Source organism: Balaenoptera acutorostrata, chromosome 17, assembly GCF_949987535.1.
Source record: "Balaenoptera acutorostrata chromosome 17, mBalAcu1.1, whole genome shotgun sequence".
Lineage (NCBI taxonomy): Eukaryota > Metazoa > Chordata > Mammalia > Artiodactyla > Balaenopteridae > Balaenoptera > Balaenoptera acutorostrata.
This window is the reverse complement of record NC_080080.1, coordinates 57,631,708-57,703,796: the sequence shown is the minus strand read 5'-3', so window position 1 is coordinate 57,703,796 and position 72,089 is coordinate 57,631,708. Positions and strand designations below refer to the sequence as shown.

The 72,089-nt window shown below is 37.4% G+C and overlaps 3 protein-coding genes across 6 annotated transcripts; all 3 read right to left on the bottom strand.

The window, feature by feature from the left end:
• Positions 1–12,904: 12,904 nt before the first annotated feature.
• On the bottom strand, positions 12,905–33,432 carry IMPA1 (inositol monophosphatase 1). 2 transcript variants are annotated; one of them, XM_007185105.3, is made up of 9 exons: positions 33,331–33,432; positions 30,295–30,360; positions 29,779–29,912; positions 27,858–27,962; positions 26,562–26,607; positions 24,209–24,317; positions 22,491–22,599; positions 15,503–15,654; positions 12,905–14,631 (listed from the first exon to the last, which is right to left on the bottom strand). In XM_007185105.3, the coding sequence occupies exons 2-9, from the start codon at positions 30,355–30,357 to the stop codon at positions 14,516–14,518; spliced, it is 834 nt and encodes a 277-aa protein (XP_007185167.2). In that variant the 5' UTR covers positions 30,358–30,360; positions 33,331–33,432; the 3' UTR covers positions 12,905–14,515. The 2 variants fall into 2 exon arrangements, with proteins under 2 accessions (XP_007185167.2, XP_007185168.2); XM_007185106.3 differs by having other exon boundaries at positions 30,295–30,357; positions 33,331–33,413.
• A 6,343-nt stretch (positions 33,433–39,775) lies between these two features.
• Positions 39,776–42,612, bottom strand: SLC10A5 (solute carrier family 10 member 5). Its single transcript, XM_007185107.2, has one exon. It carries the CDS (start codon positions 41,341–41,343, stop codon positions 40,027–40,029), a length of 1,317 nt encoding a protein of 438 aa, XP_007185169.2. The 5' UTR covers positions 41,344–42,612; the 3' UTR covers positions 39,776–40,026.
• A 292-nt stretch (positions 42,613–42,904) lies between these two features.
• On the bottom strand, positions 42,905–70,770 carry ZFAND1 (zinc finger AN1-type containing 1). Of its 3 annotated transcripts, XM_007185108.2 has the most exons (8): positions 70,656–70,770; positions 67,704–67,746; positions 66,696–66,735; positions 64,166–64,290; positions 63,987–64,078; positions 63,073–63,194; positions 45,536–45,691; positions 42,905–45,445 (listed from the first exon to the last, which is right to left on the bottom strand). In XM_007185108.2, exons 1-8 carry the CDS (start codon positions 70,708–70,710, stop codon positions 45,275–45,277), a joined length of 804 nt encoding a protein of 267 aa, XP_007185170.1. In that variant the 5' UTR covers positions 70,711–70,770; the 3' UTR covers positions 42,905–45,274. The 3 variants fall into 3 exon arrangements, with proteins under 3 accessions (XP_007185170.1, XP_007185171.1, XP_057388289.1); XM_007185109.2 differs by lacking the exon at positions 45,536–45,691; XM_057532306.1 differs by lacking the exon at positions 64,166–64,290.
• Positions 70,771–72,089: the final 1,319 nt, after the last annotated feature.

Genomic DNA, 72,089 nt, shown 5'->3' with positions numbered 1-72,089 from the left:
ACCTGAGGCAGGACCCTGGGACTTTCACCCGCACATTGTACAGAGGCAGGTCTCCTCGCCCCCCAGGGTCAGAGGATTACCAGGCTCTGTGAGAGGATTACTGCTCTACTTATGCTGCTTGTCTCACCATTTCAACATATGTTCAACACTGATTTCATAGTGACCATTCATACTTTACAGACTCCATCCATGAATATGAGAGAGAAAGTTTTCATGAGAAGCAAGATATTATGATTCACAAACTATCTGAATCAAGCATTCAAGAAAATGTGAAAAAAAAAAAGAACATTGGCAAACTGATTTCTAAAAAAATCAAGTAATAACATTTGCATAATGATTTTTAGAGCATCGTAATATGGGTGCCTAAAGATTTAAAACTGAGCAGATACACAGCCTGTTACTAAAGATTTTATTCTTTTTGCAGTCAATGAAATAAAAATTATTTCCTTTGATTTTCTTTTCTTCTGAGTTTGATCATTTCTTTTGGCTACCATGTGATTTGATCTGAGACCTTTTTTTGTAACTATCTAGTTAAATCAAAACGTACAGGCTGTAGCATCAGCTCTAATTGTTCCATTAACTTATCATCTTAAAGGGCTTCAGGGTCAGATGTACTTGGCAAAGGCTGACTTGTGGGAAGTAATACACTCCCTCTAGTGGGTAAAGGAGAGAAGGAAGTATCTGATTTCTTGATTTGAGGATTAGTTAGGATTTCAATTTCTGACCACTAACTCTGCTTTTCGGCTTAGTCTCTCCCTGAGAAGCTACACTTTGTCACATTCAATTTACCAAGGCTCCATCAAGCAGCCTATGCATCCTTTTTGTAGTTTAATTTTATCTCCACTGTTGTCATTTTTTCCCATTATGATTCTCTTCATCATTAAAGTCATTCAGCCAACAAATATTTATTAAGTGCCTACCATGTGTCAAGCACAGCTCTAGGTACTGGGGATACAACAGTAAATGAACAAAATGATTCAAAATTCTGTGACTGAGGAGCTTAAAATAATATTAGGTAATGTTCATTGTGTGTGTGCTTCCCACATGCCAGACTTACGTACTTAGTGATTTGCAAATATCATTTAACTGAATCCTCCCCAAAACCCTATGAGGAAACTGAGAAGCTAAGAAATTTGCCAGCATCACTCAGAGAGCAAGAGTTACACAGTACCTCAGAGCTTCCCTGACCAGACCACCTGGGAACTCTGAATCTAGTGGCTGTTTTGATTTTCATCATGACATTTTTTTAAATTGCCTGTCTTCTCCGACTAACATGTATGTTCCCTGAGCAGGCACTGTGCCTGCTTGTTCATCCTCATAACCCAGCACCTACAGCCTGCCACAGTTGGTCCTCCAGAATAACTTGGTTTCATGGTTTAGTGATAATGAAATCAGCGAGCAAAAATTAAACTCAGGGACTAATGAACTCCAAAATCCTTCTCCCCAACCCCTTACTGGTTGGCTCAATTGAATTATTTTAGAGTTATACAACCTTTCCATTTTCTTAAAGAGTAGGTAAAAAAACCAAATCTACAATGAACAAGATCTGATTCTTTAGAAGAGTTAAAATCTTGAAACAGATTCTCACTTGCTACCTCTCCTGAATTTTACAACTAGAGGAAACAGGAAGAAGCCAAAGCAATATTCACTCTGGGCTAAATGTATTTCCTTAAAGAGCCATTCATGCTTTGCGGGTAGAGAGCAGAGGATGGACAGAGGTGAGCTGCCCTTTCTCACGTGCTGCTGTGAGTGGGACCTAATGCCTATATAAAGGGGTCGATTTCCACGATGTTATTTTGTTATTTTATAGTAGTTACATCCTCAATCATTAAATGCCCTATAGCAGTATTTGCCACTCACCAAGTGACTAAAGAACATGATAGCTATCATTCAAATCTATTAACCTTTGTGTGTGTGAAAGTCATTAGCAGCATTCTGGCCTAAGCTGTCCATGGCAGAACGGTAAATATTGAAAGAATACTCTTGCCATTTGAAGTGCTTCTGGCTTGAGTAAATGTTCACTCAGGTTGTAGCACTGCCCAGGTAATTACTCGGTAATGAAACAGGATCCAGGGCTGGGGCAAGCAGGAAAAAGGGTGGATCTGTCTCAGCCTCCCCTTTAAATTTGTATTTTACAGAGGAATTGCCTGTGTCTGCTCCTATTACACAAGTCATAGTAAAACAAACTGAAAGGAGAAGGCTGAAAAGAGGGGACTTCAGGCTGACAGTTATTCAAACAACAACAACAAAAACCAACCCAGGGGAATCCTGAATATCACAAATCAAGAGGCCTAGGCTGTCATCCAATCTTTTCTAAAGTCATGGGGGTGGCTCTTTCCTCCTTGTTAAGTCTTTTGTGTGTGTGGAGTTCTGTATATAGCCAAGCAGGACCCTATGGGGCCTTCCCAGGACAGACCCATCCCCCATATCCTCTGCTTTAGCTCCTCTGAAGTTCCTAGATAATAGCATCTGATGTATATTTCCTGAGTTTTATAGATGCTAAAAACCCCACCAAAGGGAAGAAATTAACTACTTGATGATCATGAGCATGTAGCCCCCAGACCTTCTGCCACCTAAGGATTGATCACCATCAACCAGTCAGAGAATTGTGCAGGAGCTGATTGGCATGCACCTCCCGCACCTTGCCTTTAAAAGTGCTTTGCTAAAACCCTTGGGGAGGGACTTCCCTTGTGGCCCAGTGGCTAAGACTCCACGCTCTCAATGCAGGGGGCCCGGTTTGATCCCTGGTCAGGGAACGAGATCCCACCTTCCACAACTAAGAGTTCCTATGCCACAACTAAGAGTTCCCATGCTGCAACTAAAAGATCTCACATGTGGCATCAAAGATCCCAAAAGTGGCAATGAAGATCCCGCTGCAGACAAATAAATTAAAAAAATAAATAAAACCTTTGGGAGTTTTTTTTTTTTTTTAAAGCACAAACTACCCATTCTCCTTGCTCAGCCCTGCAATAAATATTTCTCTGTTCCAAACTCCAACAATATTTAGGTTTGTTTGGCCTCACTGTGCATCAGGCACAAGGATCTGCATTCAGTAACATGTAAAGGTAAGTTTGCTTGTTGATTCTATACAGCTCTTCTTTCACTGCACCTAGATTTTTTTCTCCATAGTCAGATTGTGTTTATAGTTGATAACCATTATCGTATTTTGAGAGGTCAAGATACTAGTTTCTGATGGGATTAAATTGCTCTTCATCACTGTTTTCATTTTACATCTATCAACTTTCCTGATAAATCTATCTCCAAATGAATGGACCCACACTGTTTGAAGATCCTCTGATGAGGATCTTTATCTCCCATCGCTTCCTTATGCCTTTCTGCAATCACCTATTCTCCTATAGTGTCTACAATCACCTCTCTGCCAAAATCTCTCATGTTCTACTAATCCTCTCTTTCCAAACTCTAGGCAGCTATGCCAACTGCCCTCTAAGCATCTCTACCTAGATTTCCTACTTTTGCTTGAAGCTCAACATGTCCCAAACTGAACTTCTCCCCAAATCTGCTCCTAATCTTTCTAATCATTGCCAAAGTCCTGAAGATATCTCTACAATGGGTTTTGGATTTGTCCCCCTCCTGTGAGTTCCTGATGCCCACAGCCAAGTCACCCTCATTCTTTCTTGGACTTCTCTAAAACTCTTTTAACTGTCCTTCATGCTTTCTAAATACCACTCCTGTCTGCAATCTGCTATTCACTTTCTTACATGCAACTGTTGTCAGTCTCTCTGCTGCCCAACAACCTTGAGAGTCCATCAGCAAATTTAAGAGAAATTCCTCATCTTGGCCGGGCATCCAGGGCTCTCCACAATGTTGTCCTCCTGATGGGCCCTTGGACTTACCTGAGATGCTCACTAAATGGGAGTTCTCACCCTTCTCTAAACTAACCAGGCTTTTCCTGTCTCCAGGTGTTTTCTCAGGCTGATTCTTCCTCATGGTATGCCAGTCTCAACTCCATCTTTCCCAATTCCATCCATTCCTTAAGGGCTTTAACTCAATTCAAAAGTCAATTTTCCAATTCCTCCTAATAGAATTCTTTCCTCCAAATCTTTATAGCACATTGTTGGTCTCTCTTCCATCACACTTTCTTTATTTTCTTCTTCTTGGTATTATAGTTATTGATTTACATATCTTATGAGACACACACACACACACACACACACACACACACACATACTGCACTCTGTGCTGGGGGTGGCACCATAGTTGGGAAAAGACAGCAGCTTTGCATCCCAGCTCCAACACCTATTTAAATAGCCTTGGGCGAGTTCCTTATCCATTCCTCATCCTTATTCTTATCCTTTTATCTTATTTGTAAGAAGTGAGTTATGCTCAACTTTTTCAAATTCAATTAAATTACGTATATTAACTACCAGGTGCTCACTAAATGTTGGCTCTTGTTATCAACTCTAATGATCAGTTTTCCCATCTCCAGATCCCTGTAATGCGTAGCCCATACCCTTCACAAACTAGGTGCTCAGAACGTTGGTTGAGCTGAAGTAGGACCTTGTCTTTAGGTGGATCCCTGTGCTTAATACTTATCTCAAAATTTAGTAGCAGCTTGACAAGTATTGTGTTGACCTACAGAGCCCTGAAGAATATTTCCCAATTAGATTTATCAGACTCTAGGGTTTTCAGCTGAACCAACATGACCCAATTATTATAAAGCTGATCTTGGTATGGTGAAGCCTAGCTGTCACTTATGTTTCAGAACAGATGGAGCCGTGTGACAAGTAGATATGCAAAAAGTGAAAACCCAGCAAATACAGTGAAGCCTGAGAGCCCTCAGTTTGGTTTCTAAGGCAGAGAGCTGGTGTCAGGCCGCATCACCCCATTGGCTCCCTGATGTCATTTAGCTGATATGTTTCAAACTGTGGTCTCACTAGCTCTTGGAGCTTCCTCCTGGGAATGACTGAGGAGAGTAAAACAAGAGAGGAATGTCTGGTTCTCTCAGCTGCAGACACACGACCAGTCATCCAGATAAATAAAGCAGACAGTTACCCATGTGGTATAATTGCCAGGCTTAATTCCATCTGTAGTGATTCTCAAAGGCTTGGTGGTTGTAGTAAAGATAGAAAGGCAGAGAGTGTATTTTCCCTTAGTGAAACACAGCAAAACAATCTGTGGGTCCCCTTTACTAATTCTAAGAATCACTCTCTAAAGCTGCTATAAATTAATGCCTTCATGGGAATTAGCTAGCAAGTAATGGAAGACGAGACAGGGATTAAGGTGGAAGGGTTTGGGGCCAAGCAAAAAAGAGCACAATGGAGGGAATGGGTCAGTCCCAGCAAAACATCCATGTCATTGTTTCAGATGTGAGTTTTCTAGCTGGTACATGTACCATGAGTTTAATGAAGAGCAACCAGGAAATATAGTTGCTTTTTGACAAAAAAATTGAAAAATCATTTACTGATTTTTAAACAGATGTACAATAGTTCTGTAATGCACACGCATGACCTCCTCTCCCATTTCTCTCAGCATGAGTGAGCGTACGTGCAAGCACACACACACACACACACACACACGTGCGTGCGGCTTTCTCCAGATCAGCCAAGGGTGCTTAATCTGTGTACCAACTGCAATATTTTTCTTGACAGAAGCTGAGTGTAATAATTATTTATATATTTGTGTGGCTATCTACATATCTGTTTCTTGTCATATTCCAAAAAGGATTTAAGATGGCATATGTGAATATGTAACATGACAAGAATTTAAATTAGAAGTGAGGTGAAAGAAGAAATTAAAAACAAACCAAAGATGAGAACACAGGGAGACAGGAAAAGAATAAAAAGCGTAATATAATAATCTACACACCTGCTACCAGTGCACCATAAATGTGTCTTTCAGCTTTCCAGTGGCCAAGTTTGAAGAGAAATCTAGTCAATTATATAAATCTTGTCTATAAGAGGGATTCCCACACTTTTCTGAGTACCTGAGTTACCTGAAGAGCTTATAAAACTAGAATCACTCAGGCCCCAACAACAGAACTTCAAATTCTGCTGATCTGAGGTAAGATCATGGAATTTATAATCTTAGCACATTCCTATTGATCTCTCAGATAAAAGCAATCCAAGTTCTCAGGAGAACAATCTTTTATATATATATATATATATATATATATATATATATATATATATATATATATATATATATATATATATATATATATAAAGATCATACAGAACTTTCTTCCAGGGAATGACAAGGAGAACCTTGAGAAATACAACGAACATTCTTACAGGGATTTAAGATGAGTTTTAGAAGCCCACAGACTGTTGCTTATAATAACCTTCAAAATAAATTGCATATAGTTATGTGAAAGTAATTACATTGAGATTTGGTAAAGAGGGGGCAAAAAAAATAACAACATTCTGCAGGAACTTTATTTTTGCCAGTTTTGCTTAACCCAGGATAGGAACTAAAAAGGATTTTATATCTACTCAATACTATTATCTTTATACGAAGTCAAAAATCAAGACTCCCTTAGTAAATATGTCAGCAAAGCATACAAGTCTCAGGGCTATGTCAGCATTGAGGTTTACCTACATTATTTTTCTTTTTTCACAATGAAGGAAATTTACTTTATTAAAAAATCAGCTGCATCAAATGCTGTGCTAGGCCTTCAACATCCATTATCTCATTTAACTTCATAATAACCCCATTAACTAAGTATTATTATTATTCCATTTAAATTTTTTAAAAAATTATTTTTATACAATTTTTAAAAGTTACTCTCCATTTATAGTTATTATAAAATATTGGTTATATTCCCCATGTTGCACAATACATCCTTGAGCCTATCTTACACCCAATAATTTGTGCCTCCCACTCCCCCCGTATATTGCCCCTCCCCCCTCCCCACTGGTGTCCACTAGTTTGTTCTCTATATCTGTAAGTCTGCTTCTTTTTTGTTATCTTCACTAGTTTGTTGTATTTTTAGATTCCACATATAAGTGATATCATACAGCATTTGTCTTTCTCTGTCTGACTTATTTCACTTAGCATAATGCTCTCCAAGTCCATCCATGTTGCTGCAAATGGCAAAAGTTTATTCTTTTTTATGGCTGAATAGTATTCCATTGTATTTATATACCACTTCTTCTCTATCCATTCATCTGTTGATGGACACTTCCCTATCTTGGCATTTGTAAATAATGCTTCTATGAACAGAGGGGTGCATGTATCTTTTCAAATTAGTGTTTTGGGTTTTTTTTTTTTTTTTTTTTTTGGATATATACCCAGGAGTAGAATTGCTGGATCAAATGGCAGTTCTATTTTCAGTTTTTTGAGAAACCTCAATACTGTTTTCCACAGTGGCTGCATCAATTTGCATTCCCACCAGCAGTGTAGGAATGTTCCCTTTTCTCCACATCCTCGCTAACATTTGTGTTCTTTTTGATGATAGCCATTCTGACAGGTGTGAAGTATCTCATTGTTGTTTTGATTTGCATTTCCCTGATGCTTAGTGATGTTTATAATCTTTTCATGCGCATGTTGGTCATCTACATTTCCTCTTTGGAAAAATGTCTATTCGGTTCTTCTACCCATTTTTTAATCAGGTTGTTTGATTTTTTGATGTTTAGTTTTACGAACTGTTTATGTATGTTGGATATTAATCCCTTATCGATCGTATCATTTGCAGATATCTTCTCCCATTCAGTAGGTTGTCTTTTCATTTTGTCCATGGTTTCTTTTGCTGTGCAAAAGCTTTTAAGTTTAATTAGGTCCCATTTGTTTATTTTTGCTTTTATTTTCTTTACTTGAGAAGACAGATCCAAAAAAATATTGCTTCGATTTATGTCAAAGAGAGTTCTGCCTATCTTTTCCTCTAGGAGTTTTATAGTATCCGGTCTTACATTTAGGTCTTTAATCCATTTTGAGATTATTTTTGTGTATGATGTTAGAGAATGTTCTAATATCATTCTTTTATATGTAGCTGTTCAGTTTTCCCAGCACTACTTATTAAAAAGACTGTCTTTTCTCCACTGTATATTCTTGCCTCCTTTGGTTTGGAAGAAATGTTATCTAGTTATCTTCAGAATTTATTCTTGAGAAATTACATTATCCTCAGGGCTTGAATTCTGATTGAGGGAGGAGGCAGAGGGAGGAGGATGGAAGGAAGCTAGCTCCTCCTTATTATGGAAATTGCTTTTTGTGAAGACCTAAGTCTGTTTTTACTGGAACCAAATCATCAAAAGTTCTCAATGTGGTGAAATTCTCTATACACATAAACTTTGCATGATCATGTAAAGTTTTGTTCCTTCCAATTTTGTAGCAAAAGAGACATACATTTTATTTTCCACATCTCACATCCTGTCACCTTGAATCTGAAGTAAATCTGCAAGACTTTGGGGTGCTTTCTAGATGATTTATTTTGTCTTGTTTTTTAAATAAATCAATAACTAGATGGGATGGTCTTTTGTTTTTCTAGGAAAGGGACAATTTGAGCTGGTTTTAGACAATTTGTTATTTGCAGGTGTGCATAAAAGTTACTGCTCTCAAACCTGGGTACAAAATGGCATAAGGGTGCTATTAGATATTGAGACCTCACTCACTTGTTCAGTAAATACCTGTAGAGGACTTGGTATTTGCCAAGCACTGAGACTCTCACTGATGAGAATACAAGAGTAACCAAGACTGCCTCCATGGTGTTTGAGGTCTTTACAGACACAAAAGAGGTAATTATAACATGGTGTGCTAAGTACGTAGTCTGAATGCGGAAATGCAGAACTCTATAAAGAGAGGAAACAAAACCATACTTGAGTGGTCAGGGAAGGCTTCTTGGAGGAAGTTACATGTAAGCTAAGACCTAATATGTAAGTAGAAGTTAAACATGTGAAGGTGGGTTGAGATGGGCTTCAAAATGGAAGGTGGGAGAGAATGCTATGAAACAAACAAACATATCCCAGCTTGTAGTGAACATTCATGAAACAGAAGAAGATATGCTGCTGAAGATGAAAGAAATCTAGTCTGAGCTCTATATATGTTATATGTGGGGCTGGGAGTGAAAAAGTTGAGAAAACAGGAGAGTCAGGCCAGAGCTTGAAGGGTTTTCTAATTCATACTTAGGAATTTAAACTGTATTCCAAGAAAATGAGGGAGCCATTAGGAAAAGCGGGCATATAACACTAAGTGACCCCGGCTTTGCAGGGCTGACTTTCTACAAACTTCCTAAGAAACGTAAGTAGGACATTAGTAAACGTTTTAATTAATGAGTCAAGTTTTTGACAGGACATTAAAATCTATTGGTAGAAAAGTGTTCGTGAATATTTCATTTTATATACGTTTATAAATAATGAACCCCTTTTTAAAGCTGAAGCTGAAAAAATAACTAAAATTAAGGCCATAGTGTACATCTAGGGTATCTATGGTTTTGCTTAAGGGAATATGAGTTGATCCACAATACAGAGTAATTCAATTTATGAAAAAAATCCCCCTGGTTTTAATACTATATTATTAAACTCAAATATTGGCTAATAAGGTTATTTGAAGGAAAAAATCAAATGTTTCAGAGATAAAAATGCTTAACATAAGATGATTCCCTATGTGTAGTTTGCCATCTAGTGTTAATTTGTGGAAATAAAAAAGGGTGGTACAATAATTTTCAAATCTGGCTCACTCGGTGGCAGAGGGATGACTCAAAGCAACATTTCAAGTTTAAGACATCAAATTATATCATGAAACCTTCTGAGGTCTGTGGAGCTAAGGGAGTGTGTGGGCAGGTGAGTCGGCTACTTCTAAAAAATTGGTTGCTTCTGGGAAGCAGTACACTGAAGCAAACAGTTCCCAATTCTCGCTACCCTGAGAATCACCTGGGGAATTTTTTAAAAATACAGATGGCCAGGCCACTCTCCAGACCTAGTGAGTCAGATTCACTCAGTGAGACTCATGTCCCAGGTGATTCTAACGTACAGCCAGGGAGAGGACCACTGGGTGGTGGGTTAAGACTGTGGACTCAGCTGTATCTCTACATGAGTTCCACCACTTAGTTGTATGGCCTTGAGCAGGAAAATTGGTTTAATTAAATAACATCTATGTGCCTCAGTAAAATGAGGATAATAACCTCTCCTGGGGTTATTGTGAGGATTAAATATGATCACGAATGAAAAGTGCTTAGCATAATTTATGGTACATTGTGCTCAACAAATGCTAACTATTAATAACAATATTTATTATCAAGGATATTTTATGAGTTATTTAAGGGAATAAACAACCTAAGGGATATAAATATATAACATATGGAATACTGGAAATTAGAACATGTGACATATGGCCTATTTCTATTCTTCTTAAACTGGAAGATTTGTGGGATTTAATGCTGATATCCAGCACAGCCTGAGGGTCAGCCACTCCCTGAGAAGCGCGTGACTTCATATTCAGTACTGACCTCAACTTTATAAGTTATTCCCAATCATTCCTAATTTCTCTCCTATTCCTATTCCTAACTGGGTTCAAAATGCCCAATTCCCTAGCAAATTTCACTTGTCCTGCTTGGGTCAGATGTCATCTCATGAATTAATCAGGGGGCAGAACCATATCACCTACAGACATGGTAACAGTAGGGACAGCCCTGTGTGTTGGGGGCAGGTCCCAGTGAAAGGGGAATCATTGTGACTTAGAGGTATCTTTACAGTCATAAAAAGTGATCAGTATTACTGTAATAATACTGGGCAGAAAGAATATTATCTGAAAAGTCTCAGAGGAGTCCAGTGAAGAGCAAGTGTTTGTTTGGCTGGAGTATTCGATGGGAATATTGGGAGGGTGGGGAGAGGGGAATATTATGAAAAACTTGGTTTTGACAAAGTGGAATGGAAGACTAGTGGAAAGGACACATCAAATATAACAGATTCTTATTTGAGAGGATGGGGTAGAGAAGGAATGTATATAGGACAGTAGCAGAAAATTATGAGCAGAAAATTAATTAGTTTGGTTAGAGACATGTTGAGCTGATAAAAGTAGAGGGCATTCAGAAGGGGCCGTCCAGCAAGGAGACGGAGATGAATCAGGGTAAGAACTCACAAGGGAAATGCGGGCACTAAGTTAAGATTTGGATTTGGGACTCAGCAGAATGGTTGTGATAGCTGAAGTCAGGGACATGAATGAGTTTCCTGAGTGACTTGATAGAAGCCGGGACCAAGAATGGCTCTCTCATAGCACAGTATCTTCACCAGAGGAAGAAGAGTCAGCAAATAAGACTGACAAGAAGTGGACAGAGGAGAATTTGACAAATGTAATTTTAAAAACACAGAGAACGGGTGAGATGAAAAACTACAGAGAGGTCAAGTAAATTAATAGCATAAAAGATTTTTCTTCTTTAAATTAGGACATCACTGGCCACTTCAAAAAGGGCAGAACCAGGTTTCCCTGGTGGCGCAGTGGTTGAGAACCTGCCTGTCAATGCAGGGGACATGGGTTCGAGCCCTGGTCTGGGAAGATCCCACATGCCGCGGAGCAACTGGGCCTGTGAGCCACAATTACTGAGCTTGCGCGTCTGGAGCCTGTGCTCCGCAACAGGAGAGGCCGCAATAGTGAGAGGCCCGCGCACCGCGATGAAGAGTGGCCCCAGCTTGCCACAACTAGAGAAAGCCCTCGCACAGAAACGAAGACCCAACACAGCCATAAATAAATAAATAAATAAATAAATTTTAAAAAAGGGCAGAACCTTTGGAGTGATAGAGGCAGCCAGGTGCTTCACATCCTTATCAACCCTTGGTATCATTGGGGGTTTGTTGGAACTTGATATGTAGGAGTTATTTATATATGCTGGATATACTTTGTCAGGTGTATGTATTACAAACTCTGTGGGTTGCCCTCTGACTCTCTGGTATATTTTGATGGTAGAAGTTCCTAATATTAATGTAGCCCAATTAATCAATTTCCTTTATGCATAATGCTTTTGTGTCCTATTTACCAGTTCTTTGTCTACCAAGGTCAGGAAGATATTCTCTTCTGCTATCTTCTAGAAGCAAAGGGAAGCCCCAGAAGGACTGCCATACAGCATATCTAGCCAGGAACCAATCAGACTAGAAGAAAAGGAAAAGGGCCCCAAAAGATCTGTCTTCAAGAGGAAAAGAAAATAGTACTAATAGAAGAGAATACCTGACTATGGTTGAACAAATGGAAAACAAAGAGCACTTACAGTCCTGTGGGAAACTTGTCAATTTCAGAAAGAACAAAAAGTTGCACAGGAAAGAAAATGTAATCATAACACACTACTAGTTAGCAGGGAATAAAAGTCCTAAGTTAAACACTGAATATAAATTTAACAACAACAAATAATAGATATCACTATACTAGAAGAATAGAAAGGAGGAGCTAAAAGTAATTCATGGAGTTAAGAGTACAAAATCCTCATCTTCCATAATAGCAAGTTAATAGATAATTAATAAAGTCAATAAATAAAGATGTAACAGAATATGTTTCTCTTTTTTTTTTTTTTTTTTTTTTTTTAAGGTGGAGGTAAATACCAAAAGAAACTACTTAAAGAGTTTGGGGAGATCAACTTAGGGGTGAGGTGGAATGGGATAGGAAAATGTCACTTTTCCTTCTGAGCTCTGTATATTATTTGAAATTTTGAACTATGTGTATGTATTAATTGGATAACAAAAGAATTAATTTTTCCAAATGAGGCAGGGTAAAGATAGGGGGTTATGAACTTGAAGCAAATGGAAACAACAATTCAGTGACCTTCTAGACTTTTTCTATCATATGAAATGATTATTTTTTCTTTCTTTAAACATTGTATCTTAGGCTCTAGATTAGATCTTGAAATGAAGGACAACTGAGTCAAAATGATATATATCACAGGCAAACTACTGACCCAGACATTGTAAATCATTTCTAGGAATAGCTAGTAACTCAAACTGAATCCAAAGAACACTTCACACATAAGTACATGACAGAATGAGCTCATTTTTTATTTTAAAAAGGAGGGGTGTTCAACTGTGTATATTTTATGTGTGTGTGTGTGTGTGTGTGTGTGTGTGTACACATCTGGGAAGACTATAAACCCTGACTATAACATATATATACTTTTTATTTAAAATTTTATTCATGATCATATTCTTAATCACAATATATTTAATTGCAAAACAACCTGTCTTAGAATAATACAGTATGAGATGCATGTGACCAACAGTACAAATACAGTAATTATAATACTCAAATCTTAGGTTCATAGACATTTAATGTATTAGATGTGTATGACAATTAAAAAAAAAAAATCCTGTCTTGAAAACTTTATAGAAGCACTTCTCCTTTCATCAAATATAAGGCTCACATGAGCCTATAACAAAACTTAATACTGTTCATGTGTCAAAGGACAAGGCTAAGCAATAAGTTATTCTTTTAAAAATATCTATGAACCAGAACAGTTTTCTTTTTGAGTTTGAGAAGCCAAAGACTATTAAGGAATATTTAAAGGCTGAATAGAATCAACAAAGGTAAATAAGGAGTTTGGGAAGAAAGAAATAGCTCAATATTAACAATGCAGTATATCTGCCGGGTTCCTGTGCTCAGCCAGATCAGTCTGAACATCTTGAAAACATGAATTTTGAGTTTAGTAAAGTGTCATACAGTATCTAGTTACATCAGATACCTGATGAAAGTGCTTTTCTGAAACTGTTTCTTCTCTTTTATATATGGACTTTAAAGAAATCCAAACAAATACTGCAATGCAGTGTTTTGAAAAACATATAAACTGCAGAAATGCCCACAATAATAAATGATATCAGGAGGTACAGTAATTGAAATGTATCAGGAGGTATAGGTACAGTTAATTGAAATGGCGTAGTAATGTGAAATGTTAAAAGGAATGGTAATGTGAAATATAAAAAGGATGACTAGATAATTTCTACTTCCAAACCTGAAGTAAAATTACAGAATGATGAGCTCATTACTTTATGTAGCAACTAGGAATTGCTACCTTTAAAATATTCATTCTTTCAATGCTTATTTTTGGATTGCCTACTATTTAACAGGTACCATGTTTGGTGCTACACTGATGAATTAAACAAGGTTCTCTGCAAAGAAAGAAACCTTGGTCTAGGAAGTACTCACTATATACTTCTTACAAATTTAGTTAAGTATGGTTTTTGGAACTAAAGAAAAAAATTTTTCCAAAAAGTTAACTTTCTAATTAAGAATACACATGCACATAAATAGTTCAGTCAAAATTTCAGAGGCTCATAAATACTTAGAAACTCTAAATTGCTAATTGACTATTTCAGTTGATGTGATACCTGTCTCATCAACTGCCTGCATATTTTTCCCAAAGTACATTCTTAACACGCACAAATTTTTAAAACAATGAAACAAACATTTCAGCCATTCTTGCATACCTACTCTTAGTAAAATACAGAACAAGTTGCAATTTTTAATCTGGACATCGAAGATAATTTAAACCAATCATATTATTCAAGTGAAACAGATGTCCTGAATTTTGTAACACCATCAGCAAACCTGGAGAGATGCAACTGTGATTGAATGTGTGAAGCTGTTAGAATTAATCTTCATCATCTCTTTGAAGAGGTATTATCTGAATTTCTTTGGCTATCTTTTCTCCTATTGTTTTATTGCTTGAAGCAATTATTCTTCGTGACATCAAATCAAATGGTCCACCTAAAATCAAATATGGAACATGGTTATATCCTGTACAAAAATAATTCCTATAAAACTCGCATAGCAATATGTACTATGGTCAATCATAACATTTTAATACTTTCGACTATCTTTAAAAAGATCTATGTTGTCACATAACCATAATGTTTAAGCTTTGATAATACATAAATGAGTTTCTAAGCACCTTCTTATAGTAAATACCGGTTGTGGAGGGAACTGGTATCTCAATCACACTAGGCTGGAAAATGTCATCTTTTCTCTATTTCACCTTTTGTGTGTTCTATTTCTTCTTTTTATTACTCTTATTACCTCTTTAATGTTTGGGAATCTATGGACAGAAAATCTGACTCCAGTGCATTTTCACACCACTCTCCTTCCCATTTCCTTAATTCTTTGCTGCCTTTCTCCCAGACCACTGATGTATTATTTTAACCCAGGTTCAATCTTACTTTTAAAAATCTCACCACCAGCACAGAGGAAATATGTAGCCCCTCTAGGCTCAAGGCAGAAAGTGATGGTGGATGAAGTCCATGTTCAACCACCACCATGGTCACCATTCAAAGAACTCTTGGTACAATTCTCAGATTCAGTGACCTTCTAGACTTTTTCTATAGCCTCTCAAGAGTTCCTGATACTCATATTTGAAGAGGCTAAGCCATTTATCATTATTAATCCCATGCTACCATTACCTTCTTATCCTTGCCTCTATCTCCCAATGTTTGTTATTTTGATTGTGTAGAAAATTACATGGCTTTTTTTGCCTTAAGAGCTGAGGTATAATATGTACCAAACATTAAAGGAAAAAACCCATATAGAGAGGAAGGTCCAACAGATATGGAAAGAAAAATGCTTTACTGTCCCATAATTTTACCTGTTACATCCAAGAGTACTCCACCAGCTTCAGTCACAATAATGCCAGCACCTGCTACATCCCAGCAGTGAATTCCCATTTCATAATATGCATCTGCAACTCCAGTTGCCACAAGGCACATATTAAGAGCTGCTGTTCCAACACCTCGGATCCTAACAAATAACATTTTAAAAATAAGATAGAAAAAGAAATTATTTCAAATAAGGCATTCCTCCTTAACTTCAGTTTCTTTTAAGTGCTGACTGATGCAACAGTCATGATGCACTATATAAATGACAAAACTAATCCTTATGAAGCAATCATTTGTAATATAAACTTTAAAACAGGATATTTTGGGGAAAAAAACTGAAGAAAATGCTATAATTCTACTATCATGGCATGCATGTATATTCATTGTGGTCTAAACCCAGGGACAAGAGCCCCACAATACACGTAGTTTGTAGAAGGGTGAAAATGTACTCCCGGTCATCCCCAACTGCATGGGCATCAGTACACGTGACCAAAGACATAACAGCACTGATGGGCTCTGCTTAGATCTAGGCCTGCCTGGAAAGATTATTTCAGGTTTGCTTTCTCACAGTAGCTTTTCCTTGGAAATATATCAAGTTAAGGTAAGTACAGACATTACTTTATTAGCCATTATAATAATAACTGATTCAGGAAAGAATCAACAGTAAATGCTAAAATGAGTGGATGAATGACATTTACGTATCAAAGTATCTCCCTATAAGATACATAATAATTACAATGGGAAAGATAGCAAGATCATTACCAAGTGATCAAAGTTAGTATTCAATAATGGGACAAAAAGGTACCATGTGCCTCCTGATATAATGCACTAAGAAGGAAATAACAGTACTTCTGTAGCATTCCTGCCCAAAATGCATAACCAAAATCTAATCATGAGGAAACCCAACAAATTCAAATCAACAGGCATACTATAAAATAATTACCCTACGTTTTTCAAAAATGTCTAGGTCAGAAAAGATAGACTAAGCAACTGCTCCAGATTAAAAGAAATTGATGAGAAATGGCACCTAAACGCAGTGTATGATCCTGGATTAGATCTTGGATTAGAATTCTTTCAAAATATGAATTAAGTCACTATATTAGATAATGTATCAAACTTAATTGCCTGATTTTAGTAATTGTGGTTATGTTAGAGAATGTCCCTTTTATCAAAAATATACACACTGAAATGTTTACGAAAAAGAGGTCATCATGTCTGTAAGTTACTACTTTCAAATGGGTTTTACTCAAGCTTCTTTTTTAGCTGTTTAAACCTCTGAAAATAAAGCAGTCAGGTCTGTTCACTGAGTTCCTTCACTATTTATTTTTAAAGAAATAAGGGGATTCCACATATGAGTGATAGCATATGATATGTGGAATCTAATTTTTAAAAATGGAACAAATGAACTTACTTACAAAACAGAAACAGACTTACAGATATAGAAAACAAGCCATGGTTACCAAAGGGGAGACACAGGGGGAGGGATAAATCAGGAGCTTGGGATGAACATACACACACTGGGATGAACATACACACACTACTATATGTAAGACAGATAACCAACAAGGACCTACTGTATAGCACAGGAAACTCTACTCAATATTCTGGGATAACCTATATGAGAAAAGAACCTAAAAAAGGATGAATATATGTATATGTATAACTGAATCACTTTGTTGTACACCTGAACTAACAAAACATTGTAAATTAACTATACCCCAATTAAATTAAAATTTTTTAAAAAAAGAAATAATGGGAAATTGATGACTAATGTGGTATTTGTTTTGTTTCTTAAAAATAGAAAAAGTATTACACCTGAGTACATCCTTCATGCCAAAGCAATTTTTAAAAAAAAAAAAGGATCGGAATTACATGATGCCCTTGATTTCAAATACATTTTACTGCCTATATTCTTACTATATATCGAATTTAAGAAAGAACTAGCAACCTCAATAAACTTCCATAGGTGTTTGACTGCTTTCCAAATATATAAACCCAAATTAACTTTAGTGGCTTTTTTTAGTTTATAAATAATGGTGTATTTTCCTCCTTTTCTCAAGGGATATGTGATAGTTCATATCTCATGTCATAGAAAGAAAATACCAAGATCATTCACAAATTATCTCTTGGTATTCTATTCAAACATAGAACGCTAGGCTGGAAGAACAATGCTATAGGCATTGTTCTTCCAGCATAGCATATAGGCTATGCTTCTGTCTACTTTTGATGTATATCAATGGCTCTCGGTCAAGAGGTCTTTTGATCAGAAAGCATATTCTTTTATGGACAAATATTACAAAATATTATTAATTAACAAATAATTGAGGCTGTGGTCTAGATTTTGCATTTGTGTCCTGAATTCTATGTTAGTCTGTTCCTCCTATACAGCTAGGATGGTACAGAGTAAAAAAGACTATCTTCAGAATCACAAAGATTTGAGTTTGCTCCCCTGCTCAGTTGCTTAAAAACTATAATTTTGAAAAAGTTCCTTCTTCAAGTTTTAGCTTTCTTGTCATCAAAATGGAGATACCAACTTACCTTGGCTATGGCTGCAATGATTAGAAACAACAGACGTAAAGCACCTAGCAGAGGGCCTAGCATATAAAAGGGCCTCAAAAAATAGTAGCTATATTTATGAAGAAATGATTCCCTAAAGCATGATACCAGAAAACATTATTAAAGTAAACAAATACAGTGCATTTCATTAAACAAATCCCAAAAAATTACACAAAGGAAACTGACTCATAATGATTTACTTTGCCTCATAAATGTCATTTATAATTAATATATAATTATACTTCAATTTAAAATAAAAAGGTGGTATCTCTTGGGATAAAGTGAAGGAAAAGCAGGAGCTAAGAGTGAAAAAATTAAAGATCCTGAGAAATGAAAGAGAAACAAGACATGCCAATCCTCACCTCCCACTACCACTTAACAGAAATTCATAACAGAACCTATACAGAAGGGCAGAACTGACAGGATAAGGAGCTCTGAAACCAGGAACCCGGATCTCAAAGTGAACAGAAATAGAAAAAGTAGACACATCCACACAAATCTACTCTGAAACATCAGACATTGCTAATAAAAGTGTTTGGGGTTTTTTTGATTCATAAAGTGTCTCTGCAAAAAATTAAGCACAGAAAGGAACAAAACAAAATAAAACAAGGAAAAAATAAAACAAGAGATAACTGAACTCAGAAAAGAAGTGGGAGAAAAAAGACAAAATTCTATCAGGAATGAAGACTAAATCGCAAGGTTCCCTAAAGAGAACTGATGCAAATGAAAACTTAATAAAGGGCAGTGAGGAAAAGCAATAAAAGAAAGAAGTAAAACGGGTTGGAGAGAAAGTGGTTAAAAGGGAAGAAACAAAGAAGATTTAATGTTCTTGCTGGTGTCTCTGAAGAAGAAAATGAAAACAGCAGAAGTGCACTAATATTTAAAACTAAAACTCAAGAAAACTTTCCAGGAAAAAAAAAAAAAAAAGATATGAATCTACCTGTTATAGGGAGACAACATCCCAGAATGAGCAATTCCAAGATATACCCTTATAAAAGTGTCAGCCATGGAAGATTAAAAGAAAAAAAATTTTCTCAGAGCCTCCAAGTAAAACATGAAATAATTTAAAAGCCAATAAGATTAAATTGGCATCAGATTTCTCATAACATACAAAGCAAGGCAACAGTGTAATAGCATTTTTTTTTAATTTGGGTTTTTAATTAATTTATTTATTTTAGTTTTGGCTGTGTTGGGTCTTCGTTGCTGCGCACGGGCTTTCTCTAGTTGCAGTGAGTGGGGGCTACTCTTCGTTGCAGTGCACAGGCTTCTCATTGCGGTGGCTTCTCTTGTTGTGGAGCAGGGGCTCCAGGCACGTGGGCTTCAGTAGTTGTGGCACACGGGCTTAGTTGCTCCACGGCATGTGGGATCTTCCTGGATCAGGGCTCAAACCCGTGTCCCCTGCATTGGCAGGCAGATTCTTAACCACTGCGCCACCAGGGAAGCCCTGTAATAGCATTTTTAAGAAATGTACTTCAGGACTTCCCTGGTGGCACAGTGGTTAAGAATCCGTCTGCCAACGCGGGGGACATGGGTTTGATCTGTGGTCTGGGAAGATTCACATGCCTTGGAGCAACTAAGCCTGTGCGCCACAACTACTGAGCCTGCACTCTAGAGCTCACGTGCCACAACTACTGAAGCCCGCGCGCCTAGAGCCCGTGCTCTGCAACAAGAGAAGCCACCGCAGTGAGAAGCTCACACACTGCAACGAAGAGTAGCCCCCACTCACCGCAACTAGAGAAAGCCCACGAAGCAAAAAATAAATAAATAAAAAAATAATAAATTTCTAAAAAACAAAAAAAAAAAGAAATGTACTTTATACTTTCTTTCACTAAGGATGTTCTATCCAGCCAAACTTTCCTTCACATTTCAAGACCACAGAAAAACAGTTTGGAATGTGCCAGATCTCATGGAATACTGTGTGCATGTGCCCTTCTCAAGGAATCTACTAAGAGATGAGCTTCATCTAATCTAAAGGTGATTGGTGTTAAATCAAAAACAAACAGAGACCAGCCTTGAAAATTCCCTGAGCAGGCAAAACCAGTTTAGTCATGCAAACAAAGCTTAATTTAGCATATTTTGCAAAACTAACTCAACCTGGGTCATTTCTTGCTTATGCTTCTGGAAATGACAAGCAAAACTTAAGTTGTTTCTCAAGGTTGATATGAGGTAACCACTAATCAATTCCCTATCATTTAAAAAAATTATATTATAGCCAAACACTGTGAAGAATAAATAATCACTGCTTTCTCACTTTATAAGCTGCTTTATAACACTATATGCCTGAGCCTCATTTCATGTTTTGGTCAGGGTGTTCCTGGTTTGCAAACTGTCTTTTTGGTGTGTGAACAATAAACTTTTACTAATTATACTTCAGTGATTCACTGGTTTTAATTCTGTTATTTATGAACTTTTGACACCAGGAAAACGTCATGGAAGGACTGTGAGCATTTTATAAAGTCAAAAACTAAGACCACAGGATAGGACCGTGGGTGAAAGAATATGTAATAATAATATGTCTGACAAAGTAGAAAGAACGCAACTTAAAAAACTGGATGAAAAGGGAGAGAAAAAGGGGAAAGTAGAGTAAAATCACTGAATGTTATATAGGCAACAGGCGGAAGCCAAAACGTTCTGGAGCCTTTACAGAGAGTAAATGGTCAAGTAAGAAAAGAGAATATTAAGAGCATTATAAAGAGTTTTAATATAAAAGAAACCCATTAGAATAAAATTGAACCTTTCATAAATTTCTATTTCTAAAAAGAAAAAAAGCAGAGAGGATACACCAAATAAATACAGTAACTATAACATAATATACAAAGTAATTACAATGTAAGATAATACAACAGAATTGAGACCAAACAAAACGGTCATATCAATAAATGAATAAGCCTAACTTTTTTATCAAAAGAAAAAAGATTTTCAAATTGATTATAAAGCAAAACTCCACTCTATGCTGTATTCAAGAGATGCACTTAAAACTCAGTGATTCAAAAGGACTAAAAATAAGCGTGGACAAAGATTTACCAGGCACAATTCTGATGTCAAAGTAGATTTCAAGTCCAAACATCAAAGTACAATACAGAATGTACTTTTTTTTCAGTGCATATGGAAGTTCCACAAAAACTGATCATATACTGGGCACAAAGAAGACATAAAGTTCCATAATATATATTTATTACAATGTAATAAAACTACAAATTAAAAATGAAATTATAAAAGCAAAAAGTCATTTCCTCGTGGAAATTTAAGAACACAACTCTTGGGTGAAAAGGGAAATACAAACAGAAGTAACAAATTTTGTGAAAAATAATTGCAATGAAAACACATCAGAATCTATGGGATACATTTAAAGCAGTAATCAGATAAAAATTCATAGCCTAAATACTTACATCAATAAAAATCAAAGCATAAAAATAAATTCTCTACTTAAAAAGGAACAAAAAAAAAGGAAACAACAAAATGAACAAAAAGAAAGCACAATGATGAAAATAATAAAGCAGAGGAGAAAAACAGTAGACCAGATTAATAAGCAAAATCCTGGCTCTTTGAAAAAACATAAAATAGACAAACCACCAAGTAACTTAATCAAGATTTTTTAAAAAGAAGAAGAAAGCACAAATATACAAAATAAGAAATGATAAGGGGGAAATAACTACTGATACAGAGAGGCCAGAAATAAACTATAAGATTCTACCTTGTGTACCTCTATGCAAATAACTTGAAAACTTAGAGGAAGTGGGTAATTACTTAGGCTGTGGAAATGTTCTGGATTAAAGGTGGCAAAACAGACATGGCAACTAAACATAATACTGACCCTAGACTGAATCTTGCACTGGAGGAAAAAAAATGCTATAAAAGACATTATTAGATCAACTGACAAAGCTATATATGTATGGATGGTAGACTAGATAAAGAGCAAATTCATGAAGTCAATAATTGTACTGTGGTTATAAAAGAGAGTATCCTTATTCTCAGGAAATAACAAACTGAAGTATTTAGGGGTAAAGAGCCATGATCTAAATAATTTACCATGAAATAGTTCAGGGAAAAAAAGGAGTATATTTACACAAAAACACACACACACATACACAGAGAGAGAGAGAGAGAGACAGAGACAGAGAAAAGAAGGAATGATAAAATGATAACGCAAACGGGGTACAATGTTAACAATAGGTGAATCTGGATAAACTGTATACTATTGTTTCTTGTAGTTTTTTATTTCTGAAAATTTTGTTAAATTTGAAATTATTTTCAAATAAAACTTTTAAAAATTACATTATAAAATTAGAATTATGGTACTGATCCCATGTCTATTAATTAAAAATTTCATTTCTAAAGAAAAATTCATTCCTTAGAATGTCAAATTATCTATAATGTTAACATAGAATGTTCAACTTTAGGTAGAAAGTGAAAAGAGCTTACCCATGGATGGGAAGGCAAAGAAGCCTTTCCATATTAGAAAGAATAATTCTCACAGTCTCTGGTGTTCTGGAAGAACCCAACTCTGTCACCAAGAGTGATTTGGTAACATCTAAAAGAAAATGTTTTAAATAATCATTAGAGTTTATTAATAAGAATTCTGATAAAAAATTTGACACTTGTAACTAAGAACAAATTGGATATTTTTATTCCTCTTCCTAGTTGTATCATATTTGTTTCTTTCTAAGGCTTTAAATATTAAAATTCTTATCAATTTATTATCTCTTTTAGTTATTTTATCATCACTTTTATAATCATCAAAAAGAGTCTAGCTCCTTAGACCACCCCCTCAAAAGTACAGAATATAACCAATCTGCCTGCATGCATGATACATTTAGTGGGAAACGAGCAAACACCTTACATATTTTTTTAAAAGTGGAATTTAGAAATTAAATAATTTATATATAGATTTGAAACAAGACAAAAATTAAAATTAAATGGTAGCACTGTTGGCAGAAATGTAAATTGGTGCAGCCATTATGGAAAACAGTATGGAGGTTCCTCAAAAAACTAAAAATGGAGTTGCTGTATGATCGATCCAGCAATCCTACTCCTGGGCATATATCCAGATAACACTATAATTTGAAAAGATACATGCATCCCTATGTTCATGGCAGCACTATTTACATTAGCCAAGAAGCGGAAACAACCTAAATGTCCATCAACAGATTAATGGATAAAGAAGATGTGGTATATACATACAATGGAATATTACTCAGCCATAAAAAAGAATTAAATAATGCCATTTGCAGCTACATGGATGGACCTAGAGATTATGATACTAAGCGAAGTAAATCAGAAAGAGAAAGATACCACATGATATCACTTACATGTGGAATCTAAAAATATGACACAAATGAACATATCTACAAAACAGAAACAGACTCAGATATAGAGAATAGACTTGTGGTTGCCAAGGGGGATGGAAGGATTGGGAGTTTGGGACTAGCAGATGCAAACTATTATATACAGAATACATAAACAACAAGGCTTACTGTACAGCACAGGGAACTATATTCAATATCTTGTGATAAACCATAATGGAATGGTTTCATAAAGAATATGAAAAAGAATATATATATGTATAACTGAATGTTGGGTTAGTTTCTGCTATACAGCAAAGTGATTCAGTTATACATATATATGTATTCTTTTTCATATTCTTTTCCATTATGGCTTATCATTGGATACTGAATATAGTTCCCTGTGCTATACAGTAGAACCTTGTTGTTTATGCATCCTATATATAATAGTTTTGTGCCTCATTTTTAATGATTCCCAACTTGAAGTGCCTTTTCCCCCTCAATTTACTAATAACTGGGCCCAATGGCATCAGAACAAAGGAATTCTACAAAGAATTTGAGATGCAGTGGCTGAAGCAATAAAACATGAATGCCATGAGGGCAGAGAGTCATTTTTACTCATCTTCCTCCCCAGCCTCTGACAAAATGCAAGCCTCAAGTGTCTTCTGCTCCATCACACTTGCTTCCCCTGCTTCCACTACCACATCCAAAATTGTGGTCACAATTAAAAAGTACAGAGAAAACAGACACAATTTATGAATCAGTTAACACTTGGAGAGCTCTACAGGCTAACATTCAAAAACAATAGCATACGAATATATAATATCAATCACACCAAAAATTAGAGGATAAACCTACCTTCTTGGCGTGAAACCTGTAGTTTTTGACCATTACAAAAGGCACCTTTTCCTTTCCGGCCAGTATACATCTTATCCTCCATGCAACTGTATACAATTCCAAATTCCATCTGCAGAAGGAAAACAAGTTTCCTTTACCAAACCTGAGTATTCTTTCTCATTTCATCCATACTTTTTCTAAGAAAGTAACAAGAAAATCTGGTATACTAATAATGTTTTCAAAGGGCTAAACCGTGGGATATTTAAAATGCTAATTCCCAGCTTAGTCAGAGGAAAGAAGTCATCAGACCTAAACACTTGACTCCTGTCTCATCCATTTCTAAATTTAAGGGCACCCACCTTGACCTCTCTCCTTCCTGCCTCAGATGAAGACAGATCGTTCCTGTTTTCTAGGGTGAATCCTTCCTCCTGTGTTATACTTCTCTGAAAACCTGCCCCATCAACTGATCCCTCCTCTCTTGGACTTTCATCCCGGTACTTCTCGCCAAATTTCTTCCTGCCTCGCAAAACCTTCAAAACATTACCTTCTCCTTTTCTCTTCACTGCCAAAGAGTGGTCTAGACTTTGCATCTCCCATTCTCTTACTACATTACGATTTGGCTTCTTCCCTGATCACGCATCTCCTGCAACTCCTTGCAAAGAGATCATCAATGCACTCTTGCTGATCAAATGCCTCCTCTGAAGATTTGGAGACTGCTGACCATCATCAGTTAATCCCATACTCTGTGTTCCTGGCAGTATTCTCCTAGTCCTACCACACTCACTGATCTGTCTTGGTGTCACATTTTCTTATGACCTTCTTCTCTGCCTAACCCCTAAAAGTTGTGTTCCCCAGGGTTTTTCATTCTTCCATTTCCCTTTTAGCTCTCTCGATTCTTACAGGTTTGTTCTTTCCAGTCCACAAATTCAACTACCTCTCTAACTGTGGCTCCCACCAACCCCATCTTCACAGGTCAGAAGCTGTGCTTCAGAACCTAGGCTTGCAGAAACCTCAACTGAGGAGGTCAAATTCACTCACTAGCTGATCACTCATGCCTCATTCCTTTCCCATTAGTCACTTCCTTCCAATTTTATCTTGAAAACACTTCCTGATTTTTGGCATTTCCTCAGCCATTCTCCCCACCTCCATCTGAGTTCAGTATCACCTGCCCCTCTGGTGTGACCTCTACGTTGCTGGAATTATCTGTCACTCTGCACTTTAAAACTTCTACTGGTTTCCTACCACCTAAAAACAAAATCTAAATGTTCTGACATGGACAGGCCACGGTGCCTCACGGCAAGACCACAACTAACTCACCTCATTGGTTCTGCTCCTGCCATTTCCAGAGTTTTGCTCACAATGAACATCTCACCGTTCCCCACACACATCATGCTCTTCTCCAAACTGTTCTTTCTGATTAAAATGCTTTCCTTTTCTTCTTTATCTGGCAAACCCCTAATTTGCTATGACCCAACTCACATGACCAAATTCTAAGACCCCTTCCATTTAGTATGAAGATTTCCCCAAACCACTCTTGGCAGAATTGGTTACACCCTCTTCATGTTCTCATAGTATTTTTTTTTTTTTCATAGTTCCACTACATATTACCTTCATCTGTTCACACATGTAACTTTTGCACTGAACTGGGAGTTCAACAGCCCAGGGCTGATTAAACGAGAAATGCTCACTTATCTCCCTTTGAATGTTCTCACTGATTAACACAATCCTGTGCCTAAGATTTCATTTGCACTAATTTGTGTTTTTATTTTCAGAGATTTCTTAACTCTCTTGTGTACATGCTGATCAAATATATCGCAAGCCTCTTGAAGACAGTTATGTAAGATGTTAATAAACATCATTCGTGTTTTGATCAATCAAATACCCAAACAGCACAGAAATGCAACAGGTAGAGACTGTACTCTACTGGGCTTTAGATACAGCAAGTGTTCAGGATCCTGAACATAGTCTGCATTTTCTAACCATGTTTGGCCCCTACCACTTCCTGGTGTTTCCCTTCACAATGCCTACTAAAGCATTCCTAGCTCAAAGCACACCTCTCCCATTAAGCATTTTAGACCCTACATCAATGCCTATCTTACCTGACTCTATCATATATATAATGGTGATTAAATACTGAATCATATTTCAGTTACTTGTGTGTATTTTTTCCTTATAAAATCTTCTCAGAAAACATTACATTTTCTTCACTGGAAAAAGTATCATGACAAGTTTAACAGTTCTGGAGTTTACTTCAAAATAATGCAGCTACATAAACTGAATAGAGACAAACCTAAATTTATTATGGAGACACATTTACTCTTTCTCAGAAAATGAGAGCAAGGCATTTTACCAACCATAAATTTAAACAACATACCTTTTTATTTACAACAAAGCCAATTGAAACAGCTACAAAAGGAAATCTTTAAAAAAAAAACACACACATAAATTTATCAAAATAGAACTTATTTTCAACAAACATGTTTTTTCATAATAAAACTGCTTACAAATTTTTTCATATGAACAGTCTTATCCCTCCTCCCCCAGAACTGTGTGTACAGTATGCAACCCTTTGTGTAAATCGTAGGGGATGGGGAGGGTAGACTATACAGAGGCATACATACAGGATGCTTCTACAGGCATGAGACATCTCTGAAAGGATTCACAAGAAGCTGATAACAATGGTCACCTCCAGAGATGGGTCCTGAGAGCTGGGGTCAGAAGTAGGAAGGCTACTTGGCACTGTATGCCACTTCATACCGTTTAAATGTAGAATTCCATGAATATAGTTTCAATTTTAACAAAAATGGGATCATACTATACACTGTATTATAATCTTCTCTATGTTATATAATATTATGAGCATCTTTCAACATTAACATTCCATCACATATCGATTCTACATCTTAGCTTTATGGCTTTAACAATTCTATTAGTAAAGATACATACAGCTACGTGGTAACTTCAAATATAACAACTATGTGTCATCCCACCAAACTAGGCTACTCATTTGAACTCTCACTGGCAATTCCATCAGGCTTTCTTCTAAATATCCTGAGTTATATACTTACTTTGTATATATATTCTACATATACTTCTCAGTATATACTGAATTATATACTTACTTTGTGCCAGGCACTAGAGTAAGTTCTTATATAAATGTACAACTCATTGAGTCCCATCAACAAGCAATTCTATGAGGCAGGTACCATTAATGTGCCCATTTTATAGAATGAAAAGAAAAAACTGAGGCTTAGAAAGGTTAAGCAACTTGCTCAAGGTCACAAGTTCACACATCCTAAAACCCATGCTCTTTTTAACAGATTTTTTCTCCTGGATTGAACCCATTCTATATAGACAACAGTCCAGTATTGAGTTAGTTATTTCCTTAACTGATCTCAAAGCAGCAATGTTGCTTGCATACATTTTTATGTGATTTCAACAGTGAGAAAAAGAATGGTGAACAGGGCACTTCCCTGCAAAAGGCAAGTCTACAACATTAATAATTCATCACCTCTTCCATAGCTGATGAAAATTATGCATAATATACTTATAAACTACTCTACAAATTACACAATTCTCTGAAGTATATATGTTTGTGAACAAAATATCCAACAGTCCATTCAGTTAACACACAAACAGGAATTACAATATTTAAAATTTTAAAACATACCCATGTACAAAGTTAGTTGTTCCATCAATAGGGTCAATGATCCACGTAGGGCTGTCAGTTAAAATACTTTTTTCCCCAGCTGCCACAGATTCCTCACCAATGAAACTGAAAACAAAAAAAAATAACAAACTCGGAATCTTTACATTGCTTTCAACAATTTTCAAACCTTAAGCTACCCAGGGTCTACTATAAAACATAACAAAAGTCTGTACACTATACTTTTCTATTGTTTTTCCTGCAGACTGATGAAAGTGAGAAAGTTTTACTTCCCCCAGAACAAAGTCATGTGAAAAATAACAGAATCTGAAATTCTCAAATGGAATGCCAGGATAAGTGAAGGCACACATGCTGAAAAGTGAATTTGTTGCAGATGAGAACTTACTAAGGAAATGTGGAGGTTTCAAAAATAAGTCCACAGATTCTCTCATACTCCTCTCTTCAAGAGGTAGAGCCTAACACCCTTTGCCTTGAGTGTGAATTTGGACTTAGTGACTCGTTTCTAACCAATAGAACAAAGTGGAAGTGACAACGTGCAACTTGGAAGACTCGTTCACAAAATGGCACTGAGGTTTCCATCTTATTCACTCTATTTCTTCCTCCCTCCCCTTCCCTCTGTCGCTCTGGGGGGAAGCCGGCCACCATGTTATCAGCTGCTCTGTGGAGAGGCCCAGATGGTAAGGAACTGAGAGGGGAGCTGCCGCAGACCACCCATGAGGAACTGAAGTCACCAACAATCACATAAGTGAATGGACCCTTCAGCCCCAGTGGAGCCTGAGGTGACCCACAGTTTGACTATAACTTTACGAGACCCTGGCAAGAACAATGCAGCCGAGCTACTCCCATATTCCTGACCCTAGAAAACTCTAAGATAATAAATGTTAGCTGTCTAGAGCTGCTAAGTTTTTAGGGTAACTTGCTATACAGCAATAGATAATATACAGAACGTTAAATAAGTCAATGAGAAAGCAAATCACCCACCAAAATTACTGTGTCTACATGCTTTCCTAAAACACGCTACACAGTAAATCTCAGGTGAATTCTGTAAATGGTGTCTGAGTTCACTGGATTTCTTCTTTCCGTTGCTGCTTTCTTTTTTATTTATGTCCTTTATTCAATACTGAACAGTCCTAATAATCATTATCATAATTTTCTTGTACCTCTTTTTCTCTTGGCTATAAACCTTTTCATTGAGAAGACATATATTTAGCTTTAAACATTTTTTTTCTCCTCAGTGACTAAAATACCAGGAATGGCCAATGGCATGATCACGAAGAAGTAGAGAATGACAATGTTAAACCTTTAAAATGATGACAATATTTTGGTTATATTTCTGTGCCTATAAAGAAAGCCCTGATTTTAGTATTTTCTCTCAAACTCCTTAAAGCTACCATGACTTTAGCACCTAAAAAAGTTTGCAATATAGAGAATAAAACTGAACTTTTAAATCTTGTCTATGTCAGACACTTGTCACGTCAACTTTCCAGCATCCAAACACTCCTCTTACTATAAACGAATCCAAATATCCCCTGTTCACTGCTCCCTGGAAGTGTGAGCTCAGGCAAACAACCTGAGTTCAGCTAGCAGATGTTCTTGCCCAGGATTTGTAATCTTGAGCTAATGGGGTAAAGATATGCAAAGTGAGCAGAGTCAGGAGTGAGGCTACCAGCAGCATCTGAAGCAATGGCTCCGAACCCTAACCCTAACCCTAACCCAATCCTAACCAGCTCTGCCTTCCTCCCTGGTTCCCACCTGAGCCCTGCTCTCAGGGCTCCTGAGCTGCCCAACACCATCCAAATAAATTCCCATTCAGCTTAAATTAAGTATAGTCAATTACTGAGTCTAAAATCAAAATTTCCATCTAGTACTATTGACTCCAACCTAGATTTCATTTTTTATCACAAGAAATTGAAATAAGAAATACCTGTGAGATGGATACTTTTCCTTTATGGAACAGATAAGCATTTTTTCAACTTTTTGGTCAGTAGCAGTTACCAAATCAACTGGAGAACTTTTGATCATAATATCCATTTCATTTTTTAGGGCTTCACGAGCCATCTAAAAAAGATTTTTTGGTAAGCAAATAGGAAAAGCATAAGTCATTTTAAATCAAACTAAAAGATGAAATACAGAAATGGTTTGAAACATTCACTCTGTCTTAAATGATATTCTTAAATATTTCTTACCACAGTGTAAATAAAATAAATCCTTAGGGGTTATGACCTTCTGGGTATAAAATCATAGAATCTTATATCCTATTTCAGATTCACAACTGTCATCACAAAAAGTTTAATGACAAAATTAAAGTATCACTCCACTAAAGTTTAATAAAATAAAAACAAATACAGATGAATCAAAGTACATGTTTTGTTTAACAAGGCAACCACACGCTGGCTGTCCACATCCAACACATCATGGCTGAAAAGATTTCAGTTCATACCTCTCCAGCTTGTCTTGCTAGGGTTACTGCATAATCCATGCATTCCTGCCAAGGATCAGCCATCTTCTGAACAGATTTAACACATACAAAGATACAGCAGTTACAAATCTCTAAAAATCTTAATCATAGAATAGTTCGTTCACAAAAACACCTCAATTTGCAAAATACTTTTATTCAGGATTCACCCTCTACCTGATTCTAGAGTTCAGTTTTTTTCAGTATTCACTCACAGGTCCATTAAGAAACACTTTTTACCTAAATTACTTCACTTCTATTGTAGAAACACTTTCATAACAAAAAGTATTCTATAAAAGTGTCTCCCAAAGTGCCCATACCATACGACATTTTAAAAAACAGCATTGGTCTAGGGAATGGAGAAGAAAGGACACAAGAAATATCTTAAAAGACAGGTGCATGTTTGGGTTAAGAATAAAGTGAAAATTAGAGAAAGAACACAGGGAACACAGACAGTTTTCAGCATCTGCAGTTTTGGCATCCGTGCATTCCACTAACCACAGATAGAAATTAAAGAAGCTTTGAAGGGAAGGAGCAAATGGCACAGGTACTAATTGAATGTCAGGTAGTTCAGTACTTTATACATGTGAATTTATTTTTAATGAGGTTGTAAAGATGAAGAACTTAAAGCTCAGTGATTATAAATAATTTGCCCAAGGTTTTATTAGACAGATGACCCAGTCAGAATTCATTCGAACTCAATTCTGAATGTAAAGTCCACTGCTCTTTCTATCATAACATTCTGAGGAAAGAAAATTCCAGGACTAAAAAAATAACAATAGAGTAAAAAAGGAATTTCCCCAAGTTTCAGAGAGGGAAAAAAAAAACAACACATTTTTGTCTTCTGAACTGTCCAGCTTTCCACTGACTTCTGAAGAGAAGACTAAAATAACTCACCACTGGCTTGACCCCACTCTAAAACCTGTACCCAGGACAGTGAAGCTTTTCAAGCTGTCAGACTCAGAAAAATGTGGATCATTTATAAAGCAACCCTAATTTTGCCATCTTTGTATTTGAGAATAACTTACACAGAGTTTCACCTTGAAGACTGGTCGGAAATCCCAATCATGGTGCTCACAGTATAGGAATGGGGAGGGGAGGAGAGGGAGGGGAAGGGAAGGGAGGACAAAGGACAGATACTTTGAGCTGTTTCTGCTAGTTGCTTCTTCTTCTTGATATGAGCATTTAAATAATTTTAAAAGGAAGCCACTTTTTGAGTTATAGGAGTAACTGCTTAGAGCACTTCAAGAATTGTTTCCAAACTTTTTTTTTTTCATTCTTACTTACTCCCATTCCTTTCTTCTAGGCTTAAACAGAACTAGATGTTCTCAATAGCCAGAAACTTTGCTTAAGCCATTCATATCTCCCTCTACTAACAACACTGATATCTCCTACCAATTTTTCCAGGCTCATTTCAAAAGCTACCCTTTCTTCTAGGGATTCTCCACCCAGAAGTCATAATCTGTTTAACCGTTCAAGAGTTATGTGCTGAATATCTATTATATGCTGTGCAATGCATCACAGTGAGGAAAAACAGGCAGAGTTCACACTTACTCTCTAGTGGGTAGTCAGATATTAATCAAAAAAAAAATCACAGACCACATGCAACATCACAAATGTAATAAAGGCTAAGCAGAAGTGCAATGAGAAGCATGTAACAGGGGAACTCTGACCTGGTCGTAGGTACCAGATATGGTTTCCCTAAGAACATGGTTCAACCAAGATTTGATGGACAAGAGAATAGGTATTAACTAACTCAACTGCAGGACTCCTGGTATGTGAAGAGCAACCGAAAGGCCAAAGTGTGACAGCTCAGAGATCAAGAGAACGGGGGAGGGGTGAGGCTGGGGGATAGTAGGGATCATCCCCAGCGAGACCTCGGAGGTAAGATTTTGATTTGAGAGCCATGAGGAATCATTACATCGTGGCTGCTGAACAGAATGGATTAGAGGGTGGAGGGAAGAGTAGACAGTGGGGATATTTGCTTTGGGAGGTAAAGCTGAGGGCACTTAGCAATAGATTGGATATGGAGTATGAGGGAGAGGAAGAGTCTAATGATGCCCAGATATCTCACATTGGCAACTTAATGGATAATGGTGACATTTACTGAAACAGGGAGCAATAGAAAACAGTCAACTTTGGGATCTGGGTAGGAGGTGGGGAGAACAAAAGTTTAATTAGTAGAGGATGAGGAACCTTTGTGAAACCAAAAGGAGATGTCAATTAGGCAGCTGACTGTATGGATCCTGACCTCAGAGGAGAGGTATGGCCTGCAGATACAAATATGCAAGTCATCTGAGTAGGCAACAACTGAGTCCTGAGTCTGAATGACATTCCTTAGGAGGGAACACGCCGTGAGAAGCTCAGAGGACACCCAAGCCTGGAAGACCCCATAAAACTTTGTACTTCGCTCTTGGGGCACTCAGGAATGTTTTCCTTACATTTCGGTAAATTGTGTGCATGCCTTATCTTTCCAACCAGTTTTGAGTATATCTCAAAAAGGAACAGATTTTGTTCACCTTCACTTTCTCAAAGACAAACACGTGAAACATTTTCAACTTCTTCTGTCCTGGTTACCACCCTCCCTGCGGTGGGAGCCATGCCACCTTCCGGCCACCTGTCCCCAGCAGCGGGACTGCGGACAGCACGGGATCGGGGGCTTACACCGGGACTACACGCCGCTGGAAGTATGCCAGGTCTCTCTGAGCTTCTTTGGAATCGGTAAAATGAAAAAGAGGGAATTATTCTACACAAGCTGCCGCAAAGGTTCAGCGAGATCCCGGGGGCGAAACCACTACACACGCAGGGACCGTTCCTGGTGTCACTCGGCCGTGGCTCAGGAGAAAACCGCAGAGGTGAAGGCGCCCCAACTGCGGCCTCTGTCCCTGGGCGCCATCCCGCACCGCTGACCGAGCCCACCCACTCCAAACCACTGCGGAGAGCCGCCCGCGCCCGCAGCGCCCGCAGCGCCCGACGAGCCCGCCAAGGGCTGGTGCGGGATCGCAGAAAGGAAGGTCTCACCTCGGGATGGAGGGCTTGAGGCTCGCTAGGATACCAGCCGGATCCGACGCTGGGCTCTTCCGGAGAGAGAGGAGGGTCAGGCTGGTTACGCCTCCGACAGGAAGTCCCGCCCTGAAGCCCCGCCCACGGGGCTAGGCTTCTTCTGGCCCCGCCCCACAATGCAGCACAGCCCTCCAACCCCCAACTCCCTGCCCCATCCCCAGCCCCAAGCTGCGCTGGTGATCACTTCCTGACCCGTCCCCTTCTGCCTAGTCCTTCTAGATCTGGCCTCTTCTTTTTCGTCTGTGGTTCTTCTGACTTTCTTTCTCCTGCCTGTACATTCTTCTGTAATTTTTAAAAAATTCCTTTCCTCTATTTTGCCCATCCCTTACATCTTCCATTCCTTCCAATTTTCCTGTTTCCCTTTCTTTGTCCCTGTCTTTTATTCCATATTACTCTTTTGGCAAAACACAAACTGGAGATAGGACTCTAGCTTTGCAACTTTTATTTGTTAAAACTATGCTGGGTAAACCTACATTATATACATATTGTAGGGGTTCATAACGGAGCGTCCCCCAAATGTTCCATTTTTGCATGAGGATTATTTTGAGCTAAAGGCAACTGAGACCTGGTAAGTGCAAGAGAAAATACTCCCCCTCCCTTAACTACCTAGAAGAATTTAAACTGGAAATTTTTCTCAGAAAAGAGTTATTACTGGAGATGTGCTTTATCTAAAGGGCCCCATCTATATGGTAGGGCAAATATCTACCAAACATCTGCTTTTCTTCTTATAATCCTCCTGTCCTTGGAAGCCCCAGGCCCCCATCTCATTCCTTAGCTCAGGATGGCATGTAGTCCTCATTTTACTTTTCTGCCTCTGACCCTCTCATGCATGTGGGGTCTCTGGCCCCTTTATGTGTGTGGGATTCTCTTATGTATAAAATTAAATCTGATTTTCTCCTGTTAAATCTGTCTCATGTCAATTTAATTCTTAGACCAGCCAGAAGAACTTAGAAGGTTTCCTAGAGGAAAGTTTTCTTCCTCCCCAACAATATACACTATAGTAAACCTATGATAGGTAGACAGACATCTATTGGCCAGAACCAACTGCCCCTATTCTCAATAATTTATTTGGTAACCATGTAGTGAGGACTTACCATGCTTCAGGCGCTTTTGTTTTCATATGCATTATTTTACTTAAATGTTGCAACAGTTCCATGAGAAGATATGATCAGCTTCATCATATGGACGAGGAAACTGAGGCTCAGGGAAGTTATTTATCCTCAAGTCTCACAGCAAGAGCAAAGAGTAGAACACACTGACTCCAAAGTCCATATTCAGGGAATACATGGTACAATAAGCTTGCATCACATGAAATACAAGGACTAGTCTATGGTCCTTAAAATAGTTCCGCTTCTTGAAATTACAGGTCTGGCATCATATAGTCTTACTATTATAATGCAAAAGGCAGTGCACAGGTAGAAGATGTCCTAGCCACAACAGTATCAGGGAAGCAGGTTATTTGGCTTCTTGCATTTGCAGTGATTGCTTCTCTTAGCTTGATCAGAAGACAGGGTATTGTCACCAACGTGTTGCAAATGAGAATTCTCAAAGATGAATGACATGAAGTGTGGGACCAATTCTCAAACCTCACAAAAAGCCAGAATTTTGTCTCCCTCTAAAGAGTGTTGCTGTAAGTATCTGATTTGAACACCTCAATTTGTCTAGCAAATGATGCTTTTGTTTTCCTGATTAAAAAAAAAAAAATTAAAACTTTAGAAATTAGCTTTTTGGTTCTTCATTGTCAGTCATCTTAAAATAAAAATCTTGCCAACTCTGTGGTGACAAGTGTTGGTTTTTAACCAAATAAAATTTTCCAGGCATTTGCAAAAATGTCATTTGAGTCCTCTTTAAGCCTTGTTTAAATAAACAAAGCTGCTAAAATCAGTGTAATCGAAGTGAAGATAGATAGAATATCTCATTCCTTCAAATTAAAACCATTTCAAGCTTCCTACCTCTAATGAGCAAGAAGTACAATCTTTTTCTAGGAGCCTCAGCTGCTACTTTACAATTGTCCTCAAGTAACTCAGGGATTTTTCAGTCCAAGGAGGTTGTTCTGCTTTCAAATGCCTGACAAAGTGAAATGAAGAATCCTCTAGTACACAGGGAGGTCTAGCGCTCCGATCTGGTTTTGGCAGTGTTGCAAACTGGTCCCACACAATCCAAAAGATTTTTGTCCAGTGCTGTGAGTGATTCAGATGGCTGCAGAGACCTCGGTACCTGGTGCATTGATCTTGGCTTCCCAAAAGGGCAATTTTTAAAGCTATAGTCACATCTGCAGCCGTTGTTCCCAACCCCGAAGACTGTCTGCTGTGCCAAGGTGGTTTGGGGTTATGGAGGGGTCAGGTTCCAGCCTCAGCCACGCTCTATACCAGGACAAAATCTGCTCCCTGGCGTGGTGACCAGATCACCATTCCAGACTTCCCTAATGGGGAGTTCCCTCTTGGGGGCCTTTGATATCCTTTCCTCCCAGCGGACTTGCATCCATGACAGAGGTTCCAATTATGCTAAACCTCAAAATGGAAGAGAGGCAAGATCCAATGCCCCTGACACCTCCCCAGACACCTGACTATTCGTGGAGGGGTTCTGGGAAGGATGGCCTTTGTCAAGCCACAGAGTGCTCTGGTCATCACCTACATGAGTGATAGGTGCCTTGTATTTGCATAATAAAGAGCAACCTTCATGGTGATTCCTTCCCCTGCAATCTTGGGTATCTTGCTAACTTTATTTAGTCTCTGGAGCTGACTTCTTTTAAATGGCAACTCCCTTCACTAAAAAAAAAAAAAAAAATGCAGATTCCACATACCAAGACTTTCTTAATTAATAATTAATTATTTAGTGGACTTTGATTAAAAATGACAAAAATTTATAAACACAAAATGCAGGTTCCTTATGGGTGGAATCTTCAGGATACCTAACAAGATTTCACGTTTTGACATAACATAGGCTGGAATTAGAGATAGAGTTTTTAGTTCTGGAAAAAAAGGTACCATAGAATCATCTCTGTTAAAGGTTGGAATGAAAGTTTATTTTTTTTAAATGGCTTATCCCTCTACCTCTGGATCTTTTGTCTAATCAATCATGGCTGTGTAAAATGTGTGAAAGGAAAATCAAAATGGAGTTGGTATTGCTAAGAGAGCTCTCTAAAATGGAGCCAGGAGCCCATCGAGGAAGTGTGACTTACGCATGTCTCAGACCAAATGAAACTTTTGACCACTTATTATCTTAACACATGCATCCAGAACACTTACCCAATGTTCCAGAAACTCAAGATATTTATTGGACCCTTACCCTAAAATAACTCATGACAGCCTTAAGGACAAATATTTCCCTTCTTGAATCAGGGTCAGTAATAAATTTTGAACAATCTTGTGGCTTTTGCCTGCATAAGCTCCTGACTCTTTCTCTCCCCTGCAATACTCTTTCAGTTTTACCCGAATCTGTGTCTCCTGTCTCTCTCTCTCTATTTTTGTTTTTAATTTTAAAATAATTTTTTTTGGGGGGGGCCGTGCTGCACGGCATGTGGGATCTTATTTCCTGACCAGGGATTGAACCCAGGCCCCCTTCAGTGCGGAGTCTTAACCACTGGACTGCGAGGGAAGTCCCAAATCTGTGTCTCCTGAATTGCAATTCTTAACACTTCAAATAAAGACTTTTGTTCTTTGCGCCTTGATACTGATTATTGTTGGACAAATGGTTGGTATGAACTCAAGCAATTAGCCTGCTTTATGCCTCTCATTCTTAAACAATAAATAAGTAGCTTGAATAACTTCATCCCCATCCAAATTAGACAAATGTTCCTACATAAAAATCTCAATCTTCCATGATACATCTATAAGATAAATAAGATATATTCCAAGTTCCATTTGTACACATTCATCTGCTTTTAAGGTGCAAGATCAAACATGCAGAGAGTAACTATAATAATTATAGAGTTTACTAAGTGTTAGGCATTATTCTGAGGACCTTATTAATACTAACTCATTTAATCTTCACAACAATACCATGAGGTAGGTACTATCACTATCCCCACTTTCCACATGAATTTAGGCATAGAGAGATTAAGTAATTTGACCAATGTCACCCAGTTGGTGACAGAGCTGGAACTGCAGTCCCCGGCATAATCTGGCCCTAGAGTATATGATATTGACTTTCATAGACATTAATGATTAATTAATTCAATGTTTTATGAGCACCAACTCAATTAAAAGTATTGGTTAAAAACTGTAGGGAATTCAAAGAATATGTGGTCCCTGCCCTCAAGAAACTCATATTTTGGTTGTTGCTTTAAGTAGAAAGCAGCAGCTGTGAGTGGTTATTCTTGTCAACCTGAAACCATCGCCCTGCCCGTGGTGTTAATGTCCCAGAGTTTTATGCCAGAATTACAGGTTTAGGAGTTAAGCAAGATCTTAAACCTCAGTTGAATCTCTTCATTTTACAGATTTGAAAACTGAACTGCAGAGAAGTGTCTTATTCGAGACCACAAAGTTAAGGATAAAGAGCAACTAGAAAGGCAGTTTCTTGTCTCCCAATCAGTAAAATATGTTCATGAAAATGTACATAAATCAAATTTATGCAAGCTTAATTATATTTTAAACCCCTAAGTGGAGATTTCCATTTAAAGGAGTCAGTAGTAAAGTACTTCATGTAGGCAATTATCATTTTATAAAGTGAATAATAACCATCCATCACAATGCCAAACCAGCGCTTTGATGAGTCTTGGTATTAACATACTGGATTTGGTGAAATAAGAAAAAAAGAACTTTGGTTGTCTTATCAGCTGGCAAACTGAACAAAAATTCCCTAATACTATGATTAAGATGGTGAATAACACTGATAGGAAAATGTTCGAAGTTTTAGGCTCTATGCAGTTATCAGATTAGTATTTCAAACCAACAGTAGATAATATCAAGGTCAAAAGTTTAAAATCCGGTAAAATAATTATAGCAGCTAACACTTGCTGAGCATGTACTCTGTTCTAAGTACATTGTCAATAAGATCTCATTTAATTCCTATGACAATTTGATGGAGTTTACATTATTATCTCCATTTTTTAGATAAGGAAATGGTACTACAGGATGGTTAAGTAATTTGCCTACAACTAAGGGCCTGGGAAATATGGGAAGCAGAATTATTTAGAGTGATAGTTCTCTTTCTTGATGCCCTTATTTTCTTTGGAGAGAAGTGCAAACTGGAACTAGATACTAAAAATTGCTTTTGAAAACTCAACAGTGGTGTAAAAACGAGCATACTATTCATTTGGGCCCTAGTCTGTACTTCAACACTTTATTTGAATAAGCACACAGGAAATATGCTAGATATTATGGGGAGTATCAAAATGAATATTGTTTGCATTATCATATTCTATTGTTTATATTATTATATTATACTGTTCATACATATTGTACTGTTAATATTCTATTATATTGTTTACATATTATATTGTTTATAATTTGCATGTTCAAGGATTTATAGCAAAATAGGGAGGATACGATAGGAACACAAATAGCTGTAATGCAAGTACTATGAGCATAAAAAATTGTGATGAGAATTTAGAGGAAATTTCAGTTCCCAGTAGCTAAGGGGGATTAGTCAAAGCTTCATGGCAAGGGTGGTATTTGAGCCAGGTCTGTGAGAGTGGTCAAAATCTAGACAGAGATGACGTGGTCCCCTCAGGTTGCAGGGACAGTGTGAACAAAGGCAGAGTCATGAGTTATCAAGTTATCTGTTGATTGGAGCAAAGACTGCGTGTAAAGAAGTGGGAGGGGAGATAAAACTGGAAAGCTAGGGTGAAGTCAGTGAGCAGAGCGTACAAAATGCCTCCCTAAGGAATATAGACTTTATTCAAGAGGCAAAAAGGTTTGTAGCAGGGAAAGCAGATGATCAAAGTTAGATTTTAGGAAGATTAATCTGCCAGTGCTTGGAGAGTGGCCAGAGAGGCCAAAAGCCAGGTAAGAAAGGTTTAGGGAAGCAGCAATCTAGGGCAGAACAAAAGTGGTAGTACTGGGAATAGAGAGGAGACTGATAAAAAGATATTACAGGAAATTGTCTGTAGGAAATAGTTTGACTATAATGAAAGAAAGAAGAGGGAAGAAAGGAGAAGAGGGGGAAGAGATGACCCTGTGTTTCAGGGTAAATGGTAATGTCTTTAGTGGGAGACGTGGACGACAGGAGGAAGTACAATTTTGAGAGCAGAAATGCTATATTTAGTTTAAGACATTGATTCCAAAGAGGAATTTACATATTCATTCACTGTGTGAGCATTTACCAAATGCCTATTACGGAAGGGCAGCCCTTCCATAAATACTCGGGATATATCATCATCACTACAGGAGGATTTTTTTTTTTTTTTTTATTGCTCTTTCCTGTTCAAGACACCATAATAAAGTATTATATTAAAATCTAACTCTATAGAACATTTCCAAGCCAACACAGTTGAAAAGTAGTCTCCTTCCTCTGAATTCCTGTACATTTAACTGTCTGTACTATTCATTGGGTGTTCAGCACATATGATTATATGTATGTATATATTTCTCCCCTAATGTCAAGTTTTCAATCAGATCATAAGTGAGTTGAGAGCAGGCATCATTTCAGATATTCTTTGAATCTCCCACAGTACCTCATTCAGAGTAGGAAAATTCAGTAAATCTTTAACTGTTAGACCGGGGGATTTTTCTTTCTTTTCTTTTCTATGGTAAGGATACATCTTTTCTTAGCCTTGTAGAACAGAAGGATCAGTAAAATTTCACATCCAGAACACATGGCCACTGTGAAAGGAGCCACAGAAGCCAAGTCTGCATTGGACTGTGAAAAAGAAAGCTGAATAACAGCAAGGGCTAAGAAACTATTCAGTACCCCACCTTCGATAGCAACAGTTTTACAAACAGGAAGAGGCAGCATAGAAATTTTAGCAAAAAAGTACCCAAACGACAAACCCAAAGCAGGAACTAAGACACCCAATAGAAGCACTTCTAGGTTCACTGTTTTTAGAAACATTAATCCCATTCTGAAAGTCAAATAAATCCCTACAAACATTAAAATAAAATTCAGAGGTCTAACGATCCTCTCCAGGAAGTTTGCTTTTTCAGGTAGTCTACGCTTGATGATTATTCCCACTGATATAGGTATAAGTATGAAAAGGAGTGTTGACATAATTTTAGAAACAGGAATATGCAAAGTACCTGATAACCCTAACATCCTACTATATATGTACGAATTGGCAGGCATCGTTATCAGGGCCAGTAACGTTGATGTGCAAGTCATCAAAATGGCCAAAGTGACATCTCCTTCTAGAAGCAGAGCAAAGAGATAGCCCCCACCCCCTCCTGGGCATGTACAGGTCATTACAAATCCAAAAGCCTGTGCCTCAGGCAATGCCAAAATCTGCGTCAAAAGGAATCCACAAAATGGCATAAGAAAAAACTGTATAACTGCCCCAAGAATTATTGGCAAAGGTCTCTTCCATATTGTTTGAAACACCTGTAATTCAATCTTACAACCAAACGCACATTTATTTAACAGTATCATTGGTAGAAAAAGCATAAGGATATTTCTATCAATAAGGTTTGATGCCTGGAAAAGACTGTCTTGTCTTTGTTTGAGCACTCTGACTTTGACATTCTTTATTTCTTCAATGAGTCTTTCTTGCCTACCTTCAGAATCCCACAATTGAATGGTCAGATTTGTCTCCCCGTCTTCATCTGTCACCAGGTTTATGGTAAAGTTGGTAACATCTGATAAGGTCTTAGTCACATTCACCACTTGGAGCATTTTAGGATCTTCTAGTTGCACAAAGAGGTAGCTGGAGTTTGGCTGTTTATCTCTGTAACTTGACCTTACAACGACAGTTTCTTCAGTCTTTGTGAAAAATAGTATTTCAGTCTTTTCTATGTTCAGAAAACTGAGAAACGATTTCCTTGCTTCTCCAAGAGTCACAGACGACAAAAGCAGGACCATAAGAAGTTTTCTAATCATTTTGAAGGCTTAAATAAATTACATATGCAAAACCATTTAAATAAAGAACGTTCTTGTAAAGGTGTTCCAGTGACGGTCTGAGGTTGTTAGGTAACAGTTGTTTCTGCTAGATCAAAGTCCAGTAGGAGGGACTTTTGTATTTTTCAAACAAATACAGAGCTATCAAATGAGTGACATAACCGGTTTAACCTACAGCTACAAAATGTAAAAGGCATAGCATTTAAAAGGTTCAATTTATCACAGCAGAAACCTAATCTTTATGCCTGACTTCCTCATTTCTGCCACTGGAAAAACAGCCTCCTACTTACTTGATTTTAAAACCTTAGTGTCATCTTTTTTTGAGTTCTGTTCCTTCCTAAGGAAAATCTACACTAAAAGCAGACAGGATCCAAAAATTTTAAATAGATGTTGAGGAGGCCTAGAGGTGGGTGTTACTATTTTATTCATTCAGGTCAAAATCAAATAAAAATTTACTGAACTTGTGTACTAGGGCCCTGAGCTAGGAGCTGAGTATACCACAGTAATCAAGCTAGGTGACTCTTCCCTCCTGGAGCTTAGTCTTGGTGGCTCTTTATCATTACTTAGGAAACTGCAGAGCCCATAAATTGGCCTTGCAGCATCCTTAGGCTAGTTAGGGTTTTCCCATAGCTCTAAACAGTGATGATATCAGTTAGGCAAAAACTGAAACTGTTTGTGGTGTCCTTAGGTAGAAATTCCTGGATGGTTACCAGACAGCTTGGCAACCTAGGGAGCGCACATAGCCAGATCCATGGCCAAAGGTACAGCCTGGTTAAGGGACCACTGCTGCTGGACACTTGGACCCTGACACAATGGGGCAATGGAAGCCCACTGACTAATACTAATCTTTTTTTAAATTAATTTATTAATTTATTTTTGGCTGTGTTGGGTCTTCGTTTCTGTGCGAGGGCTTTCTCTAGTTGCGGCGAGTGGGGGCCACTCTTCATCGCGGTGCGCGGGCCTCTCACTGTCGCAGCCTCTCGTTGCGGAGCACAGGCTCCAGATGCGCAGGCTCAGTAGCCGTGGCTCACAGACCCAGTTGCTCCGCGGCATGTGGGATCTACCCAGACCAGGGCTTGAACCCGTGTGCCCTGCATTGGCAGGCAGATTCTCAACCACTGCGCCACCAGGGAAGCCCCTAATTCTAATCTTTTATTCCTCCTAGTAACACTATTCTTACTCACAGCTAGGGCAAGGATATTCAATTGACCCAGCTTAGGTCATATGCCTGTCTTGGCTGCCAGGAATAAGGAAAAGAGTCAAGCTTTTTGAACTTCAACCCACAGATTCACAAACGCTTTCTGTTTCCCAAACAAGAGGAGGGGCTTCTGATGCTAAGCAGAAAAAAAAAAAAAAAAGACAAAGAACAACAACAAAAAAACCCCACTACAGTTATCTATTACTGAGCCTACAGATCTAGTAGTCTCTGATCATATAATCATTTCAGCAGATCCTTCCTGTAATCATGACACAATCTGTGTCAAATGGAACAATGACAGTTACACATTAAGTATTTTAGATCATAAAATGTTTGCTCCTCAAAAATTGTCAAAACAATTTTTATTGGATATATTTTTACAAGTTTTTAAAAATATGACTTATGTAGGTTAATCTTTCAAATACAATAGACTTTATAGTCCATAAATTTTATTTCCATGTACCACATTGAGAAAAACAAAATACACTACACCAATGTTGAAATAGGTACTGGAACTAATGTTTCTGTGATGTTTCAGTTAAGTTCCCAGGGAACTTCCCTGGTTTAAAAAGACAAAAACAAAACAAACATATGACAAGAACTTCATGAAACCAAAGCTATCTTTACAGTTATGTGACCAAATATCTTAATTCACAATTTTTGTCGCCCAGGTCAAAGAGGTGAGGAATGTAAATTTTACTTTCCTCAGATCCTTCCATCTGTAGCCTTTCCCCTTCTTCGGGTTCTCCAAGGCTTCTTATCTGAAAACTGCCTGGAATAAAATCTGACAAATCTGGGAAAAATCTAGTAATTTATTATTCATGTGTATTTACTAGCTGATTATATGAAGCTTAAGCTCATTTGTATCATACTGTAGTTAGATATTTATCTGAATTTAAAACATTTTTCTACTTGTGGGTTTTCTGCTTATAATTCTAGTTGCCTGTGAGCAGGTAGAAAGATTCTAAGGAGGGGTGGGGACAGTCAACCCTAGAATTATATTAAGCAGACTCAACTGAAAGCCCTAAAAGAAAGCCTGAGAAAGATGTCTGATTTCAGAGTAATTTGGAAACGAGACACTGGGGGGGGGACTTCCTCTCTTGCCCACAACCTTGTTCTCTTTAGGAGACTTCTCAGGCCGGAGCCCCCGTCCATAGAGCCTCCAAGAATGGTGGCACCTGTGTCTCTTACAGACTAGTTTGCTCCACTATCTGGGACCAGATGACATAAGTCCTTCCCTCCACGCTGCTTTGTCTCTTTTCTAATCATTGACAGGACCTCTCCTTTAGTCTCCTTAAGTGTAGCTCAATCTCTGCCCGCCTTACTTCCCTTCTTTTCAACCCGCGTTGGTATTTTTTCCGGTATATTTAGCTTCAGTTCAATTCATGAGACATGTGTTGGTCATCTACCATGTGCAAGTAATTATGCAGATGCTAAGGTATTTGTATTAAAACTTTCTGGTATCTGGGAATATATTTAAAGATTATTTCTACTTCTGGTCTTATGGTTTCTGATAAAAGAGCTATTAGAACATAGCTATACTTACTATATATTCATTGGCACTTGCCACACTGCTTTGTATTATAGTTTTAAGTACGTATACATCTCTTCATTGTATCTACCAGGGCAGTTAGAATCAAATCCTTACATTTAGTAGGTACTTGAATAACTAGGTTAATAAATGAATGTATAAGCAGCTGATAGAAGTCAGAAGTTATCTCCATTCACTACATGAAAATAATATGAAGAAAGAATTAGAGAAGAAATAAACATTGTGAGTTTATTCCTTTAATTAAACCTAAAGCCACTATCCCTGTCTATTGCAAAGTAGGAAAGGGACAAATAACAAACAGAAATAACTTCTATTTCTTCTCTATAGTAGTACTTTGCTGAGTATAGATAGAATACATCAGTCAGGAGCATTAATTTTAATGTGTTGGTAAAATGTAGTTACTTTTGGCATGTGTTTTGCTTTGTTTTATATATATAAAGGACTTGTAATGTAGTTTAGCTATCCCCTCTTTCTTCTTATCTGTACTATATGATACAGACAAAACGGTGAATCCTACTGGAGGGGGTTTTTTATCAGAGTTATGCCCCAAAGCACTTAGGTGACAACAAGAAAATAATTTTCCCTTCCTAGGCCTGAGATTCCTCATCCACAAACATTGAAGAGTGAGTGAGATGACCTCTAAGTTTCTATGATTCATGTATACACATCAATTTACACATCATGATGTAGGTAGATACTAAGGTCCCATGCTGGTAGGCTTGGTCATGTGTCTTGCTTAAAGCAAAAGTGATACATGTTATCTTCTAAGAGCCATCTCTTTCTTCTGCCATAAGAATGGCAATGTCCCCAAAAGGGGTCATTCCTTCATATTAGATTCTGGAGTAAAGATAACATGGAGCAGAGTCACAGCCAATCAAAGCCGACATTAACCAAATGAGAAATATATATACCTTTGTTGTTGTTATTACAGCATAACCTAATAAATGTTAATTAGATAAGAGAATTTGCTAAATGTCAGTTCATAGTTAAACTTGAAAACACAAAAATTCAAATCCAATTTAATGGAAGACTGATAATGTAAATTATGATACAATGGAAATAAAAAGCAAGTTTCAAAAATAAAAAATACATAGTATTTGTAGTAAAAGAATTTGATTAACATTGAATTTTCCTCGTGATTTCTAGCTTGACTCCCTGAATGACTATTCCAAGTAAGAATCAACATTTTTTAAAAAATGTTCTTCATCATTCAAATATTCCAAGATAATATTTCCACCATTGTATAAAGGACAATCCGCCTTAGCAATCCAGGTTTGCAAAATATGATCCAAGGGTAAGGCTTCTCCTGAGGTACTGTGACATAACCTCAATTTCTGTTAAGAGAGAGATACATCATAATGTAATAAACGTGCTTTATAGAGTATTCTAAAACTTTTAGGGAAAAAGTTATAACCTGTTGTTACCTTAGGTGTTAATTTGTTATTGTCATTTTTAAGACTGGCTAAAGAAGCTGCAAAGTCTATGACCCTTCCAATGCTCCACTGCTGGCAAAAGAACATTGGCTTACTCTTCTCTTTGCTCCCCTTAGGTAAGAAAACCTGAAAGTAAATTCTTTCCGTCTGTAAAAATAAAAAGTTAAAATACAGATTATATACATGAAATGGACATCTGTTTTTGTCTGGTGACATTTCTTCCTCTCTTCTCCTGGTCAGAGAAGGATTACCCTCTAATGATACAACTTCTAGTGGGAATACAATCATAGAACCCCAGGATCCACCTAAATGCATGGGCAGAGGATCTAAGACCCTAGTCAGGATGATCTATGCAAAAATAGGCATGTGACCTACATTAGGCCAATCAAGGTCCTTTCCTGGGATCTTACATTCAAAACCTGGGGGCAGGGAGGAGCAATATTTTTCCAGAGTTTTTTTTAAGTCTTGCTGAATTAAACCTGAGGTTGCCTGCAGCTATCCTCTATGCCTCTCAGCCATTCCTGAACCAATGTGGAAAAGTTTCCTCAAATGAAAAACAGTGAGTCTAACTCACAGAGAGAAGTCAAGGAAACAGATGGCCTCTTTCAACAGCATTTGAGCCCTGGAATTCAGTCATCCCTTGAGACCAGATCAATGCAGCACTCCCCATTATGTGAGAAAAAGAAAAATTGTTTTGAGTAAGCTAGTTGGTTTCTGTCAAGTTTCTGTCACTTACAATTAAAAGATTCCTGAGACATATAACATTTCTTTTCACCTGAAAGACCTCACTACATATTTAGAGATAGTAGGGCTTTCGAAAACAAAGAAACGTAAAAAAAAAAAAGTTAGACAAGCACCATATCAACAAAAGAGAAAGGTTCAGAAATCTGGAGATGGTTCCTCCAGTATTCTATACCCTATATGCTTCTTTTATATTGTACTTTCTTGCAAAAGTAACAAATGCAGGAAACAAGAAAAGGAACAAAGGTAGTGGCTTCTGATTTTCCCTTCTTCCTAATATCGCTTTAAAGAAGTGCTGGCTTTACAGACCAATTCCTGCTACAGTAAATATTTTAGCATAACTGGAGGATCCCTAAATTGTAGGGAAAGATCACAATTATTCTAAGAAATAATAGATTCAACACAATTTCTATCTCAGCACTAAGGAATTTAGATTTGTTAGAGACCAGTGGAGTGCATTATTACAGAGAAAAAGTATTAAAAGAAAAATAAGAAATCATTGGAAATTCAAGCTTTGGGCCAACTCTATAACCTCATAGTCCTTGCTCCAAAAACACAGCAACAAGAGCATTAATCTGAAAAGAGAAATTTAAAAAGATATACCGTCACCTAAAAGTAAAAAAATAAATACGTCTGAGGATCCAAAAATGAAACAGAAAGGCAAAGTGACAGTAGGCAGGCTGAACCACAGGCTTTTAGGGCTCCAGAAGAGGAAGAGGTAGCAAGAGCTCAGCTTTTGGGTTAATGGGAAATAACAGTGCCACATGGTGATGGGGCACCTACGTCCAGCTCACTGATTGAAAGCAGGGGCTTGTGTGGGATGTGCACTCCAGGAAAGGAGGCTTAAGAAGTTACTGCTGAATGTTGATGTAGGCTATTGCTTACAAAAACCGATATATAGGGCTTCCCTGGTGGTGCAGTGGTTGAGAGTCTGCCTGCCAGTGCAGGGGACACGGGTTCGAGCCCTGGTCTGGGAAGATCCCACATGCCGTGGAGCAACTGGGCCCGTGAGCCACAACTACTGAGCCTGCATGTCTGGAGCCTGTGCTCCGCAACGAGAGAGGCCGCGATAGTGAGAGGCCCGCGCACCGCGATGAAGAGTGACCCTGCTTGCCGCAACTGGAGAAAGCCCTCGCACAGAAGCGAAGACCCAACACAGACAAAAATAAATAAATAAATTTATTTTAAAAAAAACCAAAAAAACCCCCCGATATATAGGGAGGCAGAAAAGCACAGATATAACCTCTTGACAGTGAACAAAGCCAAAGCCTTCCAGCTCAGTAAATGGATCTGTAATAATCTGAAAATCTCCACAGAGCAGAAGCAGAAACTGTCAATCTCAAACTTGGGTTTGGAATAGAGGTCATGGGTAGGTGGGCCTGTGGAAGAAAATGTGAGACTGCTAGCAGGGAGAGGTGAGTGAAAACAGTAAGAGAGACACAGAAAGAAACTCCTACTCAACACGAACATGCAGAAGCTGTACGCCAAAATTTCAAAACAAATCAAAGGTTAACTTATTATGGGCAGGTGAAACTAAATAAACTTGAAAAAGACATTTATAAAAGTTATTTAGGATGTACCAGGAAATAAAGAATAATATTCATAAAAATGGAACAGAAAGTTGTAAAACCAAAACAGGCAGAAATGAAACAGGAAAAGCTATGAAGATCCAATTGGAAATATAAAAACCTAAGAATACAGTCTCTGAAATAAGAAATTCAAGCACAATAAATTTCTATAATCTTCAATAAAAAGGTTTACTTGATTGGAAGATGAATTGAAGCAGTCATCTAGAAGGCAGCACAAATAGACATAAAGATAGAAATTACAAATCTCTAAAATATGTCTAGTAAGAGTTTCAGAAGAGAAGAAAAGGAAGTAATATTCAGAAAGAAAATAACAATAATTTTCCAAGAGTAAGAGATAAGTCAGATTTTAAAATGTATCTCAAGGGTCAAGCTGTGTAATTAAAACAAATCCATACCTAGCAACATTGCACTGAAACTGGAAAATATCACAGATAAAATCTTAAAAGCTACACACGCACAAAAAGAAAGACAAATTACCCATAAAGCAACAAGAATAAGATCTACAGCACAAGTTTCCTGAACAATAGACATAAGAAGCCAATGAATAGTATATTCAGAGTTGAGAGAATCTAACAGATAATTCAGCTCAAGTGAGGAAAAATAAGGGCAGTTTCAGACAAACAAAAGACTGAAAGAGTTTACCAACAAAGACTCTTAATGAATGAACTGCTAAAGAATGGCCTTTAGCCAAAATAAAAGTGAGTCTTAAGGAAAAAAGAAACTCAGAAAATATATTGGTAAATTCAAATAGCAAGTGACTTAAAAATAATCATGTGTGAACAAAGATGATGGGATGGAAGATATTCAACTACATAAAGCATGTCAAACTCTTTGTCTTATTCAAGAGGATACAATACCAAGTAACTTTAGACTTTGAGAGAAGAATTGGTATTTAATTATACACGTTAAAAATTTTAAATGTAAGCACATGCCTGTTATCACTGTTATTACAAAACATTATATTGAAGATTATAGATAATATAATACAAGAAAATAAAATAACTAGTATAATTATTGAAAAATAAAAACTAAAGCTACTTGTCAGTGGGATGTGATTGTATACCTAGGAAACCAAAGGGAAAAAAAAAACTTCTAAAATAAATAGAAGAATTTGGCGATGTGATTGAATAAGATGAATATACAGAATTCAAGACCTTTTTCTTCTATATTAACAGTAAGTACTAGGAATAGAGATAAAGGGAAATATTCTGTTCACAAAAGAAAGAAAACCCATAAGATAATTAGAGATGAAAATAAGCAAGGAATAATAAGACTTAAATGAAGAAAAATATAAAATGTTACAGAAGGCAATAAAACATGATCTAAAAGAGAAGACGTAAAGTTCTTAGATAGGAAGACGATGTCATAAAAATGTCATTTCTCTCAAAATTAATATATATCATAAAATGCAAATTCAGAGAATCATTCAGGAATGATCCTCAGTCAGGACTTGTTAATAGATGCTGCTGGGAAGTTGAATTTTACTTCACCCAACTTCACAGAAATCACTTGATAATGTATCAAGGCGGTTTTGCCTCAGTTACCTGCATCTGGTGGGTAGGGAAGGAGCCAGAATCCCCAGAATCAAAAGGAAGAGGCCAACTGGGTATAAAATCCTCCTGAGAATGGCAAATCAGGCTTCTCATAAATGGCAGATTTCTCACTTCCGGTAGGCACTATCATTCACAGCCAACATCCTTGTGGGAAACTTTGAAAGATATGAGAAGCCACATTTCTGCCTAAAACCATGCTGTGTTCTCTCTTGCTTTTTATAATGATTTCTTTCCGTTTCTCCATTTTGACCTTTAAAGAGGCTACATTCTTTAACAGTATCTGCTGAAGTCTGTCACTTACAACCTTGTCCCATTATGACAACCATGAAAATCCCAAGAGAGATTAAAAAAAAAAAATTGTATAAGATAATCACAAGGTTCGTATGGATGGATAAAGCAAAAAAAAAAAAAAAAAGAACTGCTAAGAAAAACTATGGAAAAATATGGATGGGACTTAACATTATCATATATTAGAACATTCTATAAAGTTATTACATCAAATCAACTTGGTATTAACATATGAATAAAAAATAGATGAATGGAATAGAATAGGAAATCCAAAAACCGATCTACTAAAAATAAATTTTAAACTTATCATGAAGGTGATATTTGGTATTTCAGTTCAATAGGACAAAGATGAATTCTTTAATTGGTTGGCAGAAACTAGCTAAACAACTGGAAGAAAATAAAATTGGGTCCTTAGCTCATATCATATGCTAAAATCAAATTCCAGATCTATTAAAGACAGATGAAAAAAAATGAAAACCCTAAGAAAACCAAAACAGAAATGAAAGACAGACCTTAGAAAAATTTAGAACCCTGATATGTTAATGAGATACCTAAGTAAAATCAAGATGTTTGACAGATTTTGAAAAAAGATTCCAAAGCAGATTGATTATAGATAAAGGATTAATATCCATTCTACTCCAAGAGTTTCCATAGTTGACCAAGCAAAATATAAATGAAATAAAAATAAAAATAACAACCTAAAAGAAAAATGATCAAAGGATATGCATGGGCAATTCAAGGAAGAGCAATCATACATGGCCAATGAACATAACAAAAGATGCTCAAACTGAATAGTGGTCAAGGAAATGCAAAGTAAAGCAATTAGGAAATATCTTTTCACAGCCATTAGACTAGAATACATTTAAAAAGATAAACAACTACTGGAAACCATCGGAGGGGAAAGGTACTCTCACGTATGGCCACAAGAGGCAGTATAGTAATAAACAGGGTAGAATGGCAGGCTCTGACCACATGAGTGATCTTAACAGCACTTCACTTCAGATTACTAATCTGTGAAATGAGGATAATAACATGACAGTCATGAGTATTAAGGGAGGTAAAAAATCTAGAGCCACAAAACAATGCTTGGCATAGTGCAATCAGTCAATAAAAGCTGACTATTACAATTACTGATGGTAGAAATGTAAATTGTTTCAACTTCTTTGTAAAGCAGCTTGGCAACATCTATTAAGATTTAAAATACACATACCCTTTGACCCAGAAAACATACTCCAGGGAATTTATCTCACAGAAATAGAAAACCAGAAATAGGAAAATTCTTAGCACAGTTGCCACAACTGGAAACGAAGTGAATGTTCATCAATAGGAAAATGGTGACATAAGTCACAGTATATCCACACCACTTGGAAAGTTATCCAAGCTTTTAAAGAAAATGATTTAGAACCATACCAGTTCCCTTGGGGGAATTTCTGTTAGGCATTCATGAGAAGAATATATAGAGATAAAAGGATATATTATCTACCTGAAACAGGCTTTATTTTTATCCATAGGCTTAATCACTATCTGAAATTGTAGTATATATTTAATAGCTGTCTCATCCTACTGGAATATAAACTTCATATGGGCAGGGACTTTGTTTCACCTACTGTTGTATCCCCAGGTTTGTTTTACCTACTGTTGTATCCCCAGGACCTGATATATAGCACGTATTCAAAAAAAGTGCTAACTAAATGAATATCATGCCATTTTTATGAAATAATGACCCTAAAACACTCTATGTCTTTGTATGCATATATCAATAGCCATTTTCATTTATGTAAAATTATTCACATGTATATGCACACATATACCTGGGTGCATATATATATAAATAATATATGTCAGTACATATATGTATAAACAAACACAAATACTAATGATACAGGGGAAAAAGTTCTCTCTATAGACCTGCATGCTCCATGATAAAGTGTTAGGTGTGTTGAGAACATGGTTTCTGAGGCAGTCTCCCTGGTTTCAATTCACAGCTCTCCACTTACTAGCTGTGTTACTACCAAGTTACTTAACGTTTTTGTGCCTCAGTTTTCTTGTCTATTAGGCAGAGATAATAGTACATATTTCACAAGCCTGTTGCGAGGATTAAATGTGACAGAAGAGGGCCTGGAACAAAGTTAGTGCTATAGAAGTTTTTGCTATTATGTTTTAAGTAATAAAAGAATTGCAAAGTAATGTGAATAATATTATTGGATACTTTAGAGCAGGTCTTCTCAACTATGTCACTATTGACATTTTAGACCAGAAAATTCTTTCCTGTGGGTGCTGTCCTATACACTGTGGGACATTTAGCAGCATCCCTGGCCTCTACCCACTAGATACCAGCAGCACCCCCATGCCCAGTTGTGACAACTGAAAGTGTCTCCAGACATTGCCAGATGTCCCCAAGGGGGCAAAACCATCCTCAGTTGAGATGGACATGAGCACAGGAGGGTGTGTTTAGTTTTTTTCCTTTATACAGTTTTTAAAAGTTACCCTTGTTGAAAGTATGTATCTTTATAATTTTAAAAACAAATAAAGAAGTTTTCAAAAAAGAAATATTAAGGATAATCAAAGAAGAAGACTATAATCAATGGTTTCTAAACCAGCAGAATGAAAGGGAATACAGAAAATTCAGTCGATACAAAAAATGACTGGAGAGAAATAAATAATAAAAGGAAAAGGATGATGAGCAAAGAACATAAGATGGAAGAAATACATTCAAATACATGTGATCGTAATAAATATAAATGGGTTCAACTCACCTATAAAAGAAAGATACTATCAAATTGGATTAAAAAAACAAAGTCCAGCTACATGCTGCTTACAAGAAACACCCTAAAAATAAAACAACAAGAAAAGTTGAATATAAAGGCATAAAGACATAATAGTTAACTATTCATCAAAAGAAAGGTAATGAAACAATATTATTATAATTCAAAACTGGATTTAAGGCAAAATTCATAAAGAACACATAATGATGAAGAAATTCAATGTATCTGATAATATACAACTCAGCAAAACTATTAGAGTTACAGGAATAAAAAACCTGACAAAACCACAGCTACAGTGGGATTTTGATACCATCTGTTTCATAAACTGATAGATCAAGCCAACCAAAAATTAGTAAGCAGGCACACACATATACATATGGATAGAGAGAGAATGCAAATGAAATAACAAACAGGACAAAATGTAAATAACTGGTACATTTGGGTAACAAATATGAAAATATTCTTTGTACTATTCTTGCAACTTTTCGGTTTGAAACTGTATCAAAATAAAGTTACCAAAAAAAAAAAAAAAAATACACCTAACAAGTAGGTTGAAATAAGCAAGTTCATTATTCAGTGTGAGAAGTTAGAAAAAGAACATCAGAGAGAATCTAAACAAAGCAGAAAAAAATAAATAATAATATAAGAGCAAAATTAGTGAAGCAGAAAGCAAAGAAACAATAGAGAGGTCAATAAAACCAAAACATGATTCTTTGAAAAAACTAAAATATAAATTAAAAAAGTAAACACAAACCTCTAGCAAGACTGTTCAAGGGGAAATCAAAGAAAAGTACGAATGAAAAAATATTAAGAATGACCAATGAAAGACACAATAGAGATTTGGGAACATAAGAAAATAAGTTGAACAACTTTATAACAATAAACTGAAAGATCTACATCAAACAGAAATTTTTAAGAAAGATGTTATTTACCAAAATATATTTCAGAAGACATAGATTATCCAAATAAGCCAAGAACTATTTAATACATTAAAACAGTATTCAAAATTCTCCCCTCAAAAAAAGGCAACAAATCTGAAAGTTATAACAACCATTACCAAACCTTCAAGAACAAATAATAGCCAACTATTTCAAAGAACAGAAGAGGGAAAGCTACTCAACTAATTTTATTTTTTGGCTACTAATGTGAAGACAAAACACTAAATAATATATTAGTAAATCAGTTTAGCAGCACATTTTAAAAGAATTATATACCAGAGTCAACTGGTTTATCCCAGAATATATGGGTGATTCACAACAAAAAAAATTGATCAATGTAATTTACCACATTGATAAGGAAAAAAAACTCGACATAATCATCTTACTAGATGGAGGGAAAAAAATTATAGCAAAATTTCATAACTATTCTTGATATAAATTCCTAGAAAACTAGGAATAGAAAAACATTGTTAACCTAAGGAAGGCTACTATCAAAAATCTACAGCAAATATAATATTTAATGATGAAACTTTAGAATAATTTGCATTAAAAGTCAGAAATATGATGAAAATGCCTGCTATCACTCATATTATTCAACATTGTTGTGGCGATTTCAGCCAATGCACTAACACAAACAATAATAATGAGAAGGTGGAAGAGCAAGAGAAAAGCAAATTTGAAAAAAAACAAAAACAACTCACAAAACTGTCATTTGCAGAAGATGTGACTGCACAGAAAACAAGCCAGGAAATCTGTAAACTGGGAACTATTAGAGTTTATTTGTTGGATGGAAGGACATTATACAACAACTAGGAATAAACAATTAGAAAAATGTTAATTTAAAAAAATTACCATTTACAATGGTAGCAAAAATTATGAAGAGCCTAAGAATAAACCTAAAAAAAGACATAAAATATGTATGGTAAGCATTATAGGATGTTCCTTAAAGACATAAAAGAAGACCTAAAAAAAGTTGGATAGACCATGGAGATGAATGGGAAGAGTGAAATTTTAAAGATGTCAACTGTCTCTAATTTTAAATTCAGCACAATTTCTATCAAAATCACCATTTCACAGAACAGGACAAAGTGATCCTGAAATTTTTACAGAAGAATAAATGGCCAAGAACAGACAGAGTTGAAAGCAAAGAATGAGGTGGAGAGGCTTGTCCTACTTATTATAAAGCTATTATAATTAAGACAGTTTGATATTAATGCAAAGAGAGACAAACAGACCAAAGGAACTAAATTGAGATCCCCAGACTAGTCCCACATATACAAAACAATCTGGTGTATGACAGAAATGTCATTACAAGAATGAACGCTTCTGTGTGGGGGAAAAAAAAAAAAAAAAAAAAAAGAATGAACGCTTCAATACCTTATGTTACAACGATAGGTAACCCATTGGGTGGGAGGGGAAGGAAGAAATCTCTGTCTCTACTTACTTACAATTAAATTCCAGATGGAATAAAGAGCTAAACAACAATATAAAATAAAACTTTTAAAGGAAAATATAAGAAAATAACTTATTTTTAAAAGTACAATCTTAATGAAATCATTAATAAATTTGAGTGTATTAAAATTTAAGAATTCTGAATTACTAAAGAGATCAAAAGGAAAGTGAAGACAAGCCACAGACTGAGAGATTTGTGCAACATACTTAATCAAAAAAAGATTAGAATTCAGAATATATAGACTCTTATAAACCTTTCTAAAAATTCCACAACCCAACAGAAAACATGGGCAAAGGATATGAACAAATAATTCACAAAAGAAAGCCCAATATCCAATAAACATATGCAAAGTAGCTGAACCTCACTAGTCACAGGGAAATTCAACTTTAAACCTCACTGAAGTATCATTTCACATCTATCAGATTGGTAACAATGAATAATACCCTACAGTGGCAAGAAACACTGAAACTCTCAGACACTACAAGGAGATAAATCTGTACAACTACTTAAAATAAAAAGTTGACAAGGAGGGGAGAAGGCAAGATGGTGGTGTGGGAAGACGTGGAGTTAGCATCTCCCCACAACTAGGGCACCTGTCAGCCACTGGTGGGGGACTTTAACCCCCAAGGAGATGGGAGGAACCCCAGAGTGAACAGGTAGGATGTGGGGGGACCGAGGTGGGAGGAGAAGTGGAGGCCAGACAAGACCGGCACGCCTGAGGCCAGGAAAATCAGGAGAGGCAGGTGAGAGAGACTCTCCGCGAAGAGCAGGAGAGGAGCAGAGGGCGATCGCCTGGCCCACGGGGGCCGGGGAGCCTGCTGAGCTCCTAAGCCGGTCCCCCCCGCCCCACACACAAAGCCCCATCCAGGCCATGAGGGTCCTGGGGGCATAGGAGGGAGGCTGGGGAGATTAGGAGTGGCAGGCGGGAGGGGCCATCCAGGAGGAGCGGGAGAGGAGCAGAGGGCAATTGTCCTGCCCACTCGGGCACAGGGAGCCTCTGAACTCCCAGGCTGGTCCCCCGCCCTCCAAACCTCCCTCCAGGCCACGTGGGTCCTTGAGGGCATAGGAGGGAGGCCAGGGAGATCAGAAGAGGCAGGCGGAAGGGGCCCTCTGGGAGGAGCGGAAAAGGAACAGAGGGTGACTGCCCCGCCCACTCGCCTGCTGAGCTCCCAGGCCGAGCCCCTGCTCTCCAAGCCCACTACAGGCTGCGTGGGTCCTTGGGGGCATAGGAGGGAGGCCAGGGAGATCAGGAGAGGCAGGCGGAAGGGGCCCTCCCAGACCCCGGACTGGAGGAGCAAGAGAGGCAAGGAGGGCGTCTGTCCTGCCCACTCGAGCCCAGGAAGCCTGCTGGGCTCCCAGGTGAGGTCCCCTGCTCTCTAAGACCAGGAGTGGGGGGCACGCCTGGGCCCCCTCTGTTCCTTGAGCCTAAGCCCCACCCCCCACAGCCCCCAGGGCCTTTTCCAGCCCTCTGGGATCTGAGCATTGGCCCCGCTCACCACCCAAACCTCATCCTTCCTTAGGCCCCACTCTCCACAGCCAAGGCCTTCCGCCCTCCTTTTTTTTTTTCCTTTTTTTTCTTTTCCCTCCTCTTTTTTACTACTGTGGTACTGATGTACCTTCCAGTTGTTGATTCATCTATATTTTTATTTTTACATTCTTTCTAACATATCTGTTAGTTTCCTAATCTAATTTTATTTTTTACATTGTTATTGTTCTCTCTTTTTTTTTTGCCAACACACGTGGCTTGTGGGATCTTGATTTGCAAGCGCGGGGTTGGGCAGAAGCTCCTGCAGTGGGAGCTCCGAGTCTGGACCACTGGACTAACAGAGAACCTCAGACCTCAGGGAATATTCATCGGAGTGAGGGTTCACAGAGTTCCTCATCTCAGCACCAAGACCCAGCTCTACCCAATAGCCTACAAACTCCAGTGTTGGAAGCCTCAGGCCAAACAACCAGTAAAACTGGAACACAATCCCACTCATTAAAAAAAAAAACATGAGATAGCAAAAAACTACATCACAGATGAAGGAGCAAGGTAAAAACCTACAAGACCAAATAAATGAAGAAAAAACAGGCAATCTACCTGAAAAAGAATTCAGAGTAATGATAGTAAAGATGATCCAGAATCTCGGAAATAGAATGGAAGCACGGATTGAGAAAATACAAGAACTGTTTAACAAAGATCTAGAAGAACTAAAGAACAAACAAACAGAGATGAATAACACAATAACTGAAATGAAAAATACACTAGAAGGAATCAATAACAGAATAACAGAGGCAGACGAACAAATAAGTGAGCTGGAAGACAAAATGGTGAAAATAACTGCCGAGGAGCAGAATAAAGAAAAAGAATGAAAAGAATTGAAGACAATCTCAGAGACACCTGGGACAATACTAAACACACCAACATTCAAATTATACGGGCCCCAGAAGACGAAGAGAAAAAGAAAGGGTCTGAGAAAGTATTCAAGGAGATTATAGTGGAAAGCTTCCCTAACATGGGAAATGATATAGTCACCCAAGTCCAGGAAGCACAGAGTCCCATATAGGATAAACCCTAAGAAAAACACACCAAGACACATATTAATCAAACTAACAAAAATTAAATTCAAAGAAAAAATATTAAAAGTAGCAAGGGAAAAACAAAAAATAACATAAAAAGGAATCCCTATAAGGTTATCAGCTGAGTTTTCAGTGGAAACTCTGCAGGCCAGAAGGGAGTGGCAGGATATAATTAAAATGATGAAAGAGAAAAACCTACAACAAAGATTACTCTACCCAGCAAGGATTTCATTCAGATTCAATGGAGAAGTCAAAAGCTTTTCAGACAAACAAAAGTTAAGAGAATTCAGCACCACCAAACCAGCTTTACAACAAATGCTAAAGAAACTTCTCTAAGCGGGAAACACAATAGAAGAAAAGGACCCACAAAAACAAACACAAAACAATTAAGAAAATGGTAACAGGTACATACATATCGATAAGAATCTTAAATGTAAATGGATTAAATGCCCCAACCAAAAGACACAAACTGGCTGAATGGATGCAAAAACAAGACCCATATATATGCTGTTTACAAGAGACCCACTTCAGACCTAGGGACACATACAGACTGAAAGTGAAGGGATGGAAAAAGATATTTCATGCAAATGGAATTCAAAAGAAAGCTGGAGTAGCAATACTCGTATCAGATAAAATAGACCTTAAAATAAAGACGGAGAGATAAGGAGGCACACTACCTAATGATCAAAGGATCAATCCAAGATGAAGATATAACAATTATAAATGTTTATGCACCCAACACAGAAGCACCTCAATACAAAGGCAAATGCTACAACCATGAAAGGAGAAATTGACAGTAACACAACAATAGTACGGGACTTCAACACCCCACTTACACCAATGGACAGATCACCCAAACAGAAAATAAATAAGGAAACACAAGCTTTAAATGACACAATAGACCAATGGATCTAATTGATATTTACAGAACATTCCACTCAAAAGTGGCAGAATACACTTTCTTCTCAAGTGCACATGGAATATTCTCCAGGATAGATCACATCTTGGGTCACAAATCAAGCCTCGGAAAATTTAAGAAAATTGAAATCGTAACAAGCATCTTTTCTGACTACAATGTTATGACACTGGAAATCAATTATAGCAAAAAAACTGTAAAAAACACAAATACATGGAGGCTAAACAGTGTGCTATTAAATAACCAAGAGATCACTGAAGAAAAAATTTAAAAATACATAGAAACAAATGACAACAAAAACACAACGACCCAAAACCTACGTGACACAGCAAAAGCAGTTCTAAGAGGGAAGTTTATAGCAATTCAATCTCACCTCAAGAAACAAGAAAAATCTCAAACAATCTAACCCTACACTTAAAACAACTAGAGAAAGAAGAACAAAGAAAACCCAAAGTCAGTAGAAGGGAAGAAATCATAAAGATCAGAGCAGAAATAAATGAAATAGAAATTAAGAAAACAATAGCAAAGATCAATAAAACTAAAAGCTGGTTCTTTGAGAAGATAAACAAAATTGATAAACCCTTAGCCAGACTCATCAAGAAAAAAAGAGAGAGGCCGCAAATCAATAAAATTAGAAATGAAAAAGGAGAAATCACAACTGACAGTGCAGAAATACAAAGGATTATAAGAGACTACAACAAACAACTATATGCCAATAAAATGGACAACCATGAAGAAATGGACAAATTCCTGGAAAGGTACAATTTTCGAAGACTGAACCAGGAAGAATTAGAAAATATAAACAGACCTATCACGAGTAACGAAATTGAAACCATAATTAAAAATCTTCCAACAGGGCTTCTCTGGTGGAGCAGTGGTTAAGAATCCGCCTGCCAATGCAGGGGACATGGGTTCAAACCCTGGTCCGGGAAGATCCCACATGCCACAGAGCAACTAAGCTCGTGCGCCACAACTACTGAGCCTGTGCTCTAGAGCCTGCGAGCCACAACTACTGAGGCTGCATGCTGCAACTACTGAAGCCTGCATGCCTAGAGCCTGTACTCTGCAACAAGAGAAGCCACCAAAATGAGAAGCCTGCGCACCGCAATGAAAAGTAGACCCCACTCACCGCAACTAGAGAAAGCCCGCACACAGTAACGAAGACCCAACGCAGCCAAAAAATAAATAAATAAAATAAATAAATAAATAAAATCTTCCAACAAAGAAAAGTCCAGGACCAGATGGCTTCACAGGCGAATTCTATCAAACATTTAGAGAAGAGCTAATAACACCCATCCTTCTCAAACTCTTCCAAAAAATTGCAGAGGGAGAAACACTTCCAAATTCATTCTATGAAGCCAGCATCACCCTAATACCAAAACCAGAAAAAGATATCACAAAAAAAGAAAATTAGAGACCAATATCACTGATGAACATAGATGCAAAAATCCTGAACAAAATACTAGCAAACAGAATCCAACAGCACATTAAAAGGATCATACACCATGATTAAGTGGGATTTATCCCAAGGATGCAAGGATTCTTCAATATACGCAAATCATGTAATGTGATACACCACATTAACAAATTAAGGAATAAAAACCATATGATCATCTCAATAGATGCAGAAAAAGCTTTTGACAAAATTCAACACCCGCTTATGATAAAAACTCTCCAGAAAATGGGCATAGAGGGAAACAACCTCAACATAATAAAGGCCATATATGACAAACCCACAGCAAGCAGCATATTCAATGGCAAAAAACTGAAAGCATTCCCACTAGGATCAGGAACAAGACAAGGATGTCACTCTTGCCACTCTTATTCAACATAGTTTTGGAAGTCCTAGCCACAGCAATCAGAGAAGAAAAAGAAATAAAAGGAATACAAATTGGAAAAGAAGAAGTAAAACTGTCACTATTTGCCAATGACATGATACTATACATAGAAAATCCTAAAGATGCCACCAGAAAACTACTAGAACTAATCAGTGAATTTGGTAAGGTCGCAGGATACAAAATTAATGCACAGAAATCTCTGGCATTCCTACACACCAACAATGAAAAATCAGAAAGAGAAAGTAAGGAAACACTGATATTTACCATTGCACAAAAAGAATAAAATACCTAGGAATAAACCTGCCTAAGGAGGCGAAAGACCTGTACTCAGAAAACTATAAAACACTGACGAAAGAAATCAAAGGTGACATAAACAGATGGAGAAATACACCATGTTCTTGGATTGGAAGAATCACTAGTGTGAAAATGACTATAGTATCCAAAGCAATCTACAGATTCAATGCAACCCCTATCAAACTACTAATGGTATTCTTCACAGAATTAGAACAAAAAAATCTTACAATTCGTATGGAAACACAAAAGACCCTGAAGAGCCAAAGCAATCCTGAAAAAGAAAAACAGATTTGGAGGAATCAGGCTCCCTGACTTCAAACTATACCACAAAGCTATAGTAATCAACACAGTATGGTACTGGCACAAAAACAGAAATTTACATGAATAGTACAGGACAGAATGCCCAGAGATAAACCCACGCACACATGGGCACCTAATTTACAACAAAGGAGGCAAGAACATACAATGGAGAAAAGACAGCCTCTCAGTAAGTGGTGCTGGGAAAACTGGACAGCTACATGTAAAAGAATGAAATTAGAACACTCCCTAACACCATACACAAAAATAAACTCCAAATAGATTAAAGACTTAAATGTAAGGCCAGACACTATAAAACTTTTAGAGGAAAACATAGGAAAAACACTGACATAAACCACAGCAAGATCTTTTTTGATTCACCTCCTAGAGTAAAAGAAATAAAAACAAAAATAAACAAATGGGACTTAATTAAACTTAAAAGTTTTTGCACAGTAGAGGAAACCAACAAGAAGACAAAAAGACAACCCTCAGAATGGGAGAACATATTTGCAAATGAATCAACAGACAAAGGATTAATCTCCAAAATATACAAAGAGCTCATGGAGCTCAACATCAAAAAAACAAACAATCCAGTTAAAAAATGGGCGGAAGACCTAAATAGACATTTCACCAAGGAGGACATACAGATGGCCAAGAGGCACATAAAAAGATGCTCAACATCACTAATTATTAGAGAAATGCAAATCAAAACTACAATGAGATATCACCTCACATTGGTCAGAATGGCCATTATCAAAAAAGCTAGAAACAATAAATGCTGGAAAGAGTGTGGTGAAAAGGGAACCCTCCTACACTGTTGGTGAGAATGTAAATTGATACAACCACTATGGAAAACAGTATGGAGGTTCCTTAAAAAACTAAAAATAGAACTACCATATGACCCAGCAATCCCACTACTGGGCATATACCCTGTGAAAACCATAATTCAAAAAGAGACATACACCACAATGTTCATTGCAGCACTATTTACAATAGCCAGGACATGGAACCAACCTAAATGTCCATCGACAGATGAATGGATAAAGAAGATGTGGCACATATATACAATGGAATATTACTCAGCCATAAAAAGAAACAAAATTGAGTTATGTGTAGTGAGGTGGATGGACCCAGAGTCTGTCATACAGAGCGAAGTAAGTCAGAAAGAGATAAACAAATACCGTACGCTAACACATATATACGGGCTCTAAAAAAAAAAAATGGTACTGATGAACCTAGTTGCAGGGCAAGAATAAAGAGGCAGACATAGAGTACGGACTTGAGGACATGGGGTGGGAGGGCGAAGCTGGAGTGAAGTGAGAGTAGCATTGACATATATACACTACCGAATGTAAAATAGTTGGCTGGTGGGAAGCAGCAGCATAGCACAGGGAGATCGGCTCGGTGCTTTGCGATGACCTAGAGGGTGGGATAGGGAGGGTCGGAAGGAGGCTCAAGAGGGAGGGGATATGGGGACATGTGTATGCATATGGCTGATTCGCTTTGTTGTGTAACAGAAACTAACTCGGTATTGTGAAGCACTTATACTCCAATAAATATCTATTAAAAAAAAAAAGTTGAAAATATCTAGTAAAGCTGAAGATGAGCAAACCCCATGATCCAGCTTTTCTATTTCTAGGTATGTTCCCTAGAGTAGCATTTTTCAATTTGATGGTCTCAATCCTTCAGGGGCTACAAAATCAACAATCTTTAAAGTAGAATAAAAAATATCAGAAAATACACATACACATAAGGTATACACATACACATCAGTTACTTACTGAAACTGTGTTAAGGTATGTATGTATGTACATATGTACTGAATTGTTATAGAAAATGTAACTGGCAATATGGAGTTGTAAAGAAGCTGCTCTAGAGAAATGTTCCTACAAGTACACATGGATGTTCACTTTTGAACAGTTTATAATAGCAAACAATTTGGAAAAGAAATCTGAATTGTGTTCACTAAAAGAATGGACAAATGGATATTCATACTACAGAAAAATGTGAGCTATCAAAATGAATGAATAAGACTCAACATATCAGCATGGATAAAGTTTTAAAAAATGATACCAAGGGTAAAAGAAAAAAGTTGAAGAAGGATACATATGGTTTACTGCTGTTTCTATAAAGTGAAAAAAACTCATAAAACTATGTATTATTTATGCAGACTTATACCATGTAATAGTAGAAATGATACATATAAGGTTCTCATACTTAATGAGAGGGAAGAGTAAAAAGGGAGCTCCAACTATATTTAGAACATTTTGTATTCTAAAATCTCTAAGACCAACCTGTGGCAATGATTTATCTCCATTAGCACGCATCTTTAATTTCATTAATGCTACCTTTGCAGCTGTTTCACTATTTTTTGCACCTTTCCGCCGTTTACTTGCTGTCTCTCCTGTCTTGGAATCTAAGAAATAAGTGTAAGAATATAAGCAAATAAGAACTTATACATTTTCCAGAGTTTTATTTTTATTATTACTTATTAACTATGGCCCTGAAATGTACATGAATTACATATAATAGAGATATATAGAGACCACATTCATTTTATAGGTATGATCAATGGAAAAATACCACTGAGTTGACCTAAGTGATTTTCACATCATAAACTCAAGTTATGTGCCTCTTTCCAGCTTAAATCTATTTAATCCAGAGCAATCACGAACACTTCTACAGAGAATTTTAAGATTTGGTTATAGAAGATTTTAATTTGATTAATTTAATTTAATTTAATTTAAAGTAATATCCTTAATATAAAATGAAAATTCAGCTGAACTAACATGGTAGCAGACAGACTGGTCTAAATCACAGATACATTCTTTCCTCATATGTCCGAATATCAGCAGCATTCATAGGATAGCTGACTGGGCTTAAACTTTAGTCTTTAAAGAATGTAAACCACTACTTTAGCCTCATGAATACAATTTTTAGCCAAGATGGTTAACCAGCTGATATAAATGGTCCAGCAAAAGAGAACATCTGGTAGGGTATTTCCATAGAATTTCCAAATTTTCATTGGAAAGCCTTGTGAGAAATACTGTCACAAGAATGTCACCAAAATCTATAGCAAGTTATAACCATCAGGGTTGCTAACAACACCTTCCATAACCGGCAAGCTGACACGAGAAGCAGGGCTCTGGAACTCATATAGAGTATAGAGCAGTAGGGAAACAACAAAACAAGCTTTCTAGATACTTGCCAATAATGTCTTTAACAAGTTTCTGAGTGGCAGCCATACGAGACTTAGGGATTTCCAGTTCTTCACATTCATGATCTGACTGATGACGATGTCTATGAGCAACAGAAGAGTGACACTAGTTCATGTATTTGCATATGACTTAAACAGATATGCAGAGTTTGAATGGTCTCAGTGATCACCTCAGGCAAAAATTCTTCCCACAATAAGGACACATAACTGGCACAAGCTCTCTTTCAGCACAGTCCTTGAATGAGCATGGGTAAGATGTATGTGTATCTGACTTCAGTCTCTCAATTACAGTCACCTGAAAATGTAAAATGGGGGACATGGCATCATATTTCACATTTAAAGCAAATCAACAAATCTATTCTGGATATCCATATCATTTTTGCTTAAACCTATAAGAGAAACTCACACACTCTCACATAGATTATAGAAATTGTTCGTGTGAGAAATGATTACTGTGCTGACTGCTCTACATTTTCAAAGTTTTCCTACTGTGGTGTATTTATCTTCTAAGTCAAGTTAAAATGACTACTCAGTTACTCTCCATAATTTTAGTCTTCTACTTTGTAACATACTACACAAAGATGCCTCCATAATAGTATGCTTAGGTAATCAGCTCATCACTCCTCAAATGGCAAGTCATATCTACTTTCTATACTGGTTTTAGAGGCTTAAATACATGTAAAAGAACACTTAAAATTATATGTTTTTCCGTGATACAGAGGGTTTAAGACAGTTTTCACGATGATATACTATTCTTTTTTTTTTTTTAATAAATTTATTTATTTATTTATTTATGTCTGCGTTGGGTCTTCATTGCTGCGCACGGGCTTTCTCTAGCTGCGGCAAGCAGGGGCTACTCTTTGTTGCGGGGCACAGGTTTCTCATTGCAGTGGCTTCACCTGTTGCACACCATGGGGTCTAGTTGCATGGGTTTCAGTAGTTGTGGCACGCAGGCTCAGTAGTTGTGGCTCGTGGGCTCTAGAGCACAGGCTCAGTAGTTGTGGTGCACAGGCTTAGTTGCTCCACAGCATGAGGGAATCTTCCCAGACCAGAGCTCGAACCCGTGTCCCCTGCATTGGCAGGTGGATTCTTAACCACTGTGCCACCAGGGAAGTCCCACACAACGATATACTTTATTTTCTATTTAATACTGTATTACTAGCAAATATTACATCAGAGGAAAAAGAGCTTTTATGAGATAAAAAAAAATCCAGATCACTCAGGCTATTTTGAGTATTAAGTAACTAGGTTTCTAGAACTGAATGAACTCAGTTGACCCTTGCACAACTCAGGGGCTGAGGTACAAACCCTCCATGCAGTTGAAAATCCAAGTATAACTTTACAGTCAGCTCTTCGTATCTGCAGTTCTGCACCTGCAGATCCAATGCATTGTATAGTACATATCTAGTGAAAAAAATCCACGTATAAGGGGACCCACACAGTTCAAACCTATGTTGTTCAAGGGTCAACTGTAATTGCTTGAAATCTATAACCAAAGGGCATTCCTCTATATAAATGATAGTTACATCTTGTTGGAATTAACTTCTTAACTATTTTTTCAAATTTATTCTAATGGTCTAAAGGTAGAAGATTTTTATTTCACCTTTAAATTAATAAGATCTAATTGAGAGACATTCTATGAGACATTCATAAAAATCAAATCATATAAGAAAAAGGAAAACACAGGGAAGATTTACAAGCTGTATAACAAACATCAATATGTTTACTATATGACTCTATATGAGTATTTCCTTCCAAGTAATCCTGAATAATACCAATATGTTACTTAACTTTTATTTCCCTCAAATAAATCACCAAAACTTCAAAGGGCCAGATTTTGACTGAAGCTCATTTAACCTTAATTTTCTATAATCAAGAGACTCGGTAAAGTGTTTGGTAAATGGTGGGCAGGAATAAATATCAACCACGAAATGTGAGGTAAATGCTTCTTTCCAAATGGAGTAAATTCAGTTTAACTTTCTGCTGAGCTCTGATCCAAGGGAGGTGGAACAACTTCTCTGATTACAAATTTGAGAAAATTACATTAGGTTCAGCTTTCTCTTTTTTTCCTTGGAAGCCTAACCTGGTGCAGCATTGCTGTGACTGGTGGGCAAATCCACCTAATGCTGGATTTCCTTTGCAGACCCTTTTGGCTCTACACTAAGCTGTATCATTCAACTTATTCTTTATCAGTAATAAAGATGATATTTTGGCTTCTATTTAACAGCCCTTTTTAATCTCTTGATTTGGTCTGAATTAGGGTAGGGAGATCTTGCTGGACTACAGGTTTGCTCCTGGTGACCTAAGGCTGATGGAGTCAGAACAATGTATTACCACAGAATCCTAACACCAGGCACCAGTGAAAATGAACAAAACAGTGAGGCAAGCTGGAGGGAGTATATGATGAGGATGTTAATTCCATTATGTATCTATAAATATAGAGCCTAAAGCTACAAGCAGGCTACGTAAACAGAACTGAAGTACAAAGGAATAAGAATTATAAGAACAAAAATTTATAAATACCAAGTAGACTAGTTTATGTTAAAACATACTGAGAAAAATAATATAAATAAGTTAAGACCCTCTTATATAATCAGTTTAGTCTGCCAAATTTTCATCTGTGGTACATTGGGATTAAATTGAATCAAATTCTGAAAGTACATAAATGCAAACATGTTTCACCGGGAGATATTAACATACCTCAGGACAGCTATGTGACTCCCTGCTCCTGTGTTCAAGGCTTAAATAACAACAAAATAAAGTGTTTATTTAAATGTAATCAAATAATGTACTTAAAGATAACTGCAGTAATTTGAGATATTTTAATGGTTAGTATCCTTAAGATTAACTACACTCACACTACATTAACAACTCTGCCTATAAGAATAAACTGAAATGACAGATAAATAAAAGATAGAGCATCTATAGTCTCAAAAGTTTTAAAACCCAACTACTATTCAACTTCAATATGAGTACAAAAATTCACCACTCTTAATTACCTTTACTTTGAGTGCTTTAAGGTGTGTGAAAATGCAAAGACCCTTTTGATTCTTTTATTTCTCAAAAATAATCAGTAATAAAATGTCAAAGGAGTGTTCTAGTTCTGAATGACTTAAAAATATGCATTATTTTTATTTACTTCTAATAAATCTTTCTGAACCATCTTCTGAAAAGAATTTATTCTTACAGTGCTCTATTTAATAAATTAAATACCTGATATTTGAAAGTTTAATTGAAAAGAAAATGCATTTTCCAAAATTCTTGTTTGTTCCCAGGTTTTACTTTGCATGTGATGTGTGTGCAAAGGACGTATAGTACTCAATTTAAGAAATATAAAGGTTGGGCTCTTTTCATTTTATTAATTAAAATAAAGACTAATAATCATAAACTGGATTTTTTTACCATATTCTTTATATTGTGGATATGTTCTCTCCTTGTGATTAAAAGACATATATATAACTTTTACATAAAAATCACACACATCACCCCATTTCTGGAAAGTTTAAAGACTAGCCACATATATGTACAAGTAATCAGAGTCTATGACTAGTCTATTTGCTTTTTTTTCCCCAAGTGATTACTATAATGAATATCAGATATCAGTGGCTAAAGTAAAAACTATTTTAAATCATTCTACTTTTTAGAAATAAATCTCATATTATAAACACTAAAATTACTCCCAAATCCAGCATAAAAAACTTAACTTACCAAAATATTCCTGAACAACCATCACATACAAATGGAAGAAAATCTAAAATTGAGAGGAAATGTTATATGTTCTGGTCAGTAACTGATTTTGATTTTGTTTTCCTAAGTAAAAAGAATCTTAAAGTACTGAACTATGGCTATAGGAGAACTTTCCTTTTTGAACAATATCCTAGTGCAGCAAGCAGTGGTTAAACAAAAGCCATCACAACCTCCAGCACTTTGAAAGTAACTGGATTATCAGAAGATAAATGTTACTTGCTGTAGCATGCTAAACCAGAAAAAAAAAAGAAGTCCTGTGAGTTTTCTGTTTGTTTCCCAGATTTACTAGGTGGTGTTTCTGAGGACTGTATACTGCAAAAATCCTGCATTTGAAGTGACAATCCTAGGTTTCAATTTTGATTCCACTGCTTACTAACCTAGCAATGCTAGGCAAGTTACTTAACAGTAGAGCTTTGGATTATATACATACATATTGGATATATATATATTTGATATATAGTATACAGTGTATGTATGTGTATGTATACAAAACCAAAGCTCTATTATTAGGTAATATGCATAAAAATAGACATAGATATAAGTATATTGTGTTTGTGTGCATATGTATATATGTGTGTGTGTGCATGTATCTATGCTATATGCCACACCTACCTCACAGGGTAACTGTAAAAAACAAATGAGATACATGTAAAAGATAAGAATAGTAAGATAATACCTGTAATTAACAAGAATAATTATAGCAATTAACTCGTTTTGAATACACTCAACTCTGAGAAAAATCCTGTGGTGACTAGGTAGAGATGTGTTCAAAGAAAATCCAGAAATTCAATGGATGGATGGATTGATACTGCAAACTTTAGTCCTGACTTGTTTCTTTCCTTGCTGTTGAGGAACAACTAAGTTAGGACTAAGTAACAACTAAGTTAGGAAATGAATTTTTGGAAAGCACATGAAAGTATCCATTCTTAGATGTGACAATTGACCATAAATCACTGAATACAATCATTTCTTCTCTAAATTGTTTTCCGTGTACCTCATATTAAATTACAGTATACAGCCAAGTGAGGCTGGCTATATCTAACCACACCACTTTTACAAAATGAAAACAAAAAGCACTGCACTTTAGAGAAAGTTACTATTGCTCCCAAAATATCTCATCCTACAGAGTATCTTAACCCAAAAGAAAAAGAAGAGGTCCTATTATAACCCAAAGGGACCGCTGGATGTTTCTGCTTGTGGGACAAGGGGGCCCAAATATCGTTCTTCCTTCACCTGAAAAGCGAACTTATTGCATTGTCACTGTTGTCCTGAAAGCATGATACTGTAAGTATCTGTTTCATACCCAGAAGGTAGGTATACATTTGTCAAAAAGAGAAGGAAACCGAAGTATATAATACTTTACAAAACTTTTATGTCTCTTTCAAATCGGAAAAATGTACATGCTCACTATTTTGAGACTTTGGTGACCAACTAAATATCAGACACAAACCAAGAGAATCCAGGGGTAAAGAGTTAAGATCAAGATAATTTCCTAACACTTGACACCATCCTTCTATTCATCCAGAAGCTAAATGAAATTTAGGATACTCACTTAACGTGTTCTAAATCTTAACTGCTCTCCACTAGTCCAAAAGAGCTAGACCCTGGCCTCATTTCAGGTATTTACACTTTAAGAGACACCTGAAGTTGGAAAGGAAGATGAACTATGTCACAAATGGTAGGTATTATGGACTTGCTAGAGATAATCAGGTATACCAGAATTACATAACTTACAGTCAAAACCCAGCTGGCTAAGCTTCCCTATGAAAGATCTACAAGGAAACATTGGTTCTTGCCTGCTGAATGGCTGAAGATGACAGCCAGTGGTGAAAGATAAAAATCAGAGTGCTGAAAGTAACAATAACCTAGCAGGGATTGTGTCCTTTTGCCCACCACACACAACAGGTATCACTTATCAACTGCAGCACTCCCACTAATTCTGGGCAAACCCCAGAGTCCTTCTCAACAGTGATCGGGTGTCTACCTGCTGCCAATGACTGTAGCTGCAATGGGAGATAAAATCTATTTTGTCACCCAATGTAGTATGAGCCAGATGTGGTAGCACCCATTTGGAGTGAAAGCCAGGTACCAAAGACTGAGCATTCTGTGTGGCTCTAGCGCTTCAGGACATACCTGCTGCAGATGTTTCTAAGGCCTGTACCACACTACCACTGGCTATAAGATTGGGCTATGTGTATCACAAGGTCTCTCAGTTCAGCAGAGAGAGAACATCACCTTATTAATGCTCTAAAAAGCAGCTAACTATCCTGAGAGCTTTTCTGTGGAAAGGGCTATATTTTATACCCTTATGAGGTCCCAGCACCAAAAGAGGTGCTCAGTAAATGTTTACTGAATCAGTGATAATCAGAATCAAAGAATGACAGAGCTGAGAGAGAGTAATGATCATCTGGAGGAAAAGCTAAGGGCCTTCTCACTATAAGCTCGTCTCCTGAGCAGCCCGCGAAAATGAGGTTAAAAACTGATCTCACCCAACTCCTTACTCTGACAGATAAGTAATAGATAAGCAAACAAAAAGTCTGGGAGAGAAGTGGCTTGCCCGAGGTCGCAGTGGCAGGTTCAGAAGGGAACTCTCCCGATTCCCAGACGGAAGCGTCCTCCCTACCCGTGCTCATCAGAAAGGAGTGGGCGCGAAGCGACTTCTTGGCAAGGCGCACTCGAAAATCAAAGTTCACACTGCAAGGTATGTTTTTGGGAATCGCACGGTTCCATTCCAAGGAGACCATAAGCCTCTTCCAAAGGCTCAAGGGCAACAAAAAACATGGGCATCAGGGGCATCAACACATGTCACGGCAGACCGCCCCCCCCAAGGGACACGCCCGCCCTGCCTCCTCAGACTCCGCCTCGCCCCACGGCCTTCCCTCCCGCGACCAGAGCTAGGGGCTCCTGAATCACCTCGCTGCCGGCACTGCTCCACCTGGCAGTGCCGCCCAACGTCCAACTCCGCCATCTCCCAGCGCCGCGAGAGGCGGGCACAGCCGCGGCACGGCGGGACGAGGCCGCTCGCGCGGTGCCTGCTGGGAATGGGGTGGGCCCAGGGGCGGAGCCCGCAGGTGGGGCGGGGCACTTATTGAAAGCGATCGGGCTGCTCCGAATGCCCTGAGTTCTGAATGTTTGCTCTCTGGGTCGCCTAGTGAGGCGGCAAGAGGAAAAGGTGGTTTCTCTGTTCGGTTTTCCCTCTGGCGGAAGTCCTGTCGCCCAGTCCTTAGGAAAATATCCAACTGCCTTTATGGAAGATTGCGTGCGTGCGTTCCCTCCTCCGTGCTGCAATCGGAGTCCCGGACGGCCTCACAAGGATTTTTTATTTTTTGAATTAACATAACTCCAGGGCTTCCCTGGTGGCGCAGTGGTTGAGAGTCTGCCTGCTAATGCAGGGGACACGGGTTCGAGCCCTGGTCTGGGAAGATCCCACATGCCACGGAGCAGCTGGGCCCGTGAGCCACAATTGCTGAGCCAGCGCGTCTGGAGCCTGTGCCCCGCGACGGGAGGGGCCGCGATAGAGAAAGGCCCGCGCACCGCGATGAAGAGCGGTCCCCGCACCGCGATGAAGAGTGGCCCCCGCTTGCCGCAACTGGAGAAAGCCCTCGCACGAACCGAAGACCCAACACAGCCAAAAATAAAAATAAATAAATAAATAAACATAACTCCATAACTCTAGGAAGCACAGTTTGGCACAAGTATTTGCAGGAATCAAGTGAAGTAGACCGACCCTGGTTCAATTCCTCACTCGTCCTACACCAGTGTTACTTGATTATATAAATGCTCCTTGCAAAGGAGTCAGGGTTTTTAAAAAGTAGACGTTTCTTTTTCTGCCCTGCCCTACTTTTTACATTCTAGTAGGAAAAAAAAGTCTCTAGCTCTTGAAGTCCTGAGTGTGCACTGAGCCGCATAGGGTCCCTCAGTTGAGAGCACAGACTCATTTAACATACGTCCTGAAGAAAGCTTGTGGTGATTCCATTGGGATGTAGGGAGGTAGGGAGCTTCATGTGCTTGACGAGCCACTCCAAAGATACTGAGAAAGGAGAGGCTCTTCTAGGTGGGGTGCAAATGGATGCCATTCCACTGACGTGACACTAGACACGACTCAGAGTGGATGAGTGACAATCAAAGCTGTACTGAGAGGAATTGTAAAAATATCCAGTGCCTCCTATATAAATTTAAATATTTCCCAATCAATATTCATTGAGGAAGAGGGAAGGGTGGGGTTAGGAAATAGGTATCCTTACTTCAAGATTTGCTCTTGAATAAATCTATTTAAAATTTTCATCTCAGACTTTGCTTGGGTCTCTGGAGAAACTTTAGATTTTAGAACTGGAAGTAACAGAAGAT

What these genes read in the sequence shown, in the direction of transcription:
- ZFAND1 (XM_007185108.2), bottom strand. Translation starts at nt 70,710, where the DNA reads ATGGCGGAGTTGGACGTTGGGCGGCACTGCCAGGTGGAGCAGTGCCGG. An exon ending in GGGAAGAATTTTTGCCTGAG is followed by an intron (nt 64,079 to 64,165) that starts GTGATCACTGAG and finishes TGTTGCTCATAG; the next exon opens with ACATCGTCATCAGTCAGATC. An exon ending in ATAACAAATTAACACCTAAG is followed by an intron (nt 45,446 to 45,535) that starts GTAACAACAGGT and finishes CTCTCTTAACAG; the next exon opens with AAATTGAGGTTATGTCACAG.
- SLC10A5 (XM_007185107.2), bottom strand. Translation starts at nt 41,343, where the DNA reads ATGATTAGAAAACTTCTTATGGTCCTGCTTTTGTCGTCTGTGACTCTT.
- IMPA1 (XM_007185105.3), bottom strand. Translation starts at nt 30,357, where the DNA reads ATGGCTGATCCTTGGCAGGAATGCATGGATTATGCAGTAACCCTAGCA. An exon ending in ACAACTAACTTTGTACATGG is followed by an intron (nt 26,608 to 27,857) that starts GTATGTTTTAAA and finishes TTTTTTTTAAAG; the next exon opens with ATTTCCTTTTGTAGCTGTTT. An exon ending in GCTTTGTTGTAAATAAAAAG is followed by an intron (nt 24,318 to 26,561) that starts GTATGTTGTTTA and finishes TTCCTTCTGCAG; the next exon opens with ATGGAATTTGGAATTGTATA.